General features: G+C 39.5%; 1 protein-coding gene across 1 annotated transcript; it reads left to right on the forward strand.

Annotated features, from left to right (window-relative positions):
- Positions 1–26,205: 26,205 nt before the first annotated feature.
- LOC122804166 (translation initiation factor eIF-2B subunit beta-like) lies at positions 26,206–60,603 on the forward strand. Its single transcript, XM_044073856.1, has 2 exons — positions 26,206–26,523; positions 60,479–60,603. The coding sequence occupies exons 1-2, from the start codon at positions 26,361–26,363 to the stop codon at positions 60,601–60,603; spliced, it is 288 nt and encodes a 95-aa protein (XP_043929791.1). The 5' UTR covers positions 26,206–26,360.
- Positions 60,604–62,779: the final 2,176 nt, after the last annotated feature.

Raw genomic sequence — 62,779 nt, forward strand, 5'->3', positions numbered from 1 at the left:
TTCTCTTTATCAGATTATCTCCATGAAGACATTTAAACCAGGCAGTCAACTTATCTTTATCAGATTGTTAACATGAAGACATGAGGACCAGATACAGAATTGCTACTAAGCATTCATTCATTTGCTAGAAAAAAAGCCTCATAGTATTCATTATTCTTTTTCATTTACTTGCTTTCTCTTAAAACTTGTTACCAAATCAATACCAGGTCCTTAATCCAGTCATTCCCCCATGCAAGAATGAAAAAAAGCACATTCATTTTTCTTTTGTCATGCTTTTTTAACAAGGCTTTTTCTACTTTGCAGTGCCTACATTTGTTAAAACTGAACAAGAAGAAAGAGAAAAGGGAGAAAGAATGGGGAAAAAAGGACAGCAGCATCTATATACAATCCCCATTGCACTTAAAAATGACTGAGGAAACAACTTTATAGTATGCAAAGAAAACCATACACCACAAAAATGGTACTATTAAGAAAAAATGTTTTCTTTACTTACAGTTAACTTTCTCCCCTCTCTTCCCTTCCCTAAAGCATTTTCAGAACATTAATGATGTGAAGTAGGGCATATATGTTAGAGTCCCCCACAAGTCCAACAAATTCTGAAAAAGACCAATATTTCCAGATTTGCTTGTTCTGTCATATTTCACAAATATAATCATTGCATTGTAATCCCACATTAAGTTACTAGTTTTATTACTATTCTTCATCTCCCATATCCTGTATCTTCTTCATTTCCAACATACTCTTGATTCTTCTAGCCAACTCTCATGCTCCCCTCCTTTTCTCCAACATTTTCCAGTGAAACAGTAGAAAAGGTTTCACAGGTACAGTCTTTCTGTGGTCTTTATTAGAAGAAGAAGAAGAAGTAGAATCTCCTTCTGTTTCACAGCTCACTTTTGTTGAACAAACTTTTGTATTTCCTCCTTAACATGTACTTCATCAAAAAATTATTTTGTCCCTCCAGGGAAGAATACCTTTTAGATATCTGGGTCCAGCAGTTTGACTCTCACACTTGTGTCTCAACATTCCCTGAATAGTGGAATGAATTTACTACTCTTCTGCCTGGTGTACAATGAGTAATCATTCTCCAAAAACACTATGCTGTCTCCCACTTTAAATATTTTCTTTCTGCCACACTTTTGTTGGCATCAACTCCTTCTACTGGTAAGATTGTAGCTTTACTCTTAAAGGCCTAGTTTGCTTTCTCATAGCCAGATTTGGAGCATACATATGATGTGCCCTTTCAACTAACAACTCCTGCTGTGGAATACCAATCCAGTTGCTTATTTGTACTGTCATAAAAGTAAAGCAGTCTGTTCCTTCCTGCTTCTCTGGTAGAGATGAAAGTTTCAGGTTTTCCCTACATGTTTTGTCCTCCACTTCTATTATTTTTTGAAATATCTTTTCCTGAGCAGTCTCATATTCAGCCAGCCTTTTCTTCATTTCAACCTCTGATTTTTGCAGCTTTATCACCTCATCTAAATATCTGTTTAAAGCGTTTTCTATTTTTTCCAGTCTTTTGTTGTTTGTGTTGATATACTCCATCAATGTTTCATTTATTTTAACCAGGTCTCTATGCAGTTGTCTTATATCTTTCTTTAGATTACTGAAAGTCATATCTGGAGGTTGCATTGCTTTTTGCTGCAGCTGTAGAACTTTCGCCAGTCAGTGTTTCTTCTTCAATTTTTGTAGCTGATTTTTTTCCAGGTCCTCTGTATTTCTTTTTTCCTGGCATCCCGGCAGTACACTTACTAGTCAGTTACTGAAATTTTCCCATAAACACAAAAGTCTACAGGCTTTCTCTGTTGAGTTTCTGTTTTCACACTGGGAGAGCTAGAGTTAAACTGTTATTTAATGTGCAGACATCTCTGAAATCCAATATTTGAAAGCAATATTAATCTACAAAACAATTTGTATTAGATGAGAAACATCAGTAACAGCATTGTATGCTTTTATGTTTTGTATAGGATGAAACCATTGGTTTACACACATCCCCTGATGTCTATACTCTAGAAAGAAGCAATGAATTAAACTTAAAATTAGGCAAACATGCCTGTACCCATATCATCATACCTCCATACTTATAAAATGTAGTGGTTATATCCACCCAAGCCCAGGTCTAACTCAGAATATTCAGTCACCAGCAAATCCCGATCAACTCCTTATTGCTACCACCTCACCCACAATCCCACTCTGGCCTATATATATATATATATATATATATATATATATATATATATATATATACCATACCAGCTTATAAAGTGTTTACAACAAACATCCTGAAGTGCATACATGGAAAATACTACATACTCCAGATATCTAAGTTGCTACAGAAACCTGGCTCTTCCAGTAAACAAAAAATGAGAAATTGTCCCACCAGGCTATAACATTATCAGATATGACAGAGTCAACAAAAAAGCCATTGGTGATGCTATTTTCTACAAAACCACACTAGATATCTCCCTTTCCCCCACACCCTGCCAACTTTCTTTAACTCAGAAACAATTCTCCTGGGGAACGTATGGTTAATTATGTGTTGTATACATTGTGTAAATAGATACATAGATATCAGAGTTTTTTTGCCATCATACAAAGGCCTCAGGAGATTTTTTTTTTCCTTGTTTTTTTTTTTTTTTCAGTGATTAGGAGTGATGCTGCTTCTTATGTGCCTACAAAATGTCAGTCAAGAAGTTCAGATGCTTAGAATTTACAATGATTATGCCCATATTATTTAATTTTTATTTGATGAATTAAACTTAGGGTTAGGACATTTGAATCCAACACTAGGTAAATAATGTCAGTGTATGTACTGTCATATACAGTCATGTCTGTGACAAAACCCCTTACTATGCCTTTATGAGCGGAGGCCGTCAATAAGAAAAGTTGCAGTCTAACTAACACATTGCCTCCTACAAATCCTTAGTTACCTCCATACTAACATACCTCCCTCGTATAAACATCCATGATATTCGGAGACCCAAATAGTTTAAGTTGCATGGCTAGGATTGTAAGGGCCCTAGTAGTCATTAGTTTAGTAACAATCGATGAACCAATGAAATCCTACTAACCATGCTAAAACTAAATACTCAGCAAAGACTATCGCAATCATGGGTATACACATACTGCTTGGCCTCCTCAAAAATATCACATGAAACTATAGTATTGTGCGATGTTAATATAGACTGGCAAACTATACATTCTGAATTCAGCTAGTAATATACATCTGTACAAGTTCACCCAACTGATAACCACACCAACTAGATATAAAATCCACAGCCAGACAATCGACCCTCGAGTGGATCCTGACATCCTCTCCAAATAAAATATCATCCCATGGAACTCTGTCAGACAGCTTAAGTGATCACTTACTAATCTACACTGTAAAGTACCAAAGGAACATCCCCAAAATAGATAATTACAACCTGGTAAGATAACTTACTACTTTTCATGAAGACATTTTATTAACACACTACATCTCCTTAACTGGGAGTCACTAAAGACTCTCCCTATAGATGATGCTCACTCTGAGTTCAACAAATTTTCCTAGGTGTTCTAAACATATTAGCTTCCCTCAGAATTCAAAGACTCAAAGTCAATCCTGCCCCGTAACTATCTTTAGCAACTAAATAAGTCATGAAATAAAGATACAAAGCAGGAAAGGTCTGGATAAAAAATAAAACAGCTCTTACTTTATTAGCCTATAGATAACTAAGAAAGTTACCAAAACAACTTATTACGAAATATAAGAAAACCTATTACTCAACCAGTCAAAACATGCAAACTTATAATCCAAAACTTTTCTGGGCCTCATTAAATAAACTGGTAAATCCAGGACAAGCTACACAGCCAACACGAAGCACACAGAGAAAAAATGATACCACGGTCAACCAATTCAATACCCACTTTATACAGACAGTACAGTCATTAACCAATCAGGTAACTAATCAAACTCTTTACATCTCTACTTGGTCAAATAAGCTCCTTCAGCATTTCTCCTTCTAACCAGTTCCCACAGATACTATCAAAAATACCTCAACAAATGACAGTCTACTACAACTGCCCCTGACAATCTACCTGGCGAATATCTTTGAAAAGCAGCTGAAGCTTCTGCATATCCAGTCTCAATTCTGATAAATTGATCCATATCTGAAAATAAAGTCCCTCTGCTATTGAAAAAGTAATTAATTATTCCACTGCACAAGAGTAAATACAAATCTTTCAAACTATAGGCAAATTGCCATTTTATCTCCTCTATCAAAAATATTCAAAAAAATGTATTCATCAACCTCTGGGCTTTCTAATAGACAACCAGCTTCTGTCTTCAACCCAACACAGCTTCCATCTTCATCACAGCACAACTACTACTTTGCTGAATTTTGTTGATACTGTCAGAACCCACAGAAATGATGGAAGTCTTGTTTCCACCATCTTCCTAGATTTCTCAAATGCTTTTCATACTATTTCCCACCAGAAACTCTTAGATAAACTCTCAGCTTTAGGACTGATCAACTCTTGACTACAGTGGTTCCATAGCTACATCTCAAACAGAGCACAAGCAGTGAAATGAGAAAATGATTTATCCACCTTTTTGCCAGTAATCATTGTCCCACAAGGACCTATATTGAGCCCCATACTTTTCAACATATATATTTTTCAAACACCTTTATTGAATTATTTATTACTTGTGACATCAGCAAATTTACATTTATACAACAGTAATCAAACTGTATTAACAAATTAACATTAACAAACAATATACTTCACATATATTGCTATATATTATATAACCTAAGCAACATTACATAAATTATTCAATTCCATCCCCTTTTTCTTAAACAAGAAATATCTTTATTAAACCATCGCTTATGACGTAAACAATCATACATTTATATAAATGAAAACAAACTACACTGACTCTACCCTAGCTGCAAGCATTTTACATCACAAACCATAATGACACACTCCCATTTGCAAACATTATACATCACTTATAATCTACCCAATCATTTTCAGACAATCGTTACATAGCTCATTTAAGGCTTGCCTTCTTTTAAACCTCATTCCTCCCCTATATGTATTGTTCCCACAATTCCCATTTTTTCCTAAGTAGTTTGCTCCTATTCTTTACTAAAGATATCAATTCCAGTTGTTTTATCTCTTTTACTATATTCACTATTTCTGATATAGTTGGTTTAGATTTTGATTTCCATTTTCTAGTAATTGCTTTTTTAGCAGCAACCATAACTAGACACAACAAGGCTTTAACACGTCTAGGCAATTTTGATTCTGTATCATATCTCAGAAAAATCATCTCCCTTGTCACACAAACTGGCCCACCTAGAATCTCCAACAGTGCATCCCGCAGGGAATCCTTAAAGTCCACCAACCCACTGCACTCCCAGAAAATATGTTCCCAAGTACCGCTTTCTTCCCTGTCACACCTCCAACATTTGCTGTCTACCTGACGAAAAATTCTCTGGAGTCTACTTGGGGTTTAAAATATCTATGTAAACATTTCCAAGCAAAAATCCCAAATCTTCTAGATTTTGTTGCATATTTGGTTTACATACATATAGCCGCCCATTGTTTCTTTGTGAATTGCTTATTCAATCTCTCTTTCTAATCCTTTCTAACCTCCTCTAATTGATTCTTATAGTTATCATGCAATATTTTATATGCTCTACTAATTATTACTTTTTTAATGGCAGTGTCTATTCTAGATTCTACTAAAAACTCTATCAGTGCTGGTCTTTCATTTAGGATCCCCCTATTTCTTTCTCTTTGCCTATACCCTGATATCAATCCTTGATAGGGAAGACAACCTCTAACCTGCAGTCCAAATACATTCTTGGCTTCTTCCCATTCTATTACCTTTCCCTCTCTTGTTATTTGCAACCAATACCTTGGTTTCTTTGTCTTTCTCCAATAAATTCCAGCCCCCTCTTGCCTATTGTCTATATCAGTAATTGCAGTCATCCCTATCAGCAGAATCTCTTTTCGCCATTCCCATGTTAGCTTAGTTCTTAGAATACTTTCTGCTACTTTATGGATACAATATTCTGCATGATTATTATTCTATTTAAATGCATGCATCCAAAATCCCAGTCTCTCCTTGTTTCTTGAGCTTCCCCCATGTTTCAACATCGTTCATTTCCACTTTGCATTATAGTTTTCTGCTTGTGCTATGTATAGGAGCCTTAACTGTGTAGCTCTGAAATCCCTTTTCAAATTGGGTAATCCCAATCCACAGTATTCTACTGGAAGAATCTGCTTATCTGACTTGACTCTTGGTGTTTTCCCCTCCCAGATAAAGTCCTTCAGCTCTTTATTAATTGCTACCCATAACTTCTCCTCTGGTTGATAAAAATATGCCTGATCTGTGTATAAGACTAAAGGGACTAAAAACATTTTGACTGCTTGTATCTTACTATCCATATCCATATAACAAACATTCCATTTTCTCAGTTTTTGTATTATCTTTTGTTTAGTCTCTTCCCACATAGCCTTAGCTGCCCATCAGAATCATTTTTAATCCATACTCCTAAATACTTCATTTTATCATGTCTCCGTAATTACAGGGTTTGCTGAAGAAATTCTTGTGTGGGTACATAATTTGCTGCTATTGCCTTTGTTTTAGCTTCATTAATTTTGTATCTTGAAAAGATATGAAACTGTCTCAAAATATTCCACAACACTGTAAAATATCTCTTTCTAGTTTTGTCAGGTATAAAATAAAATCATTTGCAAATAGAGACAGATTTTCTTGACTGCCATAACAATTATATCCTTGAATTTCTGAGTCCCTTATTTTCTTTGCCAGTGGTTCATAATATAATGCAAATAACAAAGGAGAAAGAGGACACCCCTGCCTGGCTCCTCTGCTCAAGCAGAAATTATAAGAGAGGATCCCACCCACTTTAATTTTCATCTCTGATCCCTTATATATCCTCCTAATCAACCTTACAATTTTTTCATCAAATGCAAATACTTCCATTGCCCTGCTCATAAAGTCCCAGCTTACTCTGTCAAATGCTTTCTCTGCATCAAGTCCCAGCAACAACAATGGCATCTTCTTACATTCTGCATCCCTCTGGATCAATGTTCTGTAATGCTGTCAAATGTTTGCCTCCCCTCCACAAAACTACATTGATCTATATCTATCAATTTTGGCATTACTTTTGTCATTCTTTTAGCCATTATAGACATGAACACTATAATCATGGTTTAGCATTGAAATGAGCCTATATAAAGCTAGGTCTGATGGATCTTTACCCTCTTTAGGTATTACAGGTACCACTGCTTTTTTCCAGGGTGTTGGTACTTCTCCTCCTCTTAAAATACTGTTAAACAAAACCTTCTAGATCTTTATCAGTTTGCCCTCCTAGCTTCCAAACTTCCACAGGAATACCATATATTCCCAGGGAGTTTCCTGTAGGTTGGTTATACATGACAATTTTTATCTCATCTCCTCCTATCCTGTTAGTAATTGAGCCTCATCTACCTCTAACCTTGGCATATTTCATTCTTCCATAAACATTTCTATCTGTGTCTTTTCTTGATTTCCATATTTCTCTGATGTATACAAACTTTCATAGAATTTGTGAAATATTTCTAATACCTCTACAGGATCTCTTGTTACCTTCCCTGTTATAGGCTCCCTAAGCTTGGTTACAGCCCTTTCAACTTTCTGTGCCTGAGTTGTTGTGCTAAAAGATTTTGTGCTCTACTGTTATTATCAACAAACAGTTGCTTAACAGCAATCTTTCTAAACTTGTGCATATTACTGAGGTAATCCCTTATTTTCAGCTTAGCATTCTGCAGTTGAGCCTCTTTTTTCATGTGAGATTTCCCCTATTCTGAAATACTTTAACATTTATCAATCCCTCTAAATAATTCCTGTTACTTCTTAGCCATAGCTCCCTTTCCTTTATTACCACCCTATTTTGAAACTCCACCTTTAATTTTATCCCACTCCCTAACTATATTTTCAGAATTAATTTCTGTCCTCGAATAGCTCTTGAATAGTCTCCACTATCCATTTCTTAAATTCCTCTCATTTCAACAATAGATGAGAAAACACCAGTGTCTCATTTTTATTTCATTACCCTGTATTTTTATTTTAGGTATTATTGGAGCATGATCTGAAATAGTTATTGGATGCATATCAAGACCTTCAATTAAATGCACATCTTCCTGTGAAATGTAAATTTTGTCTAGCCTAGCCTGTTCATCTCTGCCAATAACAACATAATAGCGCAAGAAAACCACACAAAATTACTGGGTGTCACCATGGATGACTGGTATGCTGCCCCAGTCTTCACTAACCTTCAGGTCTCATAGCTGTCCAAACTTGAACAATGTTATAATAAAGTAACCAAATTTGCAGTAAACTATAACAATAGAACACACTGTTGCCCAGCTCTCAGAGAATTAAATTGGGTAGAATTATTACATCACCTGGCTCTTTCTCAGCTAACTACAAAACATAGACTTCTATATAAGCCAGAAAACTGCCCAACCCTTAACAACTTAATTTTACACTATTTCCCCAATAGAATTTTACACACTACAGAAAAATCACAAATCACTATAGCAAAATTATTTAATACTGCAGGTGATGCTCTATATTCAAATAAAGTAGCTAAATTATGGAACTGCATCCCACTACCACGTAAACACATTCAGAATGCAAACTCATTTAAAACACAACTAAAACTTCACCTGTCATATGAATGGATCTGCTCCTGTACATCTCCAGGATAAATTCAACTGTTATCATCAGTTTGCTATATTGTCAAACCATTTCCCTTTTCATTCAGAATCCAAAACCCCACAGCCAGTCTTCACCAATATCTAAATAGTTTTACTAGTATCTTATAGCTATATACTTTATTTTGTGATACTGCTCATGCCACCTCTATACTTACAACATAAAAATTATAATGTATATATATATATATATATATATATATATATATATATGTATGTGGGTCTACTTTGGAAGCTTGAAGTTTCAAAACTTCAAACTTCATATGGTCAAGATAAGTTGACAGAACAGGGTATATCCACGTCACTCGGAGCCAGTTAAAACAGATAATCTTTATTGTAATCCACACGGGTTAAGCGCTTTCATCTGCCTGAAACGCAGATTTCATCAGAACCATTCTGTAATAAACAGCTGCCATTAAGTATATATTTGCTGTGGTAGCAGTCTTCAGGGGTGTGGCTTTGTAGGAAGTATCTGTGGCTCAGTTGATAACACACAACAAAGTGAAAAGTTTGAAGAAAATTTAGTGCAATTTTTATATTATTTGTCATTATTTAAATATTGGGCTGAGTGGATTTTGTGAAAGACCAAATTATCCTGTTGCATTATATGCTATGGACAATTGCCATGTTTTGTTCCATGGGTACTGTGCAAGTTTCTTAGGTGATTATTTGAAAGGCATACTCTTTGCAGAAGAAGACTGCTACCACAGCAAATATATACTTAATGGCAGCTGTTTATTACAGAATGGTTCTGATGAAATCTGCGTTTCAGGCAGATGAAAGCGCTTAACCCGTGTGGATTACAATAAAGATTATCTGTTTTAACTGGCTCCGAGTGACGTGGATATACCCTGTTCTGTCAACTTATTTTACCAGTTGGAGTATTTCACCATTTGTTCTACCTTGTTCATATGGTCAAGACCATAAGATTGAAGTTTTGAAAATACAAACGGTTTAAATGGAGATTGCCGTACAGTGCGGAATGGGAAATTTACCATTCTCTTCTCTATAGTGCGATCTCTGAGTTGGTATATTTAATTAGCAGGTGGTGTGGGGGGCACAGACCCCCACATGGACTGCATAAATGTAAACAAAATGTTTATTTTTTTTTTATTGGTTTCAAACTTTCAAAACTTCAAAGTTATGGTCTCCACCATATGGAGTTTGATGTTTAGAAAGTTCAAGCTTCTAAAGTAGATCTATATATATATATATATATATATATATATATATATATTTGTCTCCCTGAATGTGCTTTACAGCCCACCTCTTAACTACAATATTACCATTTTGTACCCTACCTAGTTCCTTCCCTTACCTCCATTGCTCGAATTTCTAAGCACTAATGACATGATCTATTAGCTATTTGACAAATCCACTGATAGACCTCTTGAAATGCTCAATGTTCAACTTATGCTAATGCATAAGTATCTTTTATACTGTAATATTCGCCTTTATTTCATATGAATAGGCAAACATATGCATAATTGTTAATGTACATTACTTAATGTCTGCTCATGTATATTACTGAATGTCTGTTTAAAAGTGTTTGTAATATACTAGACCTTTTCTATCCAGGCCTCTGCTGAACAGGGCTTTCTGACTAAACCCAGTTGGACAAACCTAGTAAACAAAAGCAAAAATAAAACAAAATAAATAAATAAAAACAAGTATCATGAACAGTCCACGAACAGGCAGGCTATGACTTCTCTTATAATAAGACTGCAAGAGAATTATGGCAAAATCCAAACGACACTTTGAGCTAGCAAAAAGTTATTTTATTATTACAGGTAGGTAAGCGCTTTCACTTAGAGCTTCATGAAGCTCTAAGTGAAAGCGCTTACCTTTCTGTAATAATAAAAACGTTTTGCTAGCTCGAAGTGTCGTTTGGATTTGCCATAATTCTGTTGCAGTCTTATTATAAGAGAAGTCAGTCTGCCTGTTAGTGGACTGTTCATGATACTTGTTTTTTACTTATTTAGTTTGAACGCTTCCACGTTAATCCTTGCTATGCAGTGTTCGTTTTGGTGCTTTTTACTTGTAAAATAAATAAATTACATATCAACCGAGAGGAAATAGACAAAGTATAAAATAAAACTAAAATTACAAAACTCACTTTTTATCTCTTCTTCATGGACACAAAACTAAAATCAATGTGCAGCATCTGTGATGCAGACATTTTCAAAGAACTGAAAGATCCACTTCAAAAGGATATTATGTTTCTCCGATAATGCTTTTTGACATGATAAAGCACTACATATTCTCCAGTAGTGTTCCCAGTTCCTGTGGTATCATAATAATGGTTTTCCTAGCAGGATAGTGCTAACATTTTAAGTTAGGAAACTTCCAGCAAGGTGCTGAATTCGATACATTTTAGTGGAGACATCAAGGAGAGACCAAGAGGTTCATATTTACTATCACCACAGGGACACATGTTCAAATAATGTTCACATCCCAATGGCACCTGCCCCAGTTAATGTTTTCTTTATTTTATTTATAAGAGGTTTGACATATAGTATATGGCAACAGAGTGAACCCTCTGATATCCCTTCTCCAGACATAGGCTTCTGAACTTGAAGAGAAAGACCTGGCTTACTTTAGCCAGTCATCTTCTCCCTTAAGCTATTAAAATGATAATGAGACCATTTCATTGAACTCTCCTCTGGAAGATGTTTCATAGTTTTTTTTTTGTTTTATCCTTGAACTTGATGAGGTAACCTCTTAAACTGGACATCAAGGTGATCTTGGCTACTCTAAAGTGATATTTATTACTCTTGGGAATAAATTAATCAAGTCCCATTGCTGTTCATTATATACTAAAGATCATTTAAGGATGCATTCAGGAGTGTATCTCTAAAGCCTTATCCCCAGCCATGCACCCCAGTAAAAACTGGAAAAATTCCACAGGGTACAAGAGTTGCAAATGTCTGTACAAAAATCCTATAACAATCTCATTATGTGCAGCAAAGGGCTCCAGTTTGATTCCAGGACTCAACACTGTCTGTAATAAGGGAAGCAAGGTATTGCACAATTTGATGGAAAATAAGTCGTATTTCTTTTGCTGTAGCCATGACAACCATTAGCTGTCACATTCACTTACTTATATTACCAAGGAGTTAACCTCAAGAGCTAGAGGACATGGCTAGTGAAATTCTGGTGAAACCCCAAAAGAATCTGTACTCTTATTCATATTTCTTTTAAGTTTAGAAAATATGTTATCAATGTGGTGTGATGCTACAGATATGTAGTGAGGCCAGCCACAGACATTGTGGTGTACCACTACATGTGGATGAAAATTCAACAATTGCCAGAAAACATGAAGTTACAGTTGTTAAACACTTTATTAGAAATCTACGTTTTGGTCCTTTTCATATTTAGAAATCTGTTGAAAAAGTGTGAAAGAGAGACAGAGAGAGAGAGGAAGAGGGGAATACAGGCAACCAAAGCTTTCACCGCACAATATTAAGGTATAACAGAAACTGTCCCCCCAAAAAGTATCCCTTTACCATAAACTTACCTTGACATTATCAGTCAGATCCTGTATCCTGAACTTGACTTCTAATAACTCTACATGCACCTGCACCTTTGGTACCATCATTAGCAGTGTCATAACCTCTTTCATAGCGTGTTTCCCTATATTAAATACTGCCTGAGTAAGCCTGCTCATTTTACCTTTAATGGCTTGATTGCATTTCGTATTTCTGAGCTCATATCCTGTTTTCATGAGACTTTCCCCTTGATATTTTATTCTATGTGTTTAGCAATAAACTGCAGTAAAAGTTAAGTTTGCAGAAGTATTGTCATTTTTGGCATATACATCTAAGATTAGATTGCTGTTCTTATCATAAGGGAGCATACTGAGTTATGCACCTTTGATCAGCTAGCAGTCCACCTCAGCACCCACTACATCGTTCCTGTACAAAAACGTAAAGGATTCCTCTATCCTGCAGAATTTGCCTGGCTTTTTAGGTGCTGAGACCTGTGATTCTGATTCAGTGGAGGCTGGCTCAAAGTTTTTATTAACCTGTAGCACACCAGGGAGTCTAGTTTCAATAATCTCAAAGGGGTCCAGCCTGGCTCCATGCACAGAGTAATGAAGTGCTGGTTGTGACACAGTTTGTTTATATAGATGCCTGGGATATGCACCCAAAAGTATGAGCATTCAATTCTAAAAGTCAGCATTTGGAATGTAGAGCCTTTTACCATAAGGATTTAGTTGATGGGCAGGTATTTCAAAATTATGCCATTCTTAGGATACTGCATTAATAAATTTCATATTAAGAATGAATAGAAAAAACTGAGACCAGTCGACCAGGAAATAAAAAGACACCACAAGCTGTCCCAGCAACACTTCAATAAGCACCAGCACGACACCAATCCAATGTGTTGAACACAACGAGTTTATTCACAATATCTGTTGAGCTCTTTCATCTTACAAAAGACTTCATCAGAACACTGATACATAACTCCTGCTCCCTTAAAAATACTAAAAACAGTCACCTGACTCACACCATTTAAAATTTTAAAGTGCTAGTGCTAAATTCACATTCCTTCCTACAAGTTATATACAATCTCTCTAACTCATCAACCTATTAATATATTTTACAGTTTAAAAACTGTGCAATTTAAAAAGACACATATTTGAACACCAAAAATTGTTTTAAAATATACGTATTTTGAAAATATATGTGTCATAAAAGTGAACCACAATGACTTTCATACATCATTGTAGGTGTACAGTAAAAAAACCTGACATCATATTCCACATATATAGTAGACCCCTAAATATCCTTAATGATAATGACGATAATAACGCCTTATGGAAACATTTGAATGAGAACTAGGATTGTACAAATTTTAAATTTGGTATTTTAGAATTGGTCAAGTGTAATGTAAGGGGGGGGATATTAAAAAGATGGTCAGTGACAAAGAAGTCAGGTGGCAAATTAAACTCAATGCATCAGTGTACCCCGGAATTAACGAGCACATTTCTATTAAACCCATATTAGACAATTTAAGGTAGATGTTTCTATAAGGTCTAAGTTAAGGATATTTAGGGGTCTACTATATACGTGGAATATGATGTCAGGTTTTTTTACTGTACCCCTACAATGATGTATGAAGGTCATTGTGGTTCACTTTTATGACACATATATTTTCAAAATACGTATATTTTAAAACAATTTTTGGTGTTCAAATATGTGTCTTTTTAAATTGCACAGTTTTTAAACTGTAAAATATATTAATAGGTTGATGAGTTAGAGAGATTGTATATAACTTGTAGGAAGGAATGTGAATTTAGCACTAGCACTTTAAAATTTTAAATGGTGTGAGTCAGGTGACTGTTTTTAGTATTTTTAAGGGAGCAGGAGTTATGTATCAGTGTTCTGATGAAGTCTTTTGTAAGATGAAAGCGCTCAACAGATATTGTGAATAAACTCGTTGTGTTCAACACATTGGATTGGTGTCGTGCTGGTGCTTATTGAAGTGTTGCTGGGGCAGCTTGAAATTTCATATTAATTTTGCTTTACTGTTTCATAGGCTCTTACTAACATTAACTCCATACTTAACATCAAAGTGTACTCAGCAGCTGACATCTCGCTAACAAAGTGCTGTTCACCACCAAGCACCAGATTGCTAGGTGACCCCTGAAGCTCAAATTAGTATAGCTCAAAAAATTCTGAGCAGAGCCACCATGTGGGTTCATCACCCAGAAGGCAAAATATATGTGTGTGTGTGTGTGTGTGTGTGTGTGTGTGTGTGTGTGTGTGTGTTGGAGGTATGGTGTAATGCCAATCAAGTGGCAGGCAGGACTAGACCTTAGTCATGGAAACTGGGTCTATGGATATGAAATATCACTTGTGAGAGTTGGTCTGTGTGTGGGTTGGAAAGTAAAAGCTAGATTTGGTTGGTCTTTCTTCTACATGTAGAATTGGCTCTGAAACCAGATTTCTCTATAGTATCTTTCTGCTATTATGGAGTTGACTCTCAGCAGATGCCTCAAGCACGTATGGGGATACTCATACTCATAAACCCCAGATGGGTACTGTTCATCTAGAATGGGTTGGTACCATAAGTTGGTAAATAAGCAGGTCACTTCAACTTGACTGTGAGTTGCATAAGGGAGACTGTCAGTTGTGCATACGCACTAAATAGCTGTTCAAAGTATTCAGCTTTCTTGGAGATTATGGATGAATTGTTCAAAGGAGTGCTGCCTTATGGATTCTGTAGATCTACTGGGAGACTTTGTGCTTATTTGGGGAAGGATGGCTATGCCAGTAGGAGTGTGATCGGGAGGAAGGGCTTACCTCTTACATACCTGAGTGAATTATTTTTGGGCTTATGTCCTCATCATAGAATGTTCATAACAAATAACATGTTGGAACACAGGGATGCTCATAAGTTTATCTGGCACCAGAACACCTTGAGCCAAACCTCAATGTTTGACTTTGTAATAATGCCTTCAGATCTGAGACTATATGTTTGGACACTCAGATCAAGGGAAAGGCTGAGCTACCAAATGATAGTGAATTAGGTCAGATAGCCAAGGAAACAATGGTGTAGACCCAGTAAAATAAAACATGTAGTGAGGGTGTCCTAGAAATACTTAACTGATGCTTCTGTGTATGATGAGTAGAAGTCCCACCTGAAGAGCTTTTACTGCACCCCTGCAAGTGATGGGGGATGTGCAGTTTGAATGAACCTTGCTCAAAGTTTCAGTTATTGGTGCAGTAGCGAGTAGCTTTGCTGTGACCAAAAGGTGGTCAGTGCTTGTCATGGTAGTAACCTGGTGAACACCAGAGGTGAGGGAAACCACTGGGTTAAAGATGGAGACCTTTTTATGTTATGCTGGCAGGCGGTGTTTTCATCTGACTAATAGCTACAGACAAGCCAGAAAAGCTGCAGCAGTCACCAAAGTGAAGGTCTGGATGTAACAGGAGCTTGGATTGACCACAAATAATGACTTTCATGTTGTCACAAAAAGGTTCTGATAAACTATTCATTGATTAAAGATGGGTAGGTGGAGTATTGCCTGGGGTAGTCTCAAAAATGATCGAAAAATTCAGATCTCAGCTGGGGACGTTGTTGAGATGTGGAAGGAACAGTTTGGGGAACTACTGATTTCTGTGGACATGTGATCTTCTTCTGAGAAGGTAGTGCGAGACCCAGATGATGGAATTGGATCCATTTTGGTAGATGCAGTGATTTAAACATTTGGACTGTAGTAAGGCCACAAAAGCAGATTGAATCTGGACAGAAATGCCGAAGGTAACAGGCATTGGTTGGTTGTCATGGCTGACATGGCTTTTGCCAGATGTTGTTAGGGTATCATAGTTGACATGGCTTTTCAGTGTTGCATGGAAAGTTGGGACAGTACCTCTAGACTGGCAAACGGGGGTAGTGGTCCCCCTTTTCAAAAAAGGGGTACAAGAAGGTAGTTTCCAGTTTTAGTGATAGCACACTCCCACAGTCCTCAACAGTCATTGAAAAGCATATGCCAATGTGCTGGAAAGTAGACATCATTCAATACTTGATCCCTTGATTCAGAAGGAGCAATGCAACTTTCATTCTAACAAGGGAAAAGTGGATGATCTCCTTGTCTTGGTAGTTTGCAATACTATCTATATGCATTTTCTTCACTTGGTGAAAGCATATACAGTACCTGAAATGTCTTATGGATGGATAACAGTGTGGGGTCCCAGGGCTACTACTACATGTCATTTGGTTGCTGAATTAGAAGCATGAGGGTTGTGTCCATATTCTCGGCATTAATTTAAGATGTGCATGGAAATCTGTTAAGGGTGTGCCTTGTCTCACCTTCAGCTGTTCATTTTCATGGATAGACAATCAAGATGCATCCAAGGTTTGGATAGTATCCTGCCTGGTGATGTGAGGGCTGCATCTTTGTTGTTTATAGATCATGTTGCCCTCTTAACCCTAAGTGACTGTGATCTGCATGCACTGGAGTAATTCGCTGATGAGTGTGAAGTGGCTAGCAAGAAAACCGCACCCCCTACCCAAATCAGAAATCATGACTCTCTACTGGAAAACAATGGACTGTCTTCCACATTTGGAGATGGGGAGCAGATATCTCATGTGGAGGTTAAATACCTTATTTGTTCTTGAGTGAAGATATTTTATATATGTTTTGGTTTTATTATTATTATTTCAATTAAAGGTTTTTGTAATAGGTAAAAATTGATTGTGAGAGTGATTGAGAATCATGGACAGTATTGCAGGCACTGTACCAGACTTTGGTAATGAAGCAAAGAACTTACTCCTAGGACAAATTTCTCAGTTTACTACTGTACTGTACTTCCTCACCTACACTCAAAACCTTTCGGTAATGATTGAAAAGATGGTGTCATGGATACAAGCAGCAGAAACTGTGTTTTCCTTGTAGGGTAGCTGGCCTTACTCTCCTTGAGAGAGTGACGAGTTTGACAATCTTAGAGGATCTTGGAATTCATCCACTGTTCATTCATGTTGAGAGGATTCAGTTATAGAGATCTTGGCACCTTGTGCAAGTACCCCATGAGCATCTCATAGGCAGAACTGTTGGATGGGTGGGGTGGAAGAGGCAGTTGACAACTTGTAGGTAGCTCAGAATAGGCTGACAGCTTGCAAACTGTGAATCTGTTCTTTTCTTTTAAAGGTAGCAACCATACCTCTCAAGTGTACCTCATTATGAAGCAGATTCCTCATTTTGACTCTTAAAAATTCCATGTTCCCCTCAGTTCCACATTGAATGGGTCAGCTATACATTCTGTGCTAAGAATTCTTTTTAACTGTGCTATGGTAAATAATACTGAATCATATTAAGTCATCAAAAGAACATTTTATAAATATATAATAACATATTTTAACCATCGTGTGATCTTCCAAGTGAAATTGCTAGTAAGATATTGGTAAGTGATCCACATTTTGCCCATTTGTTCATATTATGAGAGATAGTGTTATTACACATTTTTTTATTTATTTTTATTTTTATTTGACATTTGTTGACCGGGATAGTCCGACTGGGACAGAGCCCTTTTTCAGCAGATGCTTGGGGAGAAAAGCTCCAGTGTACAAAAAAATAGATTATTACAAAGTTCAGTAAATATGCAGTACAATGAGAATCGATTGTCAGATGCATTTACAACAGTAGAGGCAAGCAAGAGTTAATCACAAATAAAGCTAGTCAGATTCTTATGAAAGTGAACATACACTCAAAGCAAGAGATAATGTTATAAGATTATCACATTCTAGATGGGTAGCAGTAGGTGATAGAACAAGCTACAAGGGTTTTGGGGAGGGTGGTAGGAGGAGTTAGTGTTGAGAGATGATGTGAGATGTTAGGATATATAGTTAGCATAATGTGGGTCCAAATATGGATAGTTGGGTAGCCTGTAGAGAGACAGGAAAGATTATTAGCTTACTGATAGGAGGTTAGGTAATGTTTGAGAGAGATCTTGAATGTGTGGGTCTGGGGTATACTGGTTAAAGTTAGGGGAAGTTTGTTTCAGAGGATGTCTGGAGAGTAGCTGTATAAGTTCTATTTTGTTTGGTTTGTAAAATTGCAGCAGGCATTGATCAGTGCTCCTAAGAGATTGGGTGGGGGTATAGAGTGAGACTAGTGAGGAAAGACTTGGACAGGAGGAAGGTTTACTGAGAATGGAATGGATAATGAGGAGTTAGGTATGTTTTAGGTGGTTTGGAAACTCTAGCCAGTGAAGTGACTTGAGGGACAGACAGTGGTGAGGTTTGGATGGCATGTTATCAGCAAATTTGGCCACTTTGTTACGGGTGGATTCAAGTTTGGAGAGTAGTGTAGACTGGAGGTTAGTAAAGATTTGTGAGGTATAGAAGAAGTTGGGAAGGAGCTAGGTGTTGGCTAGTGTTATTCTGGATTCAGGGGTGAGGAATTTATTGTTTCTGTAAAGGAGACCAAGCTTTTGGTGGGTTTTCGTAATGCAGTGGTGAATGTGAAGATCAAATTTCAGCTGGTCATCTATGATTACTCCAAGGAGCTTCATATGGGTTTCTGGAGCAATTAAGGTGTTGTTGAGTGAGGAGATGGAGAAAGAGGATTTAAGATGAAAGTGGGATTTTGGGAGAAAGAGTAAGAGTTTTGCTTTTTTGGGGTTGAGTATGAGCTGATGTTTTGTTAGCCAGGTTTCAGTGAGGTTAAATGATGTTTGTGTGAGGGTTAATAGTTCAGTTGGGTTGCCAGCTATGGATATAATGGTAGAGTCATCAGCGTACTGTATGAGGGATGACTGGGGACAGGATTTGTGGAGTTCATTGGTAAAGATGTTAAAAAGGAGAGGTCCAAGGATGGATCCCTGTGGGACACCTGTTTTGATGGGGAGGAAGGGGGAGAGGGCAGAGAGTCATTTGACAGATTGGTGCTGATATGAGATGTAGCTGCTAAACCAGGATATAGTTGCTGAGGAGAGGCTAAGTTGAGAGAGTTTTGAGAGAAGGACTAGACAACAGACAGTGTCAAAGGCTTTGGACAAATCTAAGATTAGGCATGAAATGAGTTTTTTGTTATCTCTGGTTAGGGAGATTGTATTGGTGAAGAAGATGAGAGCAGTGGAGGTGCTGTGGTGCGGGCGAAAGCCATGTTGCGTAGGGGTGATCAGGTAGCCTTGTAGGAGGTGGTCCATGATTTGTTTGTGTACACAGTATTCAAGAATTTTGGAGAGGGGAGAAAGTATGGCAAAAGGTCGAAAGTTTGAGAGTTCCAAGGAATTGCCACCTTTGTCTATAGGTATTGTATAGAATGTTTTCCAAACAGTTGGAACAGTAGATTCAGTGATGGAGTGGTTGATTAGGATGGAAACTGGGAATGCTACGGATGGTGCAGCGAGGAGTAGTTTTTTAATGTAGCTTTCAGGGACAGTTGTTAGAGAGAAGAGGGTGTTATGTAGAGGGGGTGTTGTAGAGTGTGTTGGTTGGGGTGGGAGAGAAGTTTGCATTAGCTGACTTATGGTATCGATGAAATAGGAATTAAAGGTAGTGGCAGTTTCAAGGGGTGAGTTGTTGGGGAAAGGGTTGGGAGTAGATGGATTTCCTGGGTGGAGAATTTGGTTGATGGTGTTCCAGAATTTTTTAGGGTTTCTGGATTATGTGGACTGAGGTTGGTGGTAGAAATTCTTTTTATCGTGATTAATATGTATTTTGGTGAGACTTCGGACTTCCCTGTAGGTTTTGAAATGGGAGGGAGATTTGGTTTTAACCAAAGTTTCCAGGCAGTGTCTCTTTTTTGAATAAGAGTCCAGGTTGAGTTTGTGAGCCAGGGGGAGTTGTGGGCTTTGACTCTTACAGTACGTGGAGGGGCAAGGGAGTTGAGTATGTTAACGAAGGTGGAATTAAAGAATGAAATAGCATTGTCAAGGGGTAATGTAAGGAGGGTGCTCCAGTTTATTTTAGAGAGAGTGTCATTGAATATGTCAATGTTGAACATGGACAGTTTCCAGCATTGAATTCATTTGTGGGGTTTGGGGATGTGGGGGGAGAGACGGAGAGTACACATTGGGCAATGATCACTGATGGTGTTGGGTAGTGTTTCAGTTTGAAGATAGAGGCTGGAATTGGTTACAAGGATCTTGTCAATGATGGAGCAAGAGTTGGTGGGTTTGTTGTGGTATGTGGGAGAGGAAATGGGTTGGGTGAAACCATATAGGTTGATGCTGGTGGTAGGGGTGTCACTAGTTAGATTAAGCCAATTGATATTAACATGATGGTTTCATTGGGGATGTGGTCAGATAGCCAGTTGAGAATCTGTTCTAGTTTGGAAGGAGAGTTGAGAGTGTTCAGTGGAGTATGTGGGGAAGTGGAAGGGGCTATATGCATGACTTGAGGGCCTGGGTTGGGGTGAATATCACCAGATAGTAGGAGAGTATTGATAGAGTGAGGGAGATGGGATGTTAGTGAGTAAGGGGTGATTAGTTTCTGTTTTAATTTGATGGGTGTGTGAGTTGTGGGAGGCAGTTTGATTTTTGGGAGACTGAATTCAGATGAGGAAAAGAGTGAGGGTGCAATGGGGAAAGAGTAGTGTGTGTTGAAGTGTGTTGGGTAGTAAGAGGAAGTTGGAGAGCAAGGGAGCAGGATGAGATGAGTGTGGAGAGAGGTTAGATTAAGGGCAAGTAGTAGAAGGGAGGAAAATATGATTAGGAGAAGTGAGCAGGGGGAGCAGTAGAGGCCATGGTGGTGAGTGTAATATAGTGTGAGAGAGGGAACAGAGTTTAGAGATGGAGTGAAGGAGAGAGAGTGTACTTAAGAGAGACTGAGGTGAGGAAGATGGGATTATGAATATATAGTATATAGTATAGTTATATAGTAGGTATGTGGGGTAGGGGAGGAGGAGGGAGGAAGAGGTTATGATGGGCCAGGGGTTATAGGGGGTAGTAAGTGTAGGAGAGGTGGAGTGAAGCTGGTCTGCAGAAGGGGGAGGGGTTCAGGTAGGACACTTTTTTGATAGAACAGAGTGAGCAGGAAGTGGGGGTTTGGAGTGGAGGGATGTGGAGGATAGGTATAAAGGTAATTGAAGTGAGGGTGGGTGGTGCAGCAGGGTAGGCTGGAAATGTTGCAAAGTTCTGGAGAGGAGAGTGAGTGGGTGAGTGAGAGATTGGGCTGCCAGGTACAGCAGAGCAGGTTTAAGGGGTGAGATTGAGTGTGTGGGAGTGAGAAGGCTGACTGGGAGTTAGGAGGATCAGGAGGTGAAGATTGCAGGGATAGGAAAGTAACTGGGTAGAGAGACAGTAAGAGAAGTTAGTGAGGACTCCTCACTGAAGAGAATACATGAGTGGCAAAAAGCAGTCAGAGAAGCCAGGGAGGTCACTAGAGTATCTAAGTAGAGGGGGCAGAGGTCTGGTACAGGGGTGTGCTATGGCCTTACAAAGAAAATAAATTAAAAATACAGCAGGAAATAATTAGTTACAACACATACTTCACTGAGGTGAAGAATATAGAGCTGAAGCTCTCAGGTTATGCTGAAGGTCATTTTTTTTTTCATGGTAGGAGAAGGGGGGGTAGTAGCTTGCTTTGGCAGGTGGGAATGTTCAGGCTTACAACTTCACTGAGGTGAAGAATATTGAGCTGAAGTTTTTTTTTTTTTGTTTGTTTTTTTTTTTTCCTGGTAGGAGAAGGGGGGGTAGTAGCTTGCTTTGGGAGTAGGAAACATTCAGGCTTACAACTTCACTGAAGTGAAGAATATAGAGCTGAAGCTCTCAAGTTATGCTGAAGGTTGTTTTTTTTTTTTCTGGTAGGAGAAGGGGGGGGGGGTAAGCAGTTTGCTTTGGCAGTAAGGAATGTTCAGACTTACAACCTTAGTTAGACCAAATCCTGCCTAAGATGTAAATAACAGAACAGTTAGAGCATGTAATTTGCTCAAATGCTGGAATATTGTTGAGAGCTATGGTAGCAACAAATTATTGGTTCCGATATATTATCTCAGTGTTACTTTACAAAAAGAAAAGGCAGTTTACAAGATGCCATGGATTAATCAGACAGATTGTGTGTATTGGGTGGTGGGGGGCAACTCTACATGTAGAGCTCTGGTACCAGGCACGAACCTGTGAGAAGAGATCCTGGAGAAGACTGAGGTCAGGTTAGAAGGATCATTGCCTTTCAGCTTGTCAGACAGCAGCTATGAATCCCACAGGATGACATGGTGACCATTGCTAGTGATACAGAAGTCTGGTCTAGTACCACATGTCCCTCTTTAGTAGGACAGTCCTCATTTGGACAGCTGTGTCATGAGACACAACATGAAAAATAGCAAATATCCTGAGATTCCAGGGCAAAATTATTTCCTAAGTTCATTCATACCGCATAAAACAAATATTTGCATACGATACCTGAAAATATTATATGAAACAGCATAAACAACTCTTAATTCCAAAAGAATGAGCATTTATTTATTTGCATTTGTTTACCGAGATAGTCCACTGGGTGGTTATGAGCCCATTTTCAGTGCAGGCCCACGGAGAAAAGCTCCATAATAACATGAACGTAGAAGTGAATACATACAATGTGAATAAATTTCAAGAGTATATACAACAAAGGTAACACAGTTAACAATTAAATGAATTACTGGTAAACCACAAATTGACAAATAGAGAACAACTAAATTAAAGAGATTAACATTACATAAATGTTTCTAGCATTAGAATACTGAGGCTTTCACCTGGCATTATTAGATAACAGATATAAAAACATCAATGTCAGCATTAAGCAAAGGCAGTTAGGTTTTGAAAGGTGGAGACATGGTGCAGGTGCAATTCCAGACAGAAGATATATAATGTCTTAGAAAAGTTTTGAAAGAGGCAAGATTCTGAGTAGTTCTAATAGTTAATAGTACAGCATTGCAATTTTTAGCTACAGAGCAAGAGTAAAGCTGGGCAGCTGGTGATTCTTGGATCTGAGCCCTGCTTGGCTGGTAGTAACTAAATATATAGCAGGACTGTCCGATGGTTTAAATATTATTTTGTGTGCTGTTGCTAACTGCAGATAAGAGAGGTATTGTGGTAGTTCTAGCCAGTTCAGAGAGTGTAGAGAGGTACACTGATGGGTAGAGTGTTTGGTGTTTGTAGTGAACTTGGTGATTTTGTTATAACATTTCTCAAGTTTAGCTTTTAGGGAGATCGGAGGTTAGTAAGTAGATGGACACCATATACAAGAGAGAGGGTAGTAGGTAAGTGGAAGCAAGGGCACATTTTGTGGAGGGGCTAAGGAAGTATTAAAGCCTATAGAGGATTCCTAGCTTTTGGTGAGTTTTGCTGATATAATGATGTATGTGTAAGCCAAATTTCAGGTGTTCCTCTATAATTACCCCTAATTTTGGCAAAATAGTGAAGTCAAAGGGTAATTGTGAGGTGATGTTCAGGGAAGAGTTAAGACAGGCACTGCGTGGCAGTGAAGAGTTACCAAATAGCTGGGTAACTACAGCAGAGCTAGTAAGAGAGATGGCTAGAAAGGTGCTTGGTGTGACATCTGGAAAGTGGAAGGAGGACAAGGAGACCTGGTGGTGGAATGAAGAAGTACAGGAGAGTATACAGAGAAAGAGGTTGGCGAAGAAGAAGTGGGATTGTCAAAGAGATGAAGAAAGTAGACAAGAGTATAAAGAGATGAGGTGCATGGCAAAGAGAGAGATGGTGAAGGCTAAGGATAAGGTGTATGAAGAGTTGTATAAAAGGTTGGACACTAAGGAGGGAGAAAAGGACCTGTACCGATTGGCTAGAAAGAGGGACCGAGCTAGTAAAGATGTGCAGCAGGTAAGGGTGATAAAGGATAATGAGGGAAACACTCACAAGCGAGGAGAGTGTGTTGAGCAGATGGAAAGAGTACTTTGAGGGGTTGATGAATGAAGAGAATGAGAAGGAGAGAAGTTGGACGATGTGCGGATAGTGAATCATGAAGTGCAGTGGATTAGCAAGGAGGATGTAAGGATAGCTATGAAGAGGATGAAGAGCGGAAAGGCTGTTGGTCCAGATGACATACCTGTGGAAGCATGGAGGTGTTTAGGTGAAATGGCAGTGAAGTTTTTAACTAGATTCTTTAATGAAATCTTGGAAAGTGAGAGGATGCCTCAGGAATGGAGAAAAAGTGTTTTGGTACAGATTTTTAAGAATAAGGGTGAAGTGCAGAGCTGTAGTAATACAGAGGGATTAAACTGATCAGTCACAGCATGAAGTTATGGGAAAGAGGTGTGGAAGCTAGGTTAAGAAGGGAGGTGATGATTAGTGATCAGCAGTATGGTTTCATGCCAGGAAAGAGCACTACAGATGAGATGTTTGCTCTGAGAGTGTTGATGGAGAAGTACAGAGAAGGTCAGAAGGAGTTGCATTGTGTCTTTGTGGATTTAGAGAAAACATATGACAGGGTGCCTAGAGAGGAGTTGTGGTATTGTATGACGAAGTCGGGAGTGTCAGAAAAGTATGCAAGAGTGGTACAGGATATGTACGAGGGTAGTGTGACAGTGGTGAGGTATGCAGTGGGAGTGACAGATGCATTTAAGGTGGAGGTGGGATTACATCAAAGATCAGCTCTGTGCCCTTTCTTATTTGCAATGGTGATGGACAGGTTGACAGATGAGATCAGACAGGAGTCCCCGTGGACTATGATGTTCGCAGATGACATTGTGATCTGCAGTGAGAGTAGGGAACAGGTGGAGGAGACTCTGGAGAGGTGGAGATATGCTCTAGAGAGAAGAGGAATGAAGGTCAGCAGGACTAAGACAGAATATATGTGTGTAAATGAGAGGGAGGATAAAGGAATGGTGAGGATGCAGGGAGTAGAGGTGGCGAAGGTGGATGAGTTTAAGTACTTGGGATCAACAGTTCAGAGTAATGGTGAGTGTGGAAGAGAGGTGAAGAAGAGAGTACAGGCAGGATGGAGTGGGTGGAGAAGAGTGTCAGGAGTGATTTGTGACAGACGAGTACCAGTAAGAGTGAAAGGGAAGGTCTACAAGAGGGTAGTGAGACCAGCTATGTTATATGGGTGGCGTTGACAAAATGAATCAGAGCTTGACGTAGCAGAGTTGAAGATGTTAAGATTTGCAATGGGTGTGACGAGGATGGACAGGATTAGGAATAAGTATATTAGAGGGTTAGCCCAGGTTGGAAGGTTTGGAGACGAAGCCAGAGAGGCAAGATTACATTGGTTTGGACATGTGCTGAGGAGGGACGCAGAGTATATTGGGAAAAAGATGCTAAGGATGAAGCCGCCAGGTAACAGGAAAAGAGGAAGGCCTAAGATAAGGTTTATGGATGTGGTGACTCTGAGAGAGGACATGCAGGTGGTTGGTGTGACAGAGCAAGATGCAGAGGACAGGAAGAAATGGAAACAGTTGATCTGCTGTGGCGACCCCTAATGGGAGCAGCCGAAAGAAGAAGAAGAAGTGAAGTCTTGTTTTCCTCCTGGCTATGGGTATTGTTTGTCCTACAAGATTACCGTTTCTGTAAAATATGCCCCACTTTGGGTATGTGTAAAGATAACACCCAGTCAACCCTGCTCAACTTACTATTACTGTGACAATTACCAAGATACGTAAAAATAAATGTCGGCCAAACAACAAAACTTGAAAATAGCTTTATGAAAAATGTACTAGAGAAACCTTGTATTGGATACACAGACACTGACTCACATCACAGTCATGGTCATATATAAATGTGTGCGTGTGTATGCATGTATCCATTGCTCTCAAACACTCAAGAGACAAATGGGGACTATTAACTTGCAACACTGACAACATAAGAGAATGTGAATTAGTTTACATTTTCCGAAGTAAAAGAAATCTATAGCTCTAATGACAATTATTGTCATTATTTATTAAGTGTAATTAACCATCTTTTTCTCCAAAAGCCAACGGTCCTAGAAAGGATTAAGAGAGACAGAGCTAAAATCAATTCAAAAAATTGAAGACAGTTGAGAGGTACTTAACGCTGCCTTTCCACTACTTAAGTTTGCACTGTCCGGGTATAGAGAAAAGGAAAGTGAAATAATCCACAAGTTTACACTAGGAGGAATATTTGGTTCCCGGAAATGGTCCGTTTACGGCTTACTTCCCCTCATTCCAGGAAGGAGTAATAAGAGAGATCATGTCGCCCGGGGTTGATAAAGAAACGGAGCTTTCAGACCGGATTGAGACGTTCTTGGCCGAGCTGAAGCGTGGCGGCAACGGGCGAGGCTCGGCTGAAACGGCGAGGCAGACGGCTGGCCTGTTACGTAGGATCACTGCCCAGGCCCGATGGGGAAACGCAGGTGCATCAAGAGGGATAAACCTGTTTCATACTTTTACTAGTGAAAATAACAATAATTTGTTTAAGTTCTCCGTACACACTCAGAAGCACGAGTACTGTAATGATGCAGATAATATCCCTGGTGGTTTCAGCTCTCCAGCAGTATATAGTTGGTTTTATATCCGCTGACTTGTAAGAGCGCTAGATATCACATTAATTGCATATGTTCTCCTGATAACCTAACCTCTAATGCAGGCATATACCAGATCCATACAACCAAATGTATGGATCTGGGATATGCCTGCATTAGAAACATTTCGATATTTTGCATATACTGACAATGTGTGGTCTAGTGTCCTTAATAGTCTCCTTCTTTCATTGGAACGTGAACTAATAAATGTATTTTGCTAACTGCTTGCATCATCGTTCCACTGCACCGAATTTATGTTGTATAACTCATTGCATGTTATGGACTGTTTTCTACACTTTCTCCAGTTAAGCTTGGATCAAAACTGAAAAGGATCTTTGGACCAGTTAACCTACCCAATTGCAAGTGTAAATAAAGTTGCGTGGAGGTGGGTGAGATGATTATTGAATTTAGGTGCTTGATAAGAGTGCTTCTAAATGTTCTCTGACAGCAGGTGTGTTGTAAATGATGGTAAGGTCAAATGTATGAGGCAGGATACACTTTTTTTCAACATGCAGGTACCAGCTAAAAAAGGAGCATTTATGAAAACTGGGACTTTGCCTAAAGGTTTGCCCATATTAGGAGCAGGAAACACTTGAATGACAAGTTGCTGGAAAGGCAGGTATTTAATGTGCTGTCTGCCATGTCATTAACCCATACCAATCCTAAGATAGTTTACTTGCAAAAACATTGTAGAAATTGTGAAGTTGTTTCAGGTGTTTCTTTTACTTGCAGTTCTATGCAGTTTTACATTGAGTAGTGGAGGTTGGTGACGTGTTCAGTGGTTGCAGATTTTACAAATGCTTTATGTAGTTACTTGCTACATGCATGTAGCTGAAGGGTGACATACCCTTTACAGAAGTTGCAGTTTCCAGATTTGTTGTACTGTTAGTTATTTGTTACAACTAGTAAGTGGATGGTGTAGTGGGCAGGAAGTAGGACTGGAATCTTCATCATTATCAGCCCCCTTTTTCCATTTTCTGTATGGGGCAGGGTGACCTGTTGACATCTCTGTCTGTTTAATGCCACTCTCCTTCTTCAACACTTCTGTCATACAACCATCTACTTCTTTGCAGGATGCCCTTGTTTTCTCTTGACGTCTTTCCCAAATCTTCTTAACCAGATTGTCTTCTGCTTTTCTGCACATGTGCCCAAACTACCATAATCTGTTCCCTGATCTTTTCTGCAATTGAAGCTACTTTGGCTTCTGCTCTTGTCTTCATGTATTCGTCTGTCCTACAGTGTGTGTCCTACAGCCCTTCTCGGGCACTTCATTTCCATCACCTTTAGCTTTCTCATCTGCTGTGCCTTTACTGTCCAGGTTTCTGTACCATAAAGAAGTACTGGTTGCACCACTGTTTTGTACACCTTACTTTTCAGCTTTTTTTTTTGGCATTTTTCTGTCATACACTTCACCTGACACACTGTGCCAGTTGGATGTAGCTCCTCTGATTCTAGCTTTGACCTCTTCATTCAGATTTCTCTTCTTCTCAACCATCCCTCCAGATATCTTCCCTTCTATCTCAATTCTCAGCTTCTTCTGAACAATCTCTCCAGTTGTCTTCCCTTCTATCTCTATTCTCAGCTTCTTCTGATTTTCCCAGTTTGCTGCCACAGTCTTCTCTATTTAGTTTCATTCCATGTACCTTCAGTTTTGCATTCCATTCCCCTATCCTTTGTTGAAGTTTTTGCTTGGTGTGTGTTTGTAATGCCTCATCGTCTGCATACAGTAACTTGATTGATCTGTTCCCTCTAATCTGTTTGCTAACGTAGTCCATCACTAGTATGAACAGCAGTAGGCTTAGAGCTGAACCCTGGTGCACACCCACTCCCACTGGGAACTCCTCTGTGAGACCAAATGCTGTTCGCACTTAAGTCAGTGGGTCCTTGTACATAGCCTGCACTAATTCTAACAATGTTTCTGGAACTTCAAACTACTGCAGGACTGCTCAGCTTTCTCCAAGTCTAGGAATGCCCAGTTGGACTCTCTTCCTCATCTCTAGCTTCTTCTCAACTGTCTGTCTCTCTGCAAACATCGGATTAGTTGTGCTGCATACTGATCTGAATCTGAACTGCTTATTTTCCAGTACTCTGTTTTCTCAGTCACACTGTCCAGAACTTTCATGCAGTGTGACAGGAGTTTGATACCTCTGTACTGCCCCCAGTTGTGGATATCCTCTTTGTTCTTGTACACTGGCATGTTATCCAGTTGTCTGGGATATGCCTTTCTCTCCACACTATCAGAACTCTCGGGAGCTATTTCTCCCCTGTCTCACACAGCATCTTTATCATATCTGATGTGACCTCATTTGAGCCTGCTGCTTTCCCTGACTTCATTTTCCTTAGTGGTCTTCCTACTACTTCTAGGGTGGGCTCCTCTTTTTCTCTCATCGTATGCTGTATCTGGGGCAGTACAGCTTTAGTGTTTTTTTCTTCATTCAGAAGCTACTGGAAGTACTCCTTCCATCTGCTTTTGATGTCTTGTGGACTGGCGAGTAGGTTGTTGCTGGCATTCGTTATGAAGAGTGCCTGACTGTCATCTTTCTTTCTGTTTTTGTCTTGCAATCTGCTATAGTTTCTTTGTGCCACCACTGAGTCACTTTCTAGAAGCTGGTAGACTGTGTCCGATGCCTTGTTCTTTACTATTGCACCTCCATTCTTGGCTTCTTTGTTAGCCAATCAGTATTCCTTCCTAGCCTAGTCTGTCTTTCTGTCTCCCACTTTTTCCTGCACCCCTTCATTCATTTGATGACTACCTGGATTTTTGCATTCCGCCACCAGATTTCCTTATGTACCTTATTTCCATACCTTCCTCTGCATATATCTGTTGTACAGTCCTCACACATGCTGTTTTGAGGTGCTGCTATTCTTTTTCAGCTCCATCTATTTCTTCCTCCTCCTCTTGGGGTCCTAGAGCCCTGAGCATTTCCTTGAACTGTTGTACTTTCTTTCCAGTCAATTTCCCGGTTTTCAGCCTGGTCTGTGTTGACCTTGGAGCTTTCCCTAACCATTGTTTGCTGCTGATTATGGCATCCAGTGGTTTATGCTGTGGGGTGACTATGCAATCAGTGATTCTATATCAGTGCCCTTTCCTTACTAGGAGGAAGTCTACCTGAGTTGCATATCAGACACACACTGTTGTATGTGATCTCGTGACCATCTCTCTTTTCTTACTGAACAGTGCGTTGGCTACTATCAAGCCATTTGCCAAAGAGAAGTCTAGAATGGTGGCTTTGTCTTCCCACCCACGTGGACCCAGGCAGTCCTCGTATCCTCTTCTGTCTCTCGGTATGTGCATTCAAGTCACCCATTTTCAACACTAATTCATGTTGTCTAGCTTTATCTAGTAGGTCCTGCAGCTGCTGTCTGAATGTACTCTTCTCTTCGCTATCATAACCCTGCTTTGGGGCATAGGCTGAGATTATGACTACTGCCATATTAGGCTGGAGTCTGATTGCCATAAGTTTGTCACTAATTCTGATGACATTTCTTCACTGCCTTCTGAAGGATCTCTCTCTCAACAATTTCTATCTTGTCCTTCTCCCGAGTACTAAACTCTGGATCCCAAACCAAGTGGCTTTGCTGCACTGCCTTTCCTTCTTGTCTCTTAGATGGTGTGGAGGAGTAACTTATTGACCCCAGGCATGCTGGGTTTTACAGTGGCTACATACCATGAGGCCTTGACGTAGGTCAGAGCATCACCGCAAAATACCCATGCCCATTTGGTAACATTAGTCTGACTGAATCACCAAGAGCCATATTTTATACCATCAAGTGGCTGGCCATGCCACGGTGCATAGTCTGTGATTTGTGTTGTCCTACCTTGAGAATACTGCACATGACAGTAGATGCCCAGAGCGGTTGGTCTGTACGACGCTTCCCGCTATAGGGTACCATGTAGAGTCTGTGCTGCTGCCCACCACTCCATTTATTGGTGAGTTTAAGATAGAAACAGTTGGCATGTTATTAAGTGGAAAGAACATGAAGACTCCAAACAGGCATTGGCCATAGATCAGGCTCAAACCTTGTACCTTGTGCATGGTAGTGGAAGACCTGAACCATTATGACAACTGCTGTGTTGAATTCTCGAGGAGACAGTTGGTACAGAGAAGGATGCTGATTTTTAAATCAGGAAAATGGTCAAGTACTGTACACCTTGTTTGACATGGAAAATCATTGCCAGTACAGTTTTTGCATACTGTGAGTGTCATGTGTAGCCTTTTTCTCCATGATTATGTGAATGGAGAGGTAGTATACAAGTGTTTAAAGGAGGTGCGGTTGTTGCCTGTTGTGTTTTTTTTTTTTTTTTTTTTTTCAATGTAGATCTTTCAGGATACTGAAATTTTGACCTGTTATTTTTTTTTCCAGTTGAACTTTCACCCAGTTGTAACTCAGCATGACATAGAGAAGGGCTGTAACACCAAGCACAGCCTAGCTGTGTAGCACCAAACATAAGAATGTATATGTAATGCTGTAGGTACCTCTTCTTGGAAATCTGCCATTATAGTGAGAATTTCTTTTGTCTTGCCCTTAACCAATTAAGGTGTCTACTTATTAGGTTATGGCTACAGTTTATCTCCCAGAAAACAACAATGTGTAAAGACTTTTCATCTTCTTTTTGTGGAAGATTTAAAACTGCATAGTTCATCAGATGAGGAACTGAAACACCAAGAAAATGTCATTCTGGGGCAGGATTGTGATATTAAAGAACTCGAGCAAGAGGGAGTGTATAAATATTTGAGAATCGATGAAGGATCAACAATAAAATATGAACAAATGCAAATAAAACTTAGTAAGGAATATTTTAGAAGACTAATATCAATACTGAAAACGACCAAGTACAAGCTATAAACCAATTTCCTCATCCTGTTCTAACTTATAGTTTTGGGGTGACTGGCCCCAAAAGGTACTGGATCAGTTGGACAGGAAAATGAGAAAAATGCTTCATGATTATCAAATGATTTATAAAAAAAATCAGTGTATACCAAGATCATATATTCTTCATTCTGAAGGAGTTATAGGCCTCCTGAAATTGTTTATAGGTTCATAGGTAGGTACTAGGCTATTGGCCCTAAATTATTTTCCTGTGCCACTGTCGAGCAGAGCCACAGAAGTGATCCCCAGGGTGAATTTCCTATCTCCCATCCAATCATTAAGATTTTTCTTAGATATAGATTTGCAGTTGTAGGACTGCATACATATATGCTGGCCTCACAAGATCCAAACATAGTGAAAGTTTTAAAACATGAGGTGAACAAGTTTAAGATGGCTTCGCTGCTTAGTTTAGCAGAAGCATATCGGTGGCAAGTGGGAATGGAAATCAAACCAGAAGTAGATAAAATTCAGGCAGCAACTGAATGTGTCAAAAAGAAAAGAGAGAATATAAGGTGAAGGATTAGAAGAAATGTGGAAAATGCATAAATGTAGTTGCAAGTTGAGAGAACTCCTGGAACAGTTTCATGTCGATCAGGATCTAACACAAGACTGGTTGAGAGGTGAATTTAAACCAAAAGACGAAAGGTTAATATTGGTGGCCCAGGACATTGGAATACGTATGTGTTTGTTTACAAAGCCCATTGAAAATCTTGTTGCTGGGTGTGATACACTAATGGCAGCAGGTCTGTATATACTGAAAGGCATAGTAATGTGACAGGACTGTTGTATTGATTGTGCAAACATTACAATGTTGAAGTAGGTGAGATGCATTGGAAACACGAGCCACACCACAAAGCATTATAGAGAATGATGAAATTTATATCGCATAGGATCACTTGTTAACAGCAGTTCAAAAAATAGACAAGAAAACTAGATATAGTAGTTCATGAAAAGAAGAGAAAAGTAGCATTGATCATAGAAGGTGATACACCAGTGATTAGTGTTTTATGTACAGAGAGAAACTGTCATAAAAGACCAGGTTTTGCAGGCAGAAACGCAGGCAGTGTGGAAGAAGATGCCCAGACAGTTCCACTAGTAAGTAGTAGGAGCAATGTGTCTCTAAATACGACTGTAAATTCTTCTTTTATGATATGTTACCAATACATGTAACTCCACAAGCCGCTGTGGTGCAGCAGTAACGTTGTTGCCTCGCAGCAAGAGGTTCTCCTGTTCGGTTCTCGGCTGGAGTGCTTTCTGTGTGGAGTCTGCATATCCTCCCCGCGGTCGAGTGGCTTTCGAAAGACATGCGTGAATGGGTGTGCCTTCGCTGAAGGTTGGGTGTTGGGCTGGCAACTCGGCACCATAAAAATCTTCCCTAACCGGGAAAAGCCGAAAAGACAAACAACCAGTACATGTAACTCCATATGAATTGCCGAAGGAGTCAATTCTGGGCACATTGCAGGTGCTGTAAAGAGCACTTTTGGCTAACATCAAAGATTGAAACGATACTAATTTTGTGAACTTCATACTTTGACTTGGAAATGGGTTCCATTCTCATTGTGATGTTAAAAACCAAAAAGTCTTGTAGAAATTAAGCCAATAGTATTTCTGTGGGTAAGACTTGTAGCAGTGTTGTAACCAATGAACAGATTTGTGTGCGTGTGTGTGTGAGAGAGAGAGATTGTGATTTATGCCAATATTTTAAAAGGACACTGAAGAGGTAACTAAAGTTTTGTTACTGATCTTTGTATAAAGACTTCATGATGTAGCTTATCAGTGGTGGCTCGTGCCATCGGACTGCAGCCCGCCCAGCAAAAAGCAGCCGTACCAGCAAAAAGATTCTTGAATAAAAAAAAAAAAATCATGTTTCATGTAATTATAAAATATTTTGTTTGTTGACTGACTCGCATTCCCGGAACTCGAACTGCTCATGCTCATCAAGTTCCGTTATTTATTTATTTATTTATTTAAATTAGCAAATGAATCCGACCATTTCTGCAACTCTAGACTGCTTTACAAACAGTCCAGATAAGAGAGAAGGCATCAGTGTGATGCCAAGACGTCTGTGCGTTTTTAACTGCACAGTAAATAGAAGAGGGTTCAGACTGCCATGTCCGCAGTCACGTACATGACGTGGATGGTGGATTGCTACTTATTGGTTCTCACTCTCTTCTCAAAAAAGAGAGCAAGAAACAATCGGTAGTAGTCTGTAGCACAGCACTTACCTGGATTTACTTGTGCTACTGCCATGGACTATCGTTGGTGAAAGTTAGTTGAATAACTGAAGAAGTTCCAACTTCCTTTTATACCGTAACCTTAACTTTGTTTTTTTTTTTTTTTTTTTTTTTTTCGGCTTGCTTCTGCCCTTTACCTTGCTGGCTTGAATCAGAGTCACAGAGAGGAATAAAGAAGACAGATGGACAGTCACCTTTTACAAGTGAAGTAAAAGTTAAACTGAGGTAGGTGCCGGACTTGGCTCTGTGTACACGAGATCCTTTTTTTTTTTTTTTTTTTTTTATTTACCTTACGTGAACGCAGCAGTGGAAAAGATAAATGAATATCTGATTCTGATCATGTCGGTCTGTATATTGTATTGCCGTGCGTGTGGTCAGAACAATGTCTGCCAGTTCACTTATTTCAATTATGTAAAATTGTGTGGTCCCATTAGGTTACAAGACTGAACGTGGTTTGATCATGAGAGTTACAACAACTCGAATCTAAAAATATCTCAAACCAAAGTGCTTGCTATTATGTTTAGGAATAACACCTTACATGGCTTAGCAACACCCCTTAAGTGCACTAAAACAGTATGCATTTTGTGTATAAACAAGCTTCCTATTTATACAGCAAGTAAACCACATAACCAGATTGGTACTGTCAGGTGTACCTTTGCACTGTAGTTTCTTCTGAAAAGGCAGTTCATGTTCCTGGTTTGCTTCACAGATGTTCTAACACTAAATGTGTGACAGATGGAGAGAAGTTCCTACACAAAGTCTAGGGTACGTAACAGTGGATCATATTCATATTGCTTCATCAACAAAACACATTTGAACACAAAATAAAATATTTGACAAGTATGATCTTACTGGGAGAAGTAACTGCTCACATTTCTCTTGCTTTGAGTGCCTGGGTTCTTCACTGGGGAAGATGAAAGCTGAGACGGAGCCAAAGAAGTATTTTTGCCCAGGGGACCAACTTACTGAGTTAATCAAGGGGGATTGATTTGAAAAACTTCAGAATACGTAAAAGTTAGTAAAGATATCTCAGCATTTTAACTGAAGCTCTGTACGCTAAACGGTGTATAATGAAAATTTTCTTTAAAAATGTATACATCGTAAAACATTGTAAATTAATAATAATTTTCTTAAAAAAGGACAGCTAAATGCTTTAAAAAAGACATAGCTAAGAATTGAACCGTGGCAGACTGGAGCGTAGATAAGCCATTGCCATTCTTTATATTTAATTGGAGCTAGTGTCCAGTGCTAATTCTGGCAGTATGTGTTGCGACCTTTACACAGATAATGCGAGTACTATTAACTGCTGTTCACTGATTGTCTCACTGCTTGATAGTGACATTAATTACTTGTAAAAGATGTCCCTCCTTAAACCCCTCTTTAAACATTAGGTGGTAGTTAAGTGGACTGGAGTACCATCTTCCCTTATAGGCACTATTCTGGAAACTGTAGTTTGAAGATATGCATAAGCATTAAGTACGTCAACATGTAATATAATAACATTGTACATGGTCCACCATTGTCAGCATTCCCGGCTACTGCTTCATGAAGTGGGTGATAGTGGGTAATAAACACGCACAACTCTTGAGCTTGTTGCAGGATAAAAAGCATTCATTATTTTAAATAAAGTTGAATGTAGGCATAGCGTGATTTTAGCCGTAAGAATGCAGTTGGTTGGTAAACTAGCAACCCCTTATTCAAGGCTGCATTAGAGTTGAGGTTCTTCTGAATGCCTTTACTTTCCTTGCCTTAGTGTTGGCTTTGCTGGTCTTGTTATGTCTAGGACTTTAATACTTTGCAGTTTAGAACCAGATTGTTGCAGCTTCAAAAATATGTATTCCTTCAGGGTTTCATTATTTTCATCTGTTACTATTTGGATGTTAAAACTCTCTCTTATCTCTATTTTGACTGATACCTTTAACTTCTCAAGTTTGTCTTGTTTTAGGGTAGTTGATTTGGTCTGTGATAACATAGTTGCCAACACTTAGATTATTTATTTATTTTTTTTATAAATGAATGCTCTGTTTAGCTGAGTTAATCACACTGTAAGCCTGGGAGTATTTGTTTTGTGTTTTATTATGCCATGAAATTATGAATTTTGTTAGCAAGTTAGTGTTGTGTTTTAAATTGTCTTTTGTGTACTGCAGTTATATGCAAGTTATTTTTTCTGATGTGAGGGTGGTGGCTACTGTAGTGGGAAATGTCCTTTTCTCAAATTGCACAGTTGTCTTAAAGTTGATTGTATATTTCGGGTGGTGGGATGTACATAACTCTGCAAGGAGGGTTTTGTCCCTCACAATAAATAATGTTTTAGTTTTTCCCCCTATTCTATATAGCCCATTTTTTTCATTCTGTCAAAATTCCTGCTTCGTTTTTTATTTTTAGTTAAGTTTAAATATATTTTGAACTTCTGATAAATTGTCTTCAGTAATATGACCTTCTCTAAGATATTTCAGGTTGTGGAAAGGTCAAACATTCAAAAGAAGCAAAAGAAAAACAAAGACAGCTACTCAGACATACAGAGAACGGAAGGGGGATTGTTTGGAAGGCAAACAAATGGAGAAGTGGTGACTGTTGAAGAGCTAAGTATAGAAATGCCTACTAAGTAATCTGAATTAGACTTTGTCACATTAGTTGCAGTATGCAACAGACAGGTATTTTGACAACCTGCTGTATGGTAAAGAGCACTCGGATGCAAACAGATATCTGAGAAAAAAACTATGCCCATCTGGGTAATCATTTGAAATGTCAGGACCTGCTTTGGTGTTCATTATATTTAATGTATACTTGCTAGTGTGTTTTTGCATTATATAGCATTAGACTCGGTAATGTTAATTAAGTTATCTTCCTGTGTTTCTTTTTTATATTTCCCCCCTATTGCTGTTCTGCTTTGAAAAGAATTCATTTAAAGAATTTGTCTTTACAGTGAGTTGCTTAGCAGGCCCTGAACCTAGCAGTCATGTCAACACATTTTCTAGACATGTCAAGTACAGTAATGTTATACCCATACAAATGCAACTAATCTCATTTGCTTACTATTCCCATGGCCTAATTGACCTTTTTCTTTATTGTAGTAGAGCCAAATGTTTGGATAAGACTCCACAATATGTCAGCGCCCAACACAGTGCAAGGACCCAGAATCCCCTGCTTCCCTCTCATGCCAGTCCCCAACTTGCCTAGCTGCAAACTCAGCTCACACTACAGAGTCTAAAACTGGCTCAGACAGCAGTCACTAGCAATCCTGCAACTACAACAGTTTTAAATCGAGTCCTTTCCAAAGTGGCCATGTCGCAGCAGCTTTTTAACCCTCTGAGGGCTGCTTCAGTGATAGCTGCCCATCCAAACGGTCTGGTGGACCTTCATTTGGACCATGGATGCATTAAATGTAGGATTTCAAGTGAGTGGATTATCTTTTCCAACACAGAATCTTTCTGGCAAATTAGTGGAAAATCATTAAAGACTGAAGTTGGAAAGTAGTGACAGACATTTGAGTTTCAGATTTCATACCCTTCAGAAAATTCATACTAGTGCAATACCTACTAGTATCTTTTTAAGTTTATAAGAACAATATTTAAAATTTGTCCTTATTTTTGGGCATTTGTCCCACTTCTGTTTATGGTTTTGTCCGGATTTCTTGCTCTGAGGCTGAGAGGTATGACAAATGTGTCAGGGCCATCACCATCAGCCAGAGACATTTCAAATTGTGACATAGGTGTTGCATCCCACTCCCCCAAGTAGCGACTCTGGATGTGTCCAAGCAAGGCAAGAAGCAGTTATGCAGTGTATAACTACTACAGTGGCTTTTCATCTGTTCTTGATTCTGCAAAATGTTCTGGTTTTCTGTCATATTTTTATACTGCTGATTTATGCTTCTTCTTATTCAGAAAATGCATGTTGTTGCAGTGCCTATTGCTCTGTGTTTAAGTAGCAATGCTTTAATGACCATCGGGTAAGCTTGGCTGAGAGTGTAAGATGCAAGTAAGCTTTAATAAGCATACTGTTAGAGAATTACCAACATTGAAAGCCTTTTTGTTGTTGCCATGCAGAGAATATTTATATAACTAGATAGTGTATAAGCCTTTGGTATTGAAATGCATATGACAGTATTTGTAATAAAGGACAGGATTACAGTATTTTCAGAAGCTCATTACATTTGTTGGGGACTTGCAGTCGTCTTTGCAGGCTTTACCCATAAACTAAACATAATGCCAATCTATCATGTGTGGTCCATAAACTGTGCAGTAATCCTTTAAGCAATTTTATCTTGCACTTGTTTCTTGTTTGCTGTTCATTTTTTACTTTGATCATGTTTTTCCCCATGAAACAAGTAGATAGTTGTTGTCAGGCAGCAGGTCTTTTTTGGATAAGAAACATTTTTACAAGTGGGGGTATCGCAGAGATTGATACTTTCAGCATGTTACTTGGTACTTTTATAAAGCTGAATATAAATTATAATTAGAACTGCAGTGCAAGGAGTGGTTTGAGTTAAGTGCTGCTTGTTTTTTATACTTTATTTTGACTGGCATTCCAGTTTGTTTGTGTCTTTCAGCTTTTCCCGGTTAGGGGTCGCCACAGCGGAACTCCGGTCTGCTAATGATTGGCAGTTGATTTTTACGCACCGGCTTGCCAGGCCTGACGCACAACCTTCAGTGAAGTTACGCCCATTCACACATGTCTCCACGCAGTAGACACTCTAGCTGAGAATCGAACTGGACAGCGTCTTGCTGTGAGGTGACAACGCTACCGCAGCACCACCACCGTGGGTTTTGACTGGCATTCCAATAATGTATTAAAAAGGTAATTTATTTTTTCATGCCTCACAACCTTTTTGTTTCCATCTAGATATTAAGTAAGCAGTCATGTAGCCAATGCATTGAAATATTTTTTTCTTCTACACTTCATTTTGTCTTTATTAGACTGTCATAATGATGGTTTAGTACCCAGGGCGGTGTATTTAAAGTCCCAGTTTTTGTGGTTGTGGGCATGGCTCTGCCCCTTTCTTGTTGGTCACACCCCTTCCCATTAGCCCCACCCATTCAGCTGTCTCCTGTAGCCCCCCCTTTGATTTGAAGTCACCAGCCTCCACTGGCTTACATGTTATGTTATATTGTAAAGTGGTTTTGTATAATAATGTAGTTTTAGGTATTTTTAAATGATTGGGTTATTACAGGGAAGTGAAGTGATTTTTTTTTCCAGATAGCTGTGGGGAGGATGTATTTTATTCCAGGGAAGTGTTTTTCACTCTTCAGTTGAAAAGCTAACTGGGGTCGCACTGACTTAAGGTATTAGCACAGGGTGCAGATTGAGCCAGCTCCGCTTGTGATTGGAAACATGTTTTTTGGGGAATGTACAGATTTTTAAATCCTCCAACTTGCAGTCTGTTTTATTGGAAATGGGGATCAAATGGTTTTGACCAATTAAAATAAAAGATTTGTCAGCAGCTAATCTTTTGCTGGTGAAAGGGATGCAAACACACTATTAGAATATTGTCATGACACGGAATGTCTCTATCTTGAGAGAGATTCAACTGTATGGACAGATACACTTCCCTTTTCTATTTTTTAAAATAGAAAAAAAGCATACAATGTTCAAAGGTTTCATAGCTGGGATAAAAGATTTTTAAGTCTAACTCTATGCTCCTGTGAATGTCTTTCTTTTTCTCGGCATTGTGTGCATGCCACTTCTTGCCCGAACTCGGTCTTCCTCCCTCAACTCATAGAAATGGACCTTGAAGCTCTCTCTGTGTTTAGTGTATGTGTTTGCCTTATGTTGTTACCATTTTACTTTTATTGTACCAATGGTGACTGATAGTAGCATGCACACACGCTGAGCCCCCCCCCCCCCAAATATCTGTCTTTCTCTCTCTCTCTCTCTCTCTCTCTCTCTCTCTCTCTATCTTGCTGGCACTCTTCCCTTTTTCTGCATTTACTCCTTTTAGTTACTATTTAATTACTGCTCCCTCTGTAACATGCCCCCATTTAGTCTCTAGGTGGCAGTAGTACCTAATTATTTGATTGCTGTCCAGCTATCTTATCTCCTGGAGTTTATCCTATTCGGGGCATATATTCTATACCTAATTCTGGTGCTCTTAATACTCATTTCATTTGCTGGTTCACTTATGACAACACCTAGCTGAATAACAGCATTTTTCTTTCTAAAAATACAACAGTGAAAAACCAGCACAAAGACCGGTCTTTTTCACTAAAACCCCTAACCTTATACTGGTTTAGTCTCCTGTCTGGCATTAGCATTATATTTCCCTCTCTACAAGCACAGCCTTCCCCTGACCTACTTGATTGTTTGTTTTTCCTTCATCTCATCCTGCTCCCTTCTGGGAAAAGCCCCTTTCCGTTCGCTACACTCACTTTGCTCCCTACTTTCATTAGATTCATGCTCTCTACTCCCCTACCACACCACATTCTGTCCAGTACCCTTGACCACCCAATTTCCCCTCCTATCCAATCAGCCACTTCCCCCTCCTACTTTATTGCCCTGCCAATTTTCACACTATACTACCTCCTGCACACATCTACCAGTCCACCTATCCAAATTATTAACTCCCCCTGCTCCAACAGTAAAAACACCTTCACTGTTACTCCTCAGCTGTTCCTTTACAACTCTTCAATATGTCCCCTCAACCCTCCTCCTCTTTCTAGCTCTGCCTACCATACATCACTTCATTACATCACACCAGCACCTACTGTCTCTTACTATCACTACCCTCACAACAACCCTCACTCACTTCTAATCTCTCCTTCTCTATTTCCAGTATTACCCTCCAACCTCTTTACAATCCACGTATATCCAAACGTATCTCTTTCCACTTGTTTTAAGCCTAGAACTCCCTGTACTGTAGACCTACTCTCATTTTTGCTTTATTTCTTAGATACTCTTCTCTTGGATGGAGATATCCATCCCAATCCAGGTCCAACCACCTCTACCACTAACAACATTCACCTTCTGCCTCACCCCCACAGTCTTTACCCCAATTCCAAATTCCACCTTCTAAATGACTAACTATTTTCTCTTAGAACATCCAAAGCATCGTAAATAAAACTACCTTAACTCTCCCCATATCTTAACCCTGTCTGACACCTGGTTAGGGCCTCACACCTCTAACTCCAAAATCTTACCCTTGGTGTACAACATCTATCGGGTAGACAGAGCACAAAAGAGAGGTGGTGGTGTTGCAATCCTCTACTCCAACCAACTTACTATCTCTCCAGTCTCAACTTCCTTTATCCAGTTTTGCTCCTGCAGAAATCCTCATTGTAAACTGCCATCTTAACTCCCATAAAAAAATTGCCATCCTATCCATCTATATCCCCCAGGTGATAACATCCCTATTTTTTGAAAAGTTTCAGCTCGCCCAAAATATTCCTTACAAAACCATTATACGTGGTGACATTAACCTCGATTGGACTTCACTTCCCCTACTCTTGGCCTCAATCTGTACGGTTTCCATCAACTCATTTCTTCCCCAACCAGAACCAACAGCAACTCTACCTCTGGATCTATCATAGACTGGATCCTCACTTCTGACCCTTCTGTCTATCAAAACCAAAGCATTCTTCCTAACTCTGAGTGACCATTCCCCTGTCTACTCTCAACAGGCACTCAAAGAACACCTCTATAGAGAATGTCGTAATCTGACTCAATTCGTCCCAGACAAATTTAACATACTTTCCAGCGTCAGCCGGACCTTCTTTTATAACCTTCCCCTTAATACTGTAACTGCATTCAACAAAATATTTCTTGACATGCTGAACACTATGGCCCCATCCAGAAAAATCTGGGTGAAATGAAACTGTGCCCCCTGGCTCACGAAGCAAACACTCTTTATGCATCAAAGGCATGCTGCCTGGAAAATTTGGATCAAAAATAAAACTCCAATGCTACTCCAACATTACAAAACTTAGAAATAAGTGTAAAAAGCTAATCATCAAAGATAAAAAAAAAAAATCCTTCTTCGATTCCAGTCACTGTAGCTCACATACATAAAAAATTTTGGTCCACTGTTAATAAAATCCTCTACATTAATACCCCTCCTACCCCCAACCCCCCTCTTAATACTGCCACAGAGACTGCTGTTCTTTTAAATAAACATTTCTTCATAGAAACAATTTAAAGACTAACTCAACATAGTCCCACTGCCTTTACTCTGCCTTTACCCCCAGTCCATCTTCCACTAATACCTTCTCTTTACAACCTGTTCCCACTGCCTTTATCAAATCCCAATTGAATAAACTCGGACCATGCTCACCCTCTTACAACCTACCTCCCCACTTCCTTAAAACTGCAGCCAGTTCTATCACCTACTCAGTTTCTATCCTCCTCAGTTGTTCTATCACCGAGGCTCTTGTTCCCGATATATGGAAATCCTTTTATACACAATCCCTCTCCACAATGGAGATAACTCCACAGACCCCTCAAACTATTGTCCCATAGCTAGCTATACTATCCCCACTTTCCAAAATACTCCGAATGTTCATGGGTTCATACTAGGCTATCTGCCCGAGGGCATTTACAAGCCTAGCCCATAGTTTTGTGGCTTACGCCACCCCTTTAGTTTGGAGAAACTATGCCCATTATTTTGCTGTGCCTCTGTCGAGCAGTGACACTGAGGTAACCCCTGGGGTGTATCTGCGATCTCCCATCCATTGGTCAGGATTCCTCTTGAACAAGGCCAGCGAGGTGCTCTGCCTCACATATACCGGGATTTTGTTCCACAGCATAGGGAGTCTTTGGGTGATGAATCTATCCCTCCAGCACGTCCTATTAATAACCGTGTCGAGGTTTAAGTCTCCCGCCCTTGTGGCTCTGAGGGATCTAGATTTTTTGAGATGAAGCATGTTCATCAAATCTGGGTTTGACATGGCCTTGTATGTCAGGCACAGGTCACCTCTGAGCAAGCGGTAAGCAACTGAATATAGCTGGAGTTCTTTCAGTCGGGCAGCATAAGACAGATGTTTGAGGCCCTTTATCCTTTTGGTGAGGAACTTTGTGGCCTCTCCAGCTGCTGCAAGTGTCGGGTCAGATACATTCCGAATGGGGCATTGTACTCAATCATTGGTCTGATGAGTGATGAGTATAGGGAGACTATGACCTCCCTTGATCTAGATGTGAATCCCTTCATGAAAAGGTGGGCAATGTAGAAGGTCTTCCTAACTACTTTAGCAATATGAGTGTCGAATGAAAGGCTACTGTCAACCTGGGTCTCCAGGTCCCTGATAACTTCTTCTGTGATCAGTGGATTGCCACCTATATGGTAGCTAGGGGTAACCTTGTTTTTCCCGAAGCGTATGACTATGCATTTCTTGGCATTTAACTTTAGGCCATGGCTCTGGCACCAGTTATCCGTTTCTGTGAGACCCTTCTGAAGGATATCTGTGTCAGATGTGTTTTCGACTATGGCGCCCAGTTTGCAGTCATCTGCAAACATTGTCAGCCATAACCCTCCTGTGTTTGCTTGTACTTCAGAAAAGTAGATGCCAAACAAGAGTGGGCCCAGGACTGAGCCCTGTGGGACACCACTTGTGACAGGCTTTGAGTCTTACATGGCGCCAGCAACTCTGACCCTGTGGGTTCTGTCACTCAGCCAGTTTGCAACCCATCTTGTAATGTATGGGTTTACATTTAAGTTGATGAGTTTTTCAATGATACCCAAGTGGGGTATTGTATCGAAAGCCTTCGCCAGGACTAGGTAGGCTGTATGGACTGCCTTTCCCTCGTCAATGGCCTTGGTGACTGTTTCAAAAAAGTCAACCAAGTTTAAAAGGCATGATCTGCCTTTGACAAAGCCAAACTGGGTTGGATCCAAAGTCTGCAAATTCCCTATGTCTTTATTTATGAGATCCATTATGATCTCAGACATGCATCTGGAGCGTTTCTCCCCGGGCCTCCGCTGAAAACAGGCTCTGTGGAACCTAGTCGGACATTCCCGGTCAACAAATGTTAAATAAATAAATAAATAAAATAAATCCTCTCCATGGCTTTGCAGACAAGGCTTGTCAAGCTAATGGGACGGTAATTTCCAGGGTCGGTGGAGGCACCGCCTTTGTGAAGTGGGACCACAGTCGCTGTGCGCCTCTCCCTGGGTACGTATCCGGAGGTGAGACTAAGATTAAACAGCTGTCCTAACTGTGGGTTTAATTCCTCGTTGAGTTCATGGAGCACACAGCCGGGGACACCATCAGGTCCCATGGATGCTGTGTTCTTTGCCTTGGAGAGAGCAGTTCTCACCTGGGCGTTAGAGATGTTTGGGGGGCTACAATCATTTGGTATAGATATCTCTCCTTTTGGGGGGGGAGAAGTTTGCACTGAACCTGTCAGCCAGCATGTTGGCAATGTCTGTAGGATCAGTATCTTCACATCATTTTGGACTAATTCTGAGCATATCTGGGAGTTTCCTCCTAGGTTTCTGACATAGCTAAAGAATGCCTTATGGTTGTCTTTAGAGTCCTTAGCTATTTTTCTCTCAAAATTAGCTTTGGATGATTTTATGAGAGCTCTTAGCTTTTTACTTATAGTGATCAGCGGTGTCTTACCTTTTAAGGATTTTGCTCTATCTTGTAGTAGCTTTCTCCTTTTGTTGTAGAGTTTGTTTATGGCTGGGGCCTGGACGCTTGCCTTTGGTACAAAGAGTCTTTGTTTTGCTTGGGATTGCCTGATCCATGCAGCCCTGCAGGTGCTGGTAGAAGGCATTTGTAAGTGATTCAGCGGTTTGAGTAATGTTTACCGCCGGCTCGGGGGCCTTAAAGGAGACCACACTAGTGTGTTCACTCCCAGCTACTTACACTTGCTTGATAATCTCTTAACTCCCATCCAGCACGGCTTTAGACCCCACCACAACACATCTACTGTACTACTCTCATTCACCCAAACAATAGCAGAAGCCAGTGATAAAAATCTACTTCTCTCCTGTCTATTCTTTGATCTCTCTCCAAGGCTTTCGATATTGTCTCCTACTCTAAACTGTTAACTAAACTTTCAGACCTTTATCTTTCAACCCCCTCTATATCCTGGTTCTCTAGCTACTTATCTAACAGACTACGATCTATACGCTGGCAAACTGTATCCTCTTCATTTCTGCCTGTCAACACAGGGTCCTCTCTTATTCATTATCTTTACTAACAACTTACACTCCACCACTAACCTCTCAACTCTTTAACAATATGCTGATGACTCCACCCTTATTACCACTGCCCGCAACATCCCTAAACTCCTTTCTCTTACCAAAGACGCTTTCACATCTATTGAAACCTAGCTCACTGACAATCGATTAATATTAAACCCCAAAAAAACTAAACTTCTTTTCTGTCCTAACCCCTGTCATGACATAAATCCTCCATCACCTCTCTTAACAATACCACCATCAGACCTGAACCACATACTAAATTACTTGGTGTCCCCATCGATGGTGAATTAAAATTCAATAATCATATCAACCAGTGTAAAAAAAAAAAAAAACAAAACAAAAAAACACCACAGCTCTTCCTCCTGTGCCAAAATCATAAATTCTTTTCTCCCTCCTCAAAACCCTCCCTAGCCATATCACTCCTCTTACACTTTTTTTTGTATGCAGCCCCAGTCCTTACTAACCTTCAGTTTTCTCTTCTCCGTACATTGAAACACACCTACAATAAAATTGCTACATTTGCTACCAACCTTCCTTACAAATCCCACCACTGCCTTGCTCTTGAGTCTTTGCAATGGCCTGAATTCCCTAAACAACTTCTTCCTCTATTTCATATTACACACTCAGTTCTTCATAACCCTACTTCCTGCCCCTCTATCTCGAATATTATATCATAATATATCCGACGTCGGCTCCATACATCTGATAAGCATCTGGATATCTACAAACCTTCAAGAAATATTGGCAAGTCCATTATATAATTACTCAGTAGCTCACTACTAGAACGCCCTTCCTCATAATAGAAGCATTCCCCATAAGTCCCAATTCAAACTTGAACTTAAACACTACCTACAAAACCCCTGGTCCTGTCCCTATCTAGCTTCAACCTGATCCTACTTACCTTCCTTCTAATTCCTCTTCCTCACTCTCACTAGCTTTCTTTCCCCTCTTTTAACTCTCATACATACCAACTCCCACTTCTAGTAATATTCCTTTTTTCTTTGCATTCCACACTATCATATTGTTACTGTATATATGTGTGTGTATATATATATATATATATATATATATATATATATATATGTATATATGTATATATGTATGTGAGGTCACTATCATTAAAGGAGAATTAACGCGACTTATTGAAGTGATGAGTCAGGCTGATGAGCGGAATGAAGGTTCCAACATGCCCCTGACGTCATCACAGAGTGTTGGTAGCGTCGGACGTGTTTCCAACAGTCAAGGCTTTGGAGATTTAATGGTTACTGATGGAAGGGGACCCTCTCATAGGATTTTTACCGAACCAAACACTGAAACCGAGGACCAAGTGAGAACCTCGGTTCTTCAGGGCAACAATTCGGAGGACGGCTTTCTGGTGTTAGGAGCGAAACCAAAACGAACAGTACCCAAAAAGACTTATTCTGTAGTGGCAGGTCAGTCTCGTTGAAGTGCTGTTAACAAACCGCTTATTATTAACTCTGAGCCTGGTATCCCGGGTGTAGAACTTCGAGATTTGGATGCATTTTTGAAAGTAAAATGCAGTTTTTCTTCTCCTAATGAAGTGTGGCTTGGTTCATAGGTTAGTACTAGGCTATCAGCCCTAGGGCCTATACAAGCCTAGCCATAACAATTCCCTGAATATTTCTTCCCACATTATTTACTTTCCTGGACCCCTGTCTAGCAGGGCGACTGACGTGATCCCTGGGGTGAATTTCCTTTCTCCCATCCAATCATCAAGGTTCCTCTTGAAGAGGTCCAAAGAGACACTCTGCTTGACATGTATGGGCAATCTATTCCAGAGTCTGGGGAGTCTCTGGGTCAGAAACCTATCCCTCCAACATGTTTTGTTTATTGTGATGACAAGGTTTAGATCCCTGGAGCGTGTAGCTCTGAGGGATTGGGATTTCTTTAAGTGTAGCATGTCCAACAGCTCTGGGTTTGACATGGCCTTGTATGTTAAGCAGAGATCGCCTCTGAGTAGACGATATGCGACAGAGTATAGCTGGAGTATTTTAAGGCGGTCAGCATAGGGCATCTGCTTTAGGCCTGTGATTCTTTTAGTGAGGTATTTCTGAGGCCTTTCCAGTTGTTGCAGATGTCTTGAGAGGTACATACCAAATGGGGCATTTTCTGTCAAATGGTTACAATAAAGAAGGGAACAATACCAATTTTAAAACATTAAGAGACCTTATTCATGAATTTGGTCACAAACTGGGGACTATCAAGGCTTTACAGCTTGATAATATGTACCTACAAAAATGTATAGATTCAAAACTAGTACCGATGGGTTTGCGATTTTTTCAAGCAACCCATCAGTGTGGATATGACTGAAAATGATATTAATGAATGTAACAAAATGATTGATTTTGGGACACGTTTTATGGAATTTATTATTACTTGCAATGATAGTAAAATGTGTAGATTAATGAAGGAAGTAGATGAATTGAATGAAAAAATTGTTTGCGATTTGTTGTTTTCACAGTGGGAAACCTTGTATTCCAAGTAATTCGATGATGCAGAGAAAAGTAGTATTAAGATTTTTGACAGAAAATGTAAGAAACTGCAGAGGGATATGGAACAATACAGCCTATAAATATAGCCTATAAATGGAACACAAGTGAGAAGTACAAAGGGAAGGATCAAGGTTTGGAAAGTAAGAATGTTAGCTACCAAAGGCAGAATGAAGGTGGGAACAATCAAAAACATTTTTTAGGGAAGCAACAGGGATGGAAGGACTACAAGGGGGATTATCGGAAACACGAATAGCAATGGGAACACGACAATCGGAGAAAGAGAGGTGTACCATACCAAGGGGTGTGGCTGGGAAACCAACAGCAAAAACACATGTGGAACAAGAGATAGTGCAGTCCCATAGGTTTCAATTTACCCTTGGGGACTTCAGTATATTCAATTATACAACATATAAATTAGAGAAGGAACATTTTTTGTTATTTGTCAAAGGTATGAAATATGTACCCAATTGTGGATTTGGCATAGTGGACAATATTGTTGAATTCAAGAAATTTTTGAGGAAATTAAATCTTGAACTATTTTTTCATAGTGAAAATAAATATGAAATTAAAAGTGACTTAAGGAAGAAAAGTCAGTTCACTCCCCCCATGCATAACACTGTAGTGCCATATGAGAAGGTGGTAACAGACGAATCGTACAGATATTGTGAAATAATAACTAAAAAGAAAAAATACAATTTAAGTAGAAAAGAACAAACAGTTTTTAATGAAATATGTGCTAATCACAATATAAGGATAATGACCCCCGACAAAGGCGGGGGAATTGTGTTACATTTTCTGTGCGTACTCATTTGCATCATATATCGAATACTAAATAATTCTGGGAATTATGAAATCTCTTCTATAAACCAAATAAATATTACCCATAGGAGAATTGACTTATACCTCAAGGAATATTTAATGGATAATAGAATAGACAAAGAAATGCATCAATTTTTAAAAGCAGAACATCCAGTATTGGCTACAATAGTGAGGATATCCAAGATTCATAAAAATATGGAGGATCCCCCATTTCGACCTATCATTTCAGGTAGTAAAAGTAAGACCTTTCCTTATGGAAAAGTAATAGATGGCTAAAAAACATTTATAGCATGGTCCCACACATTGTCAAAGATTCTTGGGAATTTTTGAGCAGGATAAAACCCCACCTGTGGACTATTGATGTGGTCGACCTATTTTCTTGTATACCTAGAGAAGATGGAACAACTAGGTTTATTAACAGTATACAGAAGTATACACAATTGGAATGGGAGAAAGTTGTTTTATTGGAAGAATTTATGGGTATTGTGCTGGATAATAATTGTATGTATTATGAAGGTGAACATTACAGACAGACCCGAGGTGTTGCTATGGGGGCCGCGTGTGCCCCTATGTTTGCAAACCTTGTTCTGTTAGATTGGGAGGATGAACATATGTTCACCAATCAATGGTACCAGTTCATTAGTTGTTACATCAGATTTTTGGACAATATATTTATATTGTGGACTGGCACCATGGACGAAATAATGTTATTTTTAGAATATCTCAACACTTCCAGCCCATACTTAAAATTTACCCACAAATGTGACAAAAGAGGTATATCATATCTTGATACATATATCTATACTACGAGTAAAGGTTTTAGGTCAAAGATATATAGAAACGATACCTTTAGTAACACATACTTGGAATTTTCCAGTAATCATCCATGGAAGCAAAAGAAAAGTATAATTAAGGGGCAATGTATAAGAGCAGCCCGGATGACATCGGACTATTCGGAGATGGTTAAAGAAATTGACCATATAGGAAATATGTTTAGAGAAAGGGGGTACCCCAATAAACTTATTTTCTGTCAGTTTACTATTCTAAATTCTCTGAAATCAATTTACACACACAGGATACACTGCTTCCTTGAAATAAATCAACTTTAGGCTCAGTCTGCGCAATGTTCTGCCTGGAATTTGATGTACTTTAATTTTTCCCTTTGGAATTTTATGATGTGTGCGGCTAGCTGTGTACTACATGGTCTGTCTTGAGTCAAAATCACTACCCAGTACTTTGCTGTTCTTTCATTGTACTTTTTCATTCCGGTCTGCTAGCCATTAGGACCCCAAATGCTGCACACATGCTCAGGTCAGTAGCAAAACATTTACATTTACTCTTGTCCCTCCTTACACCATGTTAAAGTGCAGTTTAAAATATATGTATAAATAACATTAATTACCTTTTTAGTCTTCAGTCAAGAATAACTTTTCAGGATGTGCAAAACCTATTTTCTTTTTATTTAAATCCACATACGTCAGCACTGGGAGACTACCTTCACAGTTTAAAAATCAGCCTCACCAAGCAGCAAAATACACAATTTTTATTTCCTTTTCTTATCAGTATCATGCATGCCGAATACTGACATTGACTAATAGTGTCTCTGCAAACCCTCGTGTTTCTCGCTTAGTGCTGCAAGTGAACACTCAACAATCATGTTTTTAATAACAATATAATGTTTTAGAAAAACACAAGCCATCTGACTTGTTAATCAGTCTTGTTTCCTGACCTTGTATATTTCAGTGCCAATAACATTCTAACTCCCCAGCATTCCTTGTAGTTATCCATCTCAGCCTGGGAAGGTCAGAGTTTACACAAAACAAAATCAATCTCTTTTACTTTGTGTACTTTCCTCCCTTCCTGGGCATTCCAGACTCTGTAGACCATAGAACATCCTTAAACCATTTCAGCACTTTCTTTACCTTCAGTCATCTGTTAAAACATTTTACAGCTTAATAATAGAATGCAGTTGTGAAATACTTAGAGCTACAATAAGTATTTGTGGTTTGCATAACTATGCATGTGTACTACAAACCATTTTTAACATGAACAAATATTAAATAATTTAAGCATATTTGTGAAGAAATTGTACATTAATATGCATTTTGCGTAGATTAATCATGAGAGATGCATTTTTCTCTAACACACCTATGATACCCTGTCCGTCTCGCCTTCATTTCAATTTTCTTCCTTTCTCTAAGTGATTTTTGGTTGGATTCCACCTATCTTTTGGAAAAATTCGAGGGTCAGTAGTTTTGAGTGATTTGGTGAGTGTATATGGTGATCACCTTATTCATCATTCTGTTTTAATAACTTTCTTTTGCAGTATTTATTTATTTTTGGTTTGAGTACCTTCTCTTCTTGTTAAAATATTGCTATCTTAGAGTTGTGCTGAGACTTTTTTTTTTTCTCCATTGGTGTGTCTCAGGGTTTGGGCCCCTCATTGACTATCATGTCTCATTCCTCTAAGCGTGACTGCAACAGGAAAATTACTCATATCAACAGATGTGTACTAACCGTATCCATAGATGTGTACGTTGGCAAAATATGGCAGGAATCAAGTTTGCGGACTTTAGGCAGAGTTAGCAAGGTGATTTTAAGAAGATGAAGAAAGCAACTTCTTACCTTTTTGTTAGAATGTCAGGTTAGGAAAGTCTGAGCAACTCCCATTTGCTTCTGTCATATCTTCAGCTGTATCCTTTCATCAGCTTAGCAGTACATTTGGTTTTCCAGTGAAGCTTTGCTCGGCTAAACTACCTTTCTTTGTAAGATGAATTGGCCAGTTTGTTAATCAGCCACTGAGTCTAAAAATGATGAACTGGTTAAGATCAAAGCCATATGTTCTGTTCAACAGGTGCAGTTGTTCAACCCACATCAGTGCAGGATTCTTACTTCTCTTCCTTTGAGGGTGATGGTGATTTCTTCATCAAAGTCTGCTTCTCCAACATTATCTCTGCCTGTTTTGATTCAAGACCTTCTGCTCTTCCCCATCAGTCTGGAGTCTCCTGCTGTACTGTTCTTGATTATGCTGGGCTTGCTAAGGCTGTTATGGAGCTGCAACTATGGCAGATAGTTTCTGCCATTTGTCTCTGTAAGATAAACCTTTGAGATGAGCAAAGGAGGCTCCATATGTGAGTGACCCTTTCTCTCTTGACCCTAGATATTAGAGTTCAACTTTAGGTCCCAGAACGTAATCCTTTGAGTGCACATTCCCTTACACTGGCCCCTCTGGTGTTGGAAGGGTCCATGTCAGTACTTGTTCTCTATTTACGAGGTCATGTTGGTTCTTTATTAGGTCTTATGATATCCCTTCTGATACTTGTTTGTCTGTCTTTGTCTGGATTGTCTCATTCTGTTCCTATGCCATCTTTTCTGGCATTGGTTCAGCCGCTTCTAGTTGAATGATGCATCTGGCAACTGTCCACCCACCCAATGTTTGGTAGATCAGCATCAGTAGTCCCAATACAGGATACACAGCTGCAGTTGACTTCGGGGGGAGTCCAGCATGTACTGTACTGACATTAGCTATTCTGCCATTGAAGGCCCAGTGCAGGGCTTCTATCCTGCTACAGCACAGGCCTGTTAAGGGGTTATGTTCTTGCCTATTTTGTAAATAACTCGCAGGCCAGCATTTGGGTTTTAGGAGGAGGTGGTTTTAGTTTTTGCTTGGTTTCCCCCCTCTGGACATTCCATTGAAGATAAGGACTCCCCATAATGATCCTCTTATGGAAGCTGATGAAGGATTCCTTTCCCTGCATTATTCCCTAGTAGACTGTTTGGTAAAGTATTACAGATGAGGTCATTGTCCTTTCCATGAACTTTCCTCTCCAAAATGGAGCTTCTGTTACCTCTTGGCCTCATCAAGCATCCTCCTTGGTGGTCCCTCCTTTAGCTGATATTGTTTGAATTATGATAATCTAGATATTATAATCCGGCATCCAGGAAAGTGAAACGGGATCTTTAGACTCCACATGAGACTGCATTATGTAGGAAGGGACCCTTAATCCAGATGTGACTGTCTCTACAGCTGTCATAAAGTTTAAACCCTTTTCTCAATCGGTCTGTCTTTCCCCGGTCCAGGAATCCACGGCTTTGGACACACTTGGGGAAGTGGACCATTTGTGTACTTTACACTGTTTCTGTAAGTCCTGAATTGTCTTGTACAGACGCTTAAATTTTAGTGGGAATTTTTGGATGAAGTATTCCATATTGCTGATATATGTGATGGGAGGAGAAGCTCATTAGTCTTGCATGGCCATTAACTTTATGGTTCAAGTAGCATTTAACTCTGCAGAAGAAGCTTTGAGGGCAGCAAGGTCTGACATTGCTATGTGATGGTACTCGTTGCTATGCTTTAGTGATTTTTGCCAATTAAATTAAAGCACCTTAGTCAGGTGCCAGCACATTACTGGTCGAAAGCCATTGAGTTCATATTGTGAGGAATACTGAAGTCACACTAAGGGGATCCCACTGTTTCTGTCTCTCCATGGAGAGTGACAGGAGGAGGTTCTCCCTTTACTTCTCCAAGTGGTGCAGGATATCCTGATTGAATTTATTTATTTGACCTTTGTTTACTCGGAAAGTGTGACTGGGCCAGAAAGTGCCCATTTTCAGCAGAGGCCAAGGGAGAAAAGCTCCACAATCGCAGTCTTTCAAAAATCGAGTACAGATATTTTACATAAAGTATCCGGTTACACTACAAAACATAAAAGTAAAAAAAATGTTGGAATGAAAAAAACATAGAACATATGTTTCATTGCAGAATGAAATTAAACCACTAACATTAGTTGGGGAAAATATGTGAAGAAAAACACTTCACTCATTTATTTTTACATAAATTAGTGTGTGATAAATGAGATATGAGACGATTGTAATAAGATATTTAAAGAGAATAGACAGTGAGGAAACTGACAGATGTCTTAGTATGAGATACGATGTTCATATTATTTTATTTATTTACATTTGTTGACTGGGCGTGTCCGACTGGACGTAGGTCCATTTTCAGCAGAGGCCCGGGGAGAAAAGCTCCAGAGTTAAAATATATAGACAGTAGTTACATTGGATTTACATAGCAATTAACAATTTGGTCAACATAGCAATTAACAATTTGATCAACATAGCAATTAACAATTACAAACATAGTTACAGAGGAAGAACATAGTACATCAGTAGACAACTTGAAACTTTATCATCTGCGAAGTACATAACAGACATTAACAATTATTACAAGAAGAAGTTCCTGCTGTATAATAAGTAGTTAGGCTTATGAGCGTCCAAGCTTGCTATAATCAAGGTAGTTAGTGGGGTGGAAAGAAAGGTAGTGGGTGATATTAGAGGGGGAGTTGTAAGGGCATAGCCAGCTTGTTTTTAGTTGAGCTTTTAGTAAAGTTTTGAAGTGGTTGCATGATGGTATGGGTGAGAGAGAGTTACATAATTTGGCTATGGTGCAAGAGAATAGTGCTTCTCCAGCAGAGTTATTGGCTTTAGTGACCTGTAAGTGATTTTTGTTGCTGGATCTTAGTGGTCTGGTGGTGCGATAGGGTTGGAGTAGATTCTGGAGGGATGGGGCTTTTAGTGGATGGTTTACTAGTTTGTGGGCAAGTGTGAGGTGATACCATTGAAGGAGGTGAGGGAGTTCAAGCCAGCTCAGTTCAGCATGTGAGAGACGGTGACGACTACGGTAGGATGCCCCTGTGGCGAATTTGGCAATTTTGTTGTAGCAGGTCTCGAGCTTGTTTAGATCGCATTGCCTTAGGTTGGTATATATTGGAGAGGCATAAAGTAGGGTGGAGATAAGGTGGGAATTTGCTACTGAAATCTTTGCTGCTTTGGTGAGAAGTTGCTTATTTCTGTATAATGCTCCTAGTTTTTTGTGGACTTTTTTTTATGGTCATGGATATGTGAATGTCAAATTTTAGTTGGTCTATTTCCACTCCTAGCAATTTGGTGTGTTTTGTTGGGTGTATAGTGATGTTGTCTTTTGCTATGATGATAAAGTGAGAGTTGTTTTGAGTATGTTTGGTGGGTTGGAAGATGTAGTTTTGTTTGGGTTGGGTATTAATTGGGCATCTGATAACTAAGTTTCAACAGAGGAAAAGGCTTCCTGTGTGACTTTTTGCAGTTTGGGTAGGGACTGGGATGAGCAGATGATGGTTGAGTCATATTATATGTGATACTTTCCATAGTGAGGGAATGTAACTTTCTGACAGAGAGTGGTTAATCAAGATAGATACTAGGTAGGCTAGAGCATCAGCTGCGATTTGTAGGTATTCACTTGGGAGGTTGTCTGCTGCTAATTTGGTGGGTTTAAGTTTAGTTAAGAGGTTTTTTTTTTTATGTTGGAGGTAGGAACAGGAGAAAAAGTGAAGGCAGTTGGGAGATTACTAGTCCAAGGTGTGGGTTGGAGGGGAGGGGGGTTGTGTTGTCTAGCTAGAGATAGTATGGTTTGTGTGAAGTGTGTGTTGAATGAGGTAGCAGTATTTTCGGAGAAGTGAGGGATGTTAGGAGAAGGGGTACTGACTTTACCTGGGTGGAGGATGGAGTTTATGGAGGACTAGAATTGTTTGGGGTTGTGTTGGGAGGAGTCTAGTGCAGACTGGTAGTGCTGGAATTTGTCCTGTTTCATTAGCTTTTTGACTCTCTTGCGTAGTTCTAGGAATTTTTGTTTAGTTGAGGGGGTTTTGGTTTTGCACCAGTGCTCCCAGGCTTTATCCCTGTTTTTCATTTCTGACTTAGTGGTTTTCTGTAGCCATGGGGAGGGTTGTGCTTTGGTTCTTGAAAGTCTTATGGGGGTGTGGTAATTAAGGATGCTCAGGAAAGTAGTATTAAAAGATTCAACTGCGTCCTCAAGACTGAGGTACTTTAGAGGATGCCAGTTACATTCTTTGAGGGATGAGATGAATGTGAGTTGGTTAAAGTTTAGTTTTTTACGTATTTGACGGTAGATGACAGGTTTAGGTTGGTTTAGGTGTTTTTTTGAGTAGGGATGTTTGGGAATGATCACTGAAGCTATCTGTTAAGCAGTCTGTTATATATGACTGGGGGCTCTTACTGACTAGTATCCAGTCCAGGGTAGTGTGCTTGTTGGAGTTTTTATTTATCCTGGTTGGTGACTGGACTAGTTTGGTGAAGCCATGAAGGTTTAGATGATGGGTTGGATGGTTGCCAGAACAGGATTGCCAGTCAATATTGAAATCACCTAAAATTATAGTTTCTTGGGGGAGATGGTGGGTAGACCAGGCTGAGGAGCTTTTCTAGTGGAGGGATGTTTTGGCCAGGTGGGAAGTAGCATCCAGTTATGTTGATGGTTTTATTTTTGTTTATTTTGACGTCGGTATATATTATTTCTTCATTGCCCATTTATGGAGCTGATGATTTTAAGATCTGGATGTTTAGATGCTGTTTAAATATTATAGCTATACCGCCTCCTTTCTTGTTTAGCCGGTCTACTCTTAGTATGCTGTAACTGGTAGGGAGGATTTGCTCACTGGTAATGTGAGGTTTTAGCCAGGTTTCTGTCAGGATGACTATATCTGGGGAGTACAAGTCTATGGTGGCATGGAGTCCATGGACCTTGTTGGATATATTTCTAATATTCAGGCTTAGTAGAAGGAAGTCACTTGGCTTTCTATTGGCTGTGATTTGGGAGAAGTTGTGGTTTCTAGTCCGATTACGAGGAGTGGGGTTGGAGATGGTGAGGCCAGGGTTGGGGTGGATGTCTCCACTTAGGGCTAGTTTTGATATGCATGATGTTATTAATTTTTGAATGTGTTTGTTTATTAGGGAAACCTTTTTGATTGTGCTGTGTGGGTAATGGGTATGGTGGGAGGGTTATTATTTTAAGTTGTAGGGATGCATTTTGTTTGAGTAACATAGTTGATAGAATATGTGGGGGGTGCATAGGGATGGTTCTTGAGTTGGTGGGAGGGGAGCTGAGTGAGGGTGAGACATGAGTGGTGGTGTGAGTAGTAGTACAGTGGTAGTGGTTGAGTGGAGGAATGATGGAGTTTTGGTAGGAAGTAAGATATGCAAGGAGAGTGCATGCAGTGAGCATAGGTATGGTATGGTTATACATGTTAGCTGAGGAGGAGTGATAGTGGGGAGATGGAGGAGGTAGTGTTGGGTTTAGTGCTGTGGTTGGCTGTTGGAAAGATGGGAGGAGTTGGGAGGAGTTTGCGTGTGTAATAAAGGTAGGACCACTGGGAGCGGGAGGAAATTGGGGGCAGGGTGGTGGGCAGTGACCCTTTTAGTTGCTCTTATGAGGGGAATGGAAACAATCGGGTAACAGTTCTCATATGTTCTTTTATCAGTTTACTCTATCAGTTAGCTGTGCCCCAGTTCAGGCAGTTTTGGTAAGTTTTATGGCAGGTCTGAGCATAAAGTGCTCGAAGGGTGGTTGTAGTTTTAAAAATAGTGCCTGCCACAGGTAATATTTACTAACTTTCGGATTGGCTTAAGGTAATAAACAGGGAAGGGGCAGGGGGAGAACAAGGGTGTGAGCAGGCAGTTCTTTTGTACTGCTGCTAATGAATCAAGATCAAGCAAAATTAAGTGTGTGTTTAAGAAACAATCAGAATTGACCAAGGACTGCGCTGAAGCTGTAAGTCATTTCTTAACCATTTCTCAGGTGGAAAAACAGGATAACCTTGTATCAGTAGGCTACTGTGGTCTCAATTTAAATTAACAAACACACACCGTATTTGATCAGTTATGGATACTATTTGCTAACAGAAGAGAATAAAAGAGAAAATGGAAGGTGTGTGTGTCTGCTTACAAGCCAAAGCCGAGTGCTCTCCAGGGGATATGGAATATTGGCTCAAACAGGTAGACACATACTCAAATTTAACATTAGCTGTTTGTGTTTTTGGTTGTAGAAGGAGGAGGGATGGAGAGAGAAGATGATTATAAGAGTGCAGGGTAGGGTGTCTTCACTAGAAAAACAAAAGAAAGCTGTGGAGTAGGAGGCTGGAGAGGGTTGTGAGGTGTTATTTGGGTTGAAAGAGGTGAATACAGTATAGTGAGAAAGGTGAGCCAGGATTGGCACAGAAGCAGGTCTAGGATATTGTAAAGTATCCTTTTAGGGAGCATTTAAAGGTTGGTAGATTAGAAATAGTTCTGATGATTAGACCACTGCACGAGGGCTGCACAACTAGTTAGCATGGCAGAGATGTGGTGTATAAGGGATATAATCCAAAATAATCCCATTCACTCACAATTCAAGATGCATATTTCTACCTTTGCTAGATGTACCCCCTATTAGAACATACAAGTGAGGATGGTGAAACAGCACATCATAAAAGAACTCTCCATCAGGGCCCGGCAAACAAATGAGGTAAAAGATTTTATTCCAGTTCCCATTTTTTATGTCTAAAAAGATGCAGGACTTCAGGCCTAAACTGGACCTCTGTCTGCAAAATACATTGCTCACAAAAGAGGTGCAGTAAGTTTTCTCATATCTATCAAGAGGAAACAAGATGTGCTATTTCAACTTCCAGGATACTTCTATGCACATAAAAGCATCAAGGAGGTTTCTCCACTACGAGTGGGATCAGTCTCTCTCAATTTTGGTGCATACCATTGGGTTTGTCCAACCCCTCCAAGTGTTCAAGTGCCTGACAGTACGGGAAGCTTGTTTCTGCTGTGGGGGCTTTGGAAGTTTTCCTTACCTGGACAACAGAATTCTGGTGATGCTCATGAGGAACAGTCTCTGAGCAAAGGGTCTTCTCGGGTTGTTTGCCAAAATTAAGGCAACCCTCATTCAAGGAGATGTCACATTTCACTTTTTCTATTTAGATGAGGGTATCATCAACACCAAAATGGGTTGAGTTTATTTGTGTCTGTACAGAAAACCAAGCATCCTGCAGTCTCTTATAGCTTCATAGGTATATACCAGGCTAATGACCACCAGGGCCTTTATAAACCTATCCATGCACTTCAGTCCAGTTGTGGCCATATGCATCATGGGCATTTGATTAGGAGGGGATATATATTGGTTAGGAAGTTTCTATGGGTTATGTGTGGAGGAGGTATGTTAGAGCATTACTGTCTGCCAAAAACATGGGGGCCAGACATGGGATGATTTCATAGAGTCGAAGACCAGGAATTTTTCCTCTCAGAATTTTGGGGTTCACATTGTTTGCAGTACCTTATGCTAGTGTACACTAGGGTCTTGCCATAGACGCTCTGAACTTTGTGCCCACAGCTCTTGGAGATCATGATAGCTTTCTCTAGATGATCATAGTCGGTCACCACCATGTGGTCTGATGCTTTCATTTGGACTGTTTTTTTCATGGCCATCCCTTGTTTTTCCTTTAACCTCAGCCATTGTGACTACAGGTGCCAATGTCCTGTGGTCTGGTGGGATGGGGCAATTGGGTGAGCATTCTGACCGATGTAATTTTGACAAAAGTCATCATTACATGTCAGATTTCTACAGATGCAAACAGTCTTGTTAAACCTCCTGGCCTTTCAGGACATTTTTCCTTCTGGAGTACGCTCGTCTATTCAGTCATTATGGCTGTAAGCTGGAATATTAGCGGTAGGGGTGGAATGAAGTTTTACTCTTTCTTGGGAAGACACAAGACTTGTTAGTGGGTAATCTTAATCCACCATTTTCTGACCAGTCCCATTTATATTCCTGAGGTAGCCAGCTGTCCTGCGGTAGATTCAGCGATTTGTATGTTGATGACTCACAAGTGGTCAGTTATTCTGGCCAATGCACGAGTCATTGTTCCTGAAGTGGAGTTTCCACTCTAATGTTTTCTAACCTCTAGCATTTCTCAGAGAGCAGTGTTTCCTCACTGGTAATATGCCCACTGGACATAAGGGTGCTTTAGACCAGGTCCTGGCAGTCACTTTATGCTTTTCTTCATTTCCTCCAGTAATTGAATCAATCCAGAAGGTATTAGGTGAAGCCTTCCTTCAGGCTGCCTATGAAGAACACACTCTTACCTGTTCTGGCAAGGTGCATCAAGTCTTAATGACTGAGCTTAACCACTTTGTTACTGCAGTCCTTTTGACAGCCAGATATTAAAGCTTTTCAGGCAGGGTAGTGGATATTCTGTCATCATTTCAGGTACTCTACCCAGAATATGCATCGAGACAAGTCATAGTTCAGATCCCTTCTCACTCCGTTTTGTGTTCTTCAGTGTTGGTCAGAAATTGTTGATTTCATGCTTAAGTATTCATAGCTGAGCTGTATTTGCTGCAGTAGTCAACTGTCATGCTAAGTAAGATTTATCATTGGCTTTCCTTAAGGTACCCGACATTTTTTCTTAATGATTCTATTCTGTTATTACGCCTTGTCAAGGGAACTGGCTCCTGTGGGATTTATTTTTCTATTTGGAGGATTTAACACTCATTGGGTTCTTCAGATTTGAAGTTTGACACGGAAGACTACTTTAAAAAAAATCCCCTTATCACTTGTGATCTAGGCAAACTTATATATAATAATAAACAAACCATGTTAACAAGTAGACATTTACAAGCATTATACATCTTGTATATTCTTCTATACAATATAATCAGCCCAGCATTATATAAATTGTTCCTGTCTTTTTCTTAAACATCATTCCTCCTCCAAAATATTTTTCTGCATGTATTCCCACAATTTCCAGGTCATTTGCTCCTACCTTTTTTCCTAGTCACTTCTTTGCCATCACACCTCCAACATTTACCCATCTGCCTGAGGAAAAATTCTTTGGAGTCTGCTTGAGGAATTAAAATACTTGTGCAAACACTTCCAAGCAAAAATCCTAAATAATCCAGACTTTGCTGCATATTTTGGAGTTGTACATATATCCCGCCGTTGTTACTTTGCGAATTGCTTAGCCAGTCTCTTACCAGTCTTTACTAAGCTTCCCTGATTGACTCTTGTAGTTACATACAGACGTTTATATGCCCTACTAATTATCCCTTTTTAACAGGGGCTTCTCTTCTTGCTTTAACTAAAACTTTACCAAGTCGAGCATTTCACTTTGGATCCCCCTATTCCTTTTTGCCTGTACTCTTATCAGTCCCTGATAGGGAAGGTTATGTGGAGCATATCTGTCTGGTAGTTAAAAGCAGTGAGTCAGTTGTGGCATAAAGTGTAAAAGTATGGCCGGGATCTGAGTAAATGTGAGACTTTTTTTTGCAGTTTCTATAAGTTTTGTTAAAAAAAAGTGTTTATTAGTCTAGATTTATTATCCTTTTTTGTTTTTTTCCTTCTCAAGGGGAGCTAATGGATATCATCCGAAAGGAAGGAAAAAGAATGGTTTTGGCACAGTCCTCTGAAACTACAGTTGGGAACACAGTGCGACGGGTGTTGAAAATTATTCGAGAAGAATATAGCAGGTGAGGAACTTTTGTGACATTGTCTTAGCCTTTCAAATAGAACACATGGAGTTGAGACCCAGATTTAAATGTTGCATATGTATGTACTTATTGTTTTGTTTATTTTATTTATTTCTTTTATTTATCTATTTTTCTTTTATTTATGCATTGTTTTTGTTTGTTTACCGAGGTAGTGTACTGTTCGATATTGGTCAATTTCAGGCTCAGCCAGGGTGAAATACAAAACATTTTGCAAACAATATTACAGAAATGTAAGCAATAACAGAGTAGTTCTAGTGAACATGGTACAGTGCAATATACAGTCAAGCAGAACTTAATTTACAGTTTGACCCACTTCAGAATCTAATGTATAATCTTCAGCGAATCTTTACAGAGGAGAAGAGAACCGGAAGGGAGATAAGTTAGCTGATATTTTCTGTGTTGAAGTAGGAGCACTAGGCTTGGATGATGAAGTGCCTTTTGAGGTGTATTCTGAATTTTGAGGTGTATTCTGAATTTGGTGCAAGTGTTTATTTCCTTAATGTCAACTGTGGCTTGCTAAAGAGTAGGTGCCCCAGAGGAGAAAGCGGCATTGAGGGGTTTGGTTCTAGGGATAATGGGAATTGGTGTCACTGTTTATTTCTCCAAATGTTTTGGGTTTCTAATACTGTGACTGGAATGGACACTATTCCTAACTCAAAGTACGATTTAAAGTTCATGAAATTAGTATTGTTTCAATCTTTGTCAGCCAAAAGTGCTCTTCGCAGCACCCACAGTGTTCCCGGTAATGACAACTCCTGCAGTTTGTATGGGGTTACATGGATTGGTAACATACCTGAATACAATTGTAGATTCTTTTTTCCAAGACCCGTTGCTTCTACTACTATTGGAACTGTTTGGGTATCTTTCTTTCACATTGTTCTCGTTTCTGCCTGCAGATCCTGATATTGTACGACTTTGTCTCCCTGTACGCACGACATTGTAGTCACTGGGTGTAGCGATTTCAATGCTACTTTTGTTTTCTTTTCTTGGACCACTATATCCTGTTTTCTAGCATCTATCTTGTGAATTGTTGGTAATGGGTGATCCCATGTGATATAAACTATGATGTTTTGTGGTTCGTTTCCAGTGTTTTTCAGCCACTTCAGTACCATAATTTTTGCACAATCCCCAGGGCAACAGTCTTGCCACATTACTATGCGTTTCAGTATATAGTCCTTTTGCCATTAGTATGTCACAACCAGCAACAAGGCGTGCGACTGTTTCCAATTTGGTTTTACAAAACCTACATTTGTCTGTTTCTCCCACATGTTCAGTGGACTTTATAAACCAGCGTGTACATAGCCCACTATCTTGGGCTGCCGATATTAACTTTCATCCCTTGGTTTGAATTCACCTCTCCTTGACCATTCCTATATTCGTTCCTGATTTAACATGAGGTTCTTCAGAAGTTTTCTGTACTTGCAACTATATTTATGATTTTTCCACATTTCTTGCATTTTCATCTGGTCCTTCACCCTTTTTGTTTTTTTGTCACATTCAATCGCTGCCTGATTTTTATCTACTTCTGGTTTAATTTCCATTCCTGCTTGACACAAATATGCTTCTACTAAATTAAGCAGAGAAGTCATCTTAGATTTATTCTCCTCGTGCTTCAAAACTTTCTCTACATTTGGGTCTTGTGAGGTCAGCAGATATGTGTGCAGTCCCACAATTGCAGATATATGCATGTAATCAATTTCAAGGAGGCCCATCACTCCTTGGGAACGGAGAATATATAATCTTGGTATTCACTTGATTTTTTTATAGATCATTTGGTGAGCATGAAGCATCCTTCTTGTTTTCCTGTCTAATGTATCCAACACGTTTTGGGGCCAACCAGTCGCACCAAAACTGTAAGTTAGGACAGGAAGAGCAAATTGGTTTATAGCTTGGATTTGTTCCTAGATGCCAGTGCTATTTTCAGAATTAATTTAAATCTTCTGAAGTATTTTTTACTAAGTTTTATTTTGCATTTGTTCATGTTTTATTGTTGATCCTTCTTGAATTCCCAAATATGTTTACACTCAGTCTTGTTCCAGTTCTTTTATATCACATTCTTGTCCCAAACTGATTATGTTAAGTTGTCAATCTTGCCTTCATTCTTGCTGGATGGGTTTGGAGCCGATCCTCGGCTCCATTCGACCACTTTCTCTCGGATG

This window comes from Protopterus annectens, chromosome 6.part0 (genome assembly GCF_019279795.1).
Source record: "Protopterus annectens isolate FY-2018-M chromosome 6.part0, PAN1.0, whole genome shotgun sequence".
NCBI classification, from domain to species: domain Eukaryota; kingdom Metazoa; phylum Chordata; order Ceratodontiformes; family Protopteridae; genus Protopterus; species Protopterus annectens.

What these genes read in the sequence shown, in the direction of transcription:
- LOC122804166 (XM_044073856.1), top strand. Translation starts at nt 26,361, where the DNA reads ATGTCGCCCGGGGTTGATAAAGAAACGGAGCTTTCAGACCGGATTGAG. An exon ending in GGCCCGATGGGGAAACGCAG is followed by an intron (nt 26,524 to 60,478) that starts GTGCATCAAGAG and finishes TTCCTTCTCAAG; the next exon opens with GGGAGCTAATGGATATCATC.